The sequence below is a fragment of the Squalius cephalus genome, assembly GCF_949319135.1.
Source record: "Squalius cephalus genome assembly, chromosome: 6".
NCBI classification, from domain to species: domain Eukaryota; kingdom Metazoa; phylum Chordata; class Actinopteri; order Cypriniformes; family Leuciscidae; genus Squalius; species Squalius cephalus.
The window spans coordinates 41,658,675-41,730,763 of NC_137127.1; the positions used below are offsets into that span (position 1 = coordinate 41,658,675).

General features: G+C 39.0%; 2 protein-coding genes across 12 annotated transcripts; one reads left to right on the plus strand and one right to left on the minus strand.

The window, feature by feature from the left end:
* The first annotated feature begins 25,488 nt into the window (after positions 1-25,488).
* Positions 25,489-31,570, plus strand: LOC307160348 (F-box only protein 40). Its single transcript, XM_079874400.1, has 4 exons — positions 25,489-25,712; positions 26,151-26,175; positions 26,309-28,153; positions 30,162-31,570. Exons 2-4 carry the CDS (start codon positions 26,173-26,175, stop codon positions 30,378-30,380), a joined length of 2,067 nt encoding a protein of 688 aa, XP_079730526.1. The 5' UTR covers positions 25,489-25,712; positions 26,151-26,172; the 3' UTR covers positions 30,381-31,570.
* On the minus strand, positions 30,314-52,075 carry ttc36 (tetratricopeptide repeat domain 36). Of its 11 annotated transcripts, none has more exons than XM_079874462.1 (7): positions 51,983-52,039; positions 48,974-49,109; positions 43,484-43,540; positions 39,610-39,634; positions 39,173-39,368; positions 38,770-38,958; positions 31,595-31,959 (listed from the first exon to the last, which is right to left on the minus strand). In XM_079874462.1, the coding sequence occupies exons 5-7, from the start codon at positions 39,276-39,278 to the stop codon at positions 31,691-31,693; spliced, it is 564 nt and encodes a 187-aa protein (XP_079730588.1). In that variant the 5' UTR covers positions 39,279-39,368; positions 39,610-39,634; positions 43,484-43,540; positions 48,974-49,109; positions 51,983-52,039; the 3' UTR covers positions 31,595-31,690. The 11 variants fall into 11 exon arrangements, with proteins under 11 accessions (XP_079730583.1, XP_079730582.1, XP_079730588.1 ...); XM_079874461.1 differs by having other exon boundaries at positions 39,173-39,428; XM_079874460.1 differs by lacking the exon at positions 48,974-49,109 and having other exon boundaries at positions 51,983-52,056.
* Between the last annotated feature and the right edge of the window lie 20,014 nt (positions 52,076-72,089).

Genomic DNA, 72,089 nt, shown 5'->3' on the forward strand with positions numbered 1-72,089 from the left:
ATGGCCTTCCTTTGCATGGCATGTGATTTTAAATACCTGTCCTGGTAATTTCTACTTAAGTGATACAGACATTGTTGAAAGCATCTGTGTTAAGGCCCGTTCAAACCAAGAATGATAACTATAAAAATAACAGCGGACGATATCATTTTGTTTATTCTAAGCGCGTGCTTGTCTGTCACTTTAAATGCTCAAGCTTGTTACAGCAGGATGGATTCTGATTGGCTGTCAATGTTTTTATCATTAATCAGCTGGATAAAATCATTCTGAAAGTGATTTCTGATGATATTGTTTCACTGTGACATTATTGTTAGAGCCAGTGGCGTAGCGTCTGGGCATGCAGGGTATGCACGTGCAAATGGGCCTGGGCCGATAGGGGGCCCGCCAATGGGGAACTTTTAATGTCAAGTCAAGTCAAGTCAAGTTTATTTATATAGCACTTTTCACAACATAGGTTGTATCAAAGCAGCTTCACAGATAAATAATAAATTAAAACAATACATCAATGTTTGTTTCTAGTGGAACGTCCATGTTTGGTAATGCTGATCAATAGTATCTTTGATTGATTAGTTAAATTAAATATCCCCAAATATCCCCAACTGAGCAAGCCAAAGGCAACAGTGGCATGCAAGGAACCGAAAAACTCCATCAGGTGACCTAATGGAGAAAAAAAAAAAACCTTGGGAGAACCCAGGCTCAGTCGGGGGCCAGTTCTCCTCTGGCGTTTATGAACTAGAGACCGGATTTAACTGTAAGATTAAAAGTATTATATGAATGCCTGGCTGAAGAGAAGCGTCTTTAATCTAGTTTTAAACTGGGAGAGCGAGTCTGAGCAACGAACAGTATCCGAAAGACTATTCCAGAGTTTTGGAGCTAAATGTGAAAATGCTCTCCCTCCTTTGGTGGATCTGGATATCCTAGGTATGACCAAAAGCCTCGAATTTAGTGACCTTAAAGAGCGCGATGGATTATAAGGCGATGGAAGATCGGTTAAATAGACTGGAGCTAAGCCGTTTAGGGCTTTATAAGTCAGTAGCAATACCTTGTAATTAATACGGAACTTTATAGGTAACCAATGTAGTGATGATAAAATTGGTGTTATATGATCATATTTTCTTGATCTAGTTAGAACTCTAGCGGCGGCATTTTGGACTAACTGTAGCTTGTTTATTGAGGATGCAGGACAACCAGCTAATAAAGCATTACAGTAATCTAGTCTCGAGGTCATGAATGCATGAACTAACTTTTCTGCATCAGAAACAGATACAGTAGCATATTACGTGGCTTAGCAATGTTTCTAAGGTGGAAAAAGGCTGTTTTTGTAACATATGAAATATGATTTTCAAAAGACAGGTTGCAGTCAAGTATAACACCCAGGTCTTTTACTGTAGAGGATAAAGTAACAGGACATCCTACTATGTTAAAGTTGTATTGTGAGAGGTTTTGTGGGCGGTTTTTTGAACCGATAAGTATTACCTCTGTCTTGTCTGGATTTAATAAAAGAAAATTGCACGTCATCCAATCTTTTATATCTTTAACACACTCTGTCAATTTGGATAATTTAGCGTTTTCATCTGGCCGTGATGAAATATAGATTTGAGTGTCATCAGCATAACAATGGAAACTAATTCCATGTTTCCTTATAATATTTCCAAGTGGCAGCATATATATTGAGAATAATAGAGGGCCTAACACAGATCCCTGCGGCACTCCATAGTTTACTGGAGTTAATGAGGAAATTCATTTTTAATTCGTGGCCACTGTAAATATATTTTTTGATTCTCCTATTTTAATTTCTTGTTTCTCCGTAATGTCTAATTTAATGCTGCATTGCTGCACCAAATTAAAAAATAAAACACAGCGACTACTTTCTACTAGGTAAGTTCACTTAAAGAAAACTTGTAGTATAAAACTACTAAACTAGTAGATTACTGAGAGTATACTTCAAAGTTGTGTTAAAATAGTAAACTAGCCTACTAGTATACCCATAAGTTCACTTGCAGTACAAATGAGAAACTTAATTATGAACTAGTTGTGCACTTAAAGTTTACTACTGTTACACTTATAGTACACTTTAACATATACTTTTATATACTAAAAGTGGGCCAATTTAGTCCCAAGCGGTATTAAAGTCCAAATGAAATCAAAATTGCAAGTTAATACACAGAAAAAAATTGTTTGCCGTCGTAATCTTTAATCAAAGTCTGAAAAGTTACTTCCGGTCTGGAATGGCTGATGATGTAGGTTTGACGGCTTGGGTTGGGAAACGCTTAACCACTCCCCTCAAACCGTTAGTCTGTTATGAGCGAGAGATTGAGAGGAGGAGCGCTAGAGTAAAACCCTGCCCACTGTTCAATATTCCTTTTCAATGGGAAATACGTCACAACGCTGGAGAAAAGTCGTTTGCAACTTCCGGTTCACGCGGACTTTAAAATAGTACACTTACAAGTTTACTACTATTGACATTAGTATACTTACTATATACAGTATATACTTAAAAATATACTTGAACATTACTTAAGTGTACTTCATAAAATTAACTTGAAGTATACTTCTTTTTCGTAAGGGCAGTAAAAAGACAGATGAGCGCAACGAGTCCATGGCTTTGATAAAGCTGATGGAAAGATTTGACTTAGTTTTTATTATACTTCTTCAAAGTGAAGTCTTGGAACAGATCAATGTCATTTTAAAAATGCTACAGGCGAAGGATGCTGATCTTATTAAAGCTACAGAATTACTTGACACTGCCATCGCGGAGTTGACAAGGTTCAGGGAAAATTTAGAGTTGCGTTACGTTACGTTAGGCAAGTGCAGCTGCTGGCGCGTTGATCGAAAACGGAGAAAGGAAGAAGATAAAAAGAAAGCCCAGAGGTAAGTCTTCTCATGTCAGTCATTAAGGTGTCAAACAAAATAAATTTACTTAGTATTGTGCATCACCTAATATTGGACGTTTCATTGCTGTCACTAAGCTATCACTAGCTAGCTAGTGACAGTTACTGTCAAAAGACCAGTATCTGGATAATATATGAGTTGTAATATATTGAGAATGATTCTTAGAACTATAGGTTTATCGTTATCTAGTTATCTTCCTTGGTGTGAATGGGCCTTTAGAATGTAAATGTAAAAACAGAAGCAAAAGTTCTGTCAGCTCAGCAGCTCAAATTGTGTCAACATCAGTAGCTTTACCCAGTGCTAGAAAAACATATTATTTATACAGCACTCTTTGACATCTCTGTCAACTCTTTTGGTCAGATATTTCTTCACTCCATACTTTTGTGGTTTTGAATCAATCTAAACTGCCAGTCATGATGTCATTCTCCCTTACCTGGCTGGCTCAAAGTAGAGTTGATGCCTAAGGCTCTACTATTATACAAAATCTGTAATAGAACTGTGTCTTTATATTGTGATACCACTTTTATACCTTACTTGTTACCCATGCTGGGCACTAATATAATGTTATTTATAATGTAAACAATGGGCCATAAACTAGCATTAGATACTATTTACACTATGTGTAACTAGCAACAAAAAGTATTTATTTGCACTAAGTGCAAATAACATTAAATTAAATTAATTAAATTATATGAACACTAAGTGAAAATTGCAGTTAGATTTATACTTAATGCAAATAGTGGCAGATACTATTTGCACCTTGGTGTGTTGTAGTACACACTGTATTTATTAAAATCAATACTAAAAAGGGATGCTGCCTTATTGTGACATTACTTATTCCTGCCTCTAAAGCCCTCATCTCCTACCCGATAAACACTTTTATCCTACTATTAATTCCTGTTTGGAGCTTTATTTACACTTTTCATATATTTTCTTTCTTTTTCTTTTTCTTTTTCTTTTCTTTCTTTTTTTTTTTTTTTTTTTTTTTTTTTAATAAATGCTTCTCCGAGCTGATATGCAATGGAAAAAGGCTGAAGAATAACTGTTCTACAGTAACTGGTCACAGTATTACCCTTACGAAAAAGAAGTATACTTCAAGTTAATTTTATGAAGTATACTTAAATAATGTTCAAGTAGATTTTTAAGTATACTTTATGTAGTAAGCATACTAATATCAATGTGTACTTGTAGTAAACTTGCAAGTGTACTATTTCAATACTGCTTGGGACTAAATTGGCCCATTTTTAATATATAAAAGTATACGTTTAAGTTGACTATAAGTGTAAGAGTAGTACACTACTTAGTTTCCAATTTTAATACAAGTAGAACATTTTTTAGTTGATGAAAGTACACACTTAAGTGTACTCTCAGTAAACTACTAGTTTAGTAGTTAATACTGCAAGTATACTTGTAAGGTTTCTTAAAGTGAACATAACATTATACTTATAGTTTACTATTTATATATATATATATAGTTTTTCGTTTTTTTTTTGCACTTGCAGTAGGCCTATACTACTATGTTCAAATGTAGATATTATTTTTTATATTTGAAAAATACCTTTAACTGTACTTTAATTTTAAAAACATTTTATTAGCTTCATGCATTCTTTTTTATCAACACTTGAATGTTGGTACGCTTTATTTCATTTGGTTTAAGCAGTTTTGATTTACACACTGTTTAATGTTTGATGATCACATTATTTTACATTTTACATCACTTGTTTCAGCTTCTTCTTCTCCTGTGTTTTGATCTGGAGATTCTGTACTAGAAGATGTGTCATAGCGCCCCCTACCGTATAACAGTAAAAACATGGATAGCTGGAAAATTCAGTCAATGGTGGGGAAAGTTAGCCTGGTAATACCAAACTCTGCTACTTCGCTTTGCTTCGTAGACAGAGTCTGGAATGGCATAATAGAGAAGTGTTTTCTCTCTCGCGGGGGGCGCTTGTCTGAAGTTTAAAATCATTGGTTACCCGTAAGCCAATCACATAACGTTTGGTTATGGCGTGTGTTATGCGCATGCTCAGCCGCATCTAACTTCCACTGTAAACACATGTATGATGCGAAAACAAAACCATCGAGCGAAATACCGGAGTGAACATGGCTGTGCGCGACTTTTGCAGATTATGTGAAGTAAAAATCTACGCATCCACGGTACAATCAGTGTCGACGTCACGGCTCTCAGCCCGCCCTCTGTTCGTTGATTGGCCCGGCTGTTTTCAGGCCGGAGGAAAACGGAAAGCTATTACGCTGTCTCAGACTGACTACAGAAGCGAAATGAAATTGAGCGGAAGTATGAAGTCTGACGTAGTCAGGCTAGGGGAAAGTAGAATTAGAGTAAATTCCTTTACACTACCAGTGGACTAGCCTACACAAAAATTCAGATACGCAGAATTAGAAACATATCTGTTTTATATCAATATTCTAATCAATATTTTCAAAAAATGTAAGTTTCATAAGACTGTATATGAAAAACTATGTAATAAAAAAAGTATATTTAATAGGCTACTTGATCAAAAGAGTTAACACAACTACAAGCCAAGTACACTTGAATACTTAATTATACTTTTAAGTATATCTCGATCAAAAAATTGAGTACAAGTACAGGCCAAATATACTTGGACTTTTCTCTCAGTATAAGTCAAGTACACTTAAGTGTAATTTTAAGTATATTTCTGAGAAGTACATAAAGTATATTTTTGAGAAGTATTTAAAATGTAGACTGAAAGTACACTTTCTTATTTTTAGATTAAAAGAAGTATACTAATAGAACACTTGAATAAACTTCTTTTTCGTATGGGTACCCATGAATTTACATGACTTTTCTAATAATTGTGATTACAAGGTTTTTAAAATATTTTAAAAACACACAAAAAAAGTTTCTACCCAATAGAATTTTAGAATGATTCTTAATTAAAAATGTCAGTGGTTAAAGTCCACCCAAAAATGAAAAATCTGTAATCATTTCTCACCCTCATGTCATTCCAAATTTTGAAGCAAGTTCATAACAAACAGTTTCAGTTCCCATTGACTTTCTCTGTAATTTTTTTCTCCATAGAATGGAAGTCAATGGGAACTGAAACGGTTACCAACAATCATCAAAATATCTTCTTTTGTGTTCCACAGAAGAAAGAAAGTCATTTAGGTTTGGAATGACATGCGGTAAGCAATATAATTTCAGCTTACATCCTGATTTTTAGTTGTTTCATCTTTTCAAACATTTTTAAGCCATCTTACAGCTCCATTGGAAGTGTGCTTAGGCCCCCACAGTGGGTCCAGACCCACTCATTGAGAGCTAGTGCACTAGAAGCTGCGGTCTTTAGCTTTCTTGTTAGCATGCCTGCTTACCATGTTGACTGTTGCTGGCTAAACCCCCACTGAGAGCAAACTAATTGCAGAGATTTAGGTAGGTGAGGCAGTTAAAACATCAGTCCCATGGCCTCATTTAGCCACCGTGTTAGCATACCTGCTTCTCGTCCCGGCAGTTGCCAGTTAAATACCTGTTTTTCATCCAAATCTCCCTAATTGACTATTGCTGACTAGTTGATTACTCATATTATCTCATAATAATCCCATACTTGTTTTTGTCATTAAACCCTTTTATGCAGAAATAGGTACTATTGTAATCTTACGCAAGCAGAAATGTTTGAACTAGTACTTTTAATTGGGTAATATTTTATCAGGTACAGGGTTTGTGTAATTCATCCAGCACTGCTTGTCACAGTTGCCTCTCTCTGTCAAAACACACCATCTTTTTAAGGCCAAGCTTCACTTCACGGAAAACTGACACCGCAATGCATCTTCAGTCCAAAGGATCCAATTCTGCTTATTGTCAAAGCCCGACTTAACAAGTGACTCAAAACAAACATTCGTTCTTGTGCAGTTTTTGACGTCTCGTCCTCAGTTTGTTTTTTGTTCGTCTGCATTTGTGTCTAAGGAGAAGTTATGAGGGCAAACCAGGAAGAGGTGAGAGTGATGGAGAGAGTGTTTTGCGAAAGAGAGGGCAGGAGAAAGAGATAGAGGTTGAGACCGATAGCGGGGTGCAATAGGTAATCAATACCACAGCGGTGACCTAAGTGTTTGCTCCCTCGTTTATCTCATTTGGAGCTGCAGGTTCAGACCGTCTGACCGGGTTCAAGAGCATCACTTCAGAATTTTACCCTTCTGTAGTAGCGCTTTTCTTCAACTACAGGTCGATTTGACCCTGCATACTTGTAGAAATTAAACCAATTTAAAACATTATGTTTGTTTTTGCCTTGTTTGATATTTTAACAACATTATAAAAACGTATTGCTAGCATTTTTTTGAATTTTAAATATAATCATTTAATACATATTTTCATGCTTGCTGAATAAAATTACAGCATTGTAAATGGAGCACACAATTATTGTGATTATAATATATATATATATATATATATATATATATATATATATATATATCATTCTTTAGTGTTAAATATGTCAACTGTATGTAATGTATGTACAAATCAATATAAATAATTTCCACACAAATATTGATTACACGTTTCTGTTGATTTCACTTTTTATTTAGATTATAATAGTTTCCAATTGAATTGAATTTATATATATATATATATATATATATATATATATATATATATATATATATATATATATATATAATTCCTCCTGTCCCTCACCTGCACTCACTTGGCTATCACCTCACCATCACTCGTTGTCTAGTCTCGTCTTTAAATAAAAACACAGACCCGTATACCTGAGAAACTTACTTGTGAATCTCCAGCAATTCCCTATTGTGTCTCCAATGTTGCCTGCACCTGAGAATATCACACAGGTCAATATACTTACAAGTACCCAATATCCACTTACCTAGTGATGGGAGAAACAAAGTTTTTCAAAGTTTGCTTTGCAAAATGATTCACTTTTCCGAAGCATTCGAAACGCCACACACAGTGACGCCTGCTGGTCAGAACAGTGGAAATGCAACAGAAACTCAAGCCAAACATACATAAAAACTCCTTTTTACAAAGACATTGCAAATGTTTTATTGACAGTAAAATCTATTAAATGCTATTTATTAATAATCTAATAACAAGATTACCTATCATGTGTTGTTTTATACATTTTCAGGGGTTGTTTTGTTTGTTCCATAATGGCTCAGCTAAACAGGCCAATAAAAGACTATTACTTCCATTATTCCTTTTAATTATATTAATGTCTAATTAAAACATCTACAAATGTATAAAACTGATCAGAGATCAGGCAAAACCCATACACACTTGTTTAATGGGGGGTGATCTCAGTGAATCCTCATGATTCATAGGTTCACAGAGATCATCTCCCCCCAGCAGTGAACCATTGAAATTTCGAAAGGTTTCAAAACAGTTATGACGTAACGAAGCCTCCTTTACTGAAATCACATGTCTTTGGCAGTTCCACTGCTACGAACCACTGATTCGAAACCAATGATTCACAAAGGTTTCAAAGCTTCATGAAGCAGAGTTTCGAAATTGCCCATCACTACACTTACCTGCTTCCCATTGAGGTGTTGTGATTCCTGGATTCTACCATTCACTCCATCTACTCCAGTCATGTATCATTTATCTACTCTATACTCACCTTTATTGCCATTTCTACCAGAAAGACTCGAGAGATAAAATGGTATAACAAAAGCATATATTTATTAACAGCCCAGCAAGCAAATATTTGTAAAGTTCTTTGGCGTAGGCCCCGTCCGTAGCGCACACTCCGAGGGTAGCGGAAACTGCATTTCCTGCCTGAAGATGAAGGCAGGGGCGCAGCCGACCCCCCGGAGATATGGGAAGGCTGGTGTAGGTGGGGAGGATGGAGGTAATTGCATGAGGTAATATCATCTGCGAACTCAGACATCTGTAAGTACCAATCTTTTATACTGCATGTATTACCACATGATTGGTTAGATGTGAAGGTAAGTGACGTAACGATTGAGTCTTCCAAGCAGAACTTACGCTAAAGCTTTCATTTCCCATCTCTAGTTTAATAAATACCTGTTTGGTTCAATGATCCTGTCTCTAGTCTGGTTTTTAGGTCAGCAGGATTTTGCCAAGTAAGATATGTTACTTGTCTAAATCTAAATCTTGTCATAATCTAAAAAAACATTCCTGTCTGAAAAGGTTGTCGTTGTTGATACTTTATTGATCCTTTACAGGAAATTACATCATTGCAGACGTTTTACCACTGACCGATTATCTTAGGAGTGCTCTTGCCAACTTCAACATGAAAAAATAAGATGCGTATAACAATATATTTATAACAATATAAACAATTTCCCTGTAGCTCCAAAATACAAGCAAAGCTGGTAGCATGTGGATCAGGTACTTCAAGGGGCCATCTAAGCGGTTGTTATTGAATGGGAATGCTAACAGATACTGTAGCTATCTTCAGGTATTATAAACCATATTGGTGCATACCCAGACATGCTGAATGAACAACCATCACAGCCGCCACAGTTATGTTTCGGAGTATTTTATGTGCTTCGCTCTGTTCAGATTGAAGTAACGCTCTTGGCCCGTGTACAAATACAATTTCCTATTTTCTGTTTCAGTGTGTGCTGTGGAACTGTGTTTGTGGGCTCCACAGTCACTTTTTGCTAGTTTCTAACTTGAGATGACTTTGAAATAGTTGATTTTAGAATATAATAACCTACAGCTGAGCCCAAAAGGGCTCAATGCCTCACAGCACTGGAGTGCAATCCCCTTTATCTATAGCAACTCAAGAGTTCCTATTTTAAAACACATCTAAATTCAAGGAAACCGATGCAAGGTGAAACACAGCTCATTTGAATTGGGGATGCGTCACTTTCAATATGCCTCTCCAGGTCTGGTTTAGCTGTATTTTGCGGGAAGATCAGCAAACCAGGAAACCATTTGTGTCAGTCTGATAAAGTGTCACAGGCACTTATGCTGAGGGTGGCTGATGTAGGCTGTGTACTTGCTCATTATTGTGGCGGATGCCCTTGGACCGCAGGTTGTTGAAATTAAGCATGGCATCCCATAGAACCCCAGGTAAAATCTATCTTGCAGAGACCCGCATATCTCCTCAGCCATCTGAGGTGAACCCAAACTTGCAGACTCCTGACCGGTAGATCCTGCTCCACGCAGCTGAAGGTGCAACAGGGAATTGAAGCGGCATCCATGCTGAGGCTGCTCAGTGAATACGTTTCTCTTCATTGCGGGAGACTTTGAGAGTAATGGGGCATGGTGGAGTCACGGCCCCATGGCGCCACAGTGGAGGGGGGTCTTCAACTTAGAAGTGGAAACGTGGGTCTTCTGTTACTAAAGAAAAAGAATTACTTTAGTAAGCCACCTTGCTAGTGTCTTCATCCACATCTATCTTTTTAGACAGCATCTTAATACAAATGTTGAAACATCCATCTTAGAATTCCCAGGCTGTTTTATGCTGGTATTAGTTGATAGCTGAGTAAGTCTGACCAGCATTGTCTTTCTGGTGAAGCTGGTTAACCAATAAAGCTTTGCGTATTAAAGGGATAGTTCACCCAAAAATGAAAATTCTGTCATAAATTAGAACTTTCATAAAGAAGAAGACTTTCATTCATCTTCTAAATACAAATTAAGATATTTTTTAATGAAATCTGAAAGATGTCCCTCCTTTGAAAGTCCATTCAATCAAAACTATGGCACTTCAAAGATCATAAATAATTTAAATGTAGCTAATCCATATAAATTGAGCAGATTAATTTTCCGAAGATCCGATCGCTTTATAGATTTAGGCATTTATTCACATATAAACATAGATCAATACAAATTTACATAGAGCCAATCAAATGTGGTAAATATAAGTTCAACTGTACTTGCTTGTACTTGCTACAATGTTTCTAGCATGCCTTACGTTTTAAGAAGCATGATAAGTCAAGACTCTTGTCAGATGTAGCTTGAACAGCCTACTCAATACTCACATGTCTCTTCGGAAGTTATGTTGGATTAAACCACTTTATTCATATGGTTTTATGATTTTTTTAATTAAATTTTTATGAAACATTAAAATTTTGGTTGAATGGACTTTCAAGGGAGGAACAGAAATCTCTATTTTCACCTTTCACAGAACTAACCTTTAACCTACAGCATCCTAAACTCAACAAATGTATCTTTATACTGTACTTAACATATGACTTTGTACTGTATCTCCCAAAAAGTTTCAACACATGTAATTATTGGGTGAAATGGTCCATTTTCAATTAAATAAACTGTTTCAAGGATACTTCAGTCCTGAATAAAATATTGTTCTAATGAACCTTTCCCTCGAACATGTTGTAAGGCATTCTGGGATAACCTAATCACAACATAACACGATACTGCATACAAGACAGAGTTGTTTTGGGCAGTACAACTAAAGCTCAAAAATGTTTTGTTCATGACTGGCAATTTTGAATAGTACTATGCATTTTTTATGAAATATTACAGATGTCAAAGTCAGTTTATTGTCATTCATTCCTGTTCTGTATAAAAAACAAATTGAAGTGTATGTCATGAAGCCACGGTACAGATGCTTAACAGTAGAATCAATGCAGATGCTTCCACAGTTTACAATAATGCAGACAATTCTGCATATGGACTGTCATATATATATATATATATATATATATATATATATATATATATATATATATCCATGCATTATTTTGTATCATTGCAAATAAAATACAAATGTACCGGAATAAATTGCTTCTTTCAAATCTAAAAAAGGTTTTTATTATTCTGGCTTTAACAAAACATCACACAAGACCAATGAAATTCCTCAAAAAACACATGGGAAACAAACACCTTTGATGATCTCATATCACAGAGGCTAAAAAGGACTGGAAGCCGTATATTCGGCTCTTTGAGGTTCTTATGTGGAAAGAAAATCACTCTCTGTTCACTTCATAGCGGGTGTGATTGTGTGAACAGAGAGCTTGGAAATGTATTTGAGTGTGTGTCGGCTCTTAAAACAGAGCTGTTTTTATGTTTTACGCACTGGATTCTATGTGTGAATTTATATTATTTTCTGGATTTATTAATTTATTTCAAAATGCATTAATGCACCGTGCCTCGAAATAAACCTATTCTATAATAGGCTAAATGTCCTGAATTAAAATTTGTTTTAAAAAAATGTCAAGGTAGTGTAACTGTTTTAAAAACAAAATTATAAAAAAAAAGTATCATTAAAAGGCTGAAAAAAAATCCTAAATGTGTCATATATGTGTAACATCACCAGTGAGAGTGCCCGGGATAACCATCAGAGGGCACTCCAACATGGACAATCACCATACATCCACAAACTACATTTCCCATAATGTCCAATGTGTCATTACCTTGTTTAGCTCACCCCATAAGCCTGGTTCACTTACGAGAGGTTCTCTCGTACTGCGTAAGTCTTACGCTAGGGGAAAATCTCTTTTCCGCGAGATACTGAAGCCAAAAAATTATCCTTAATTTTGAAATAATGTAAAACGCGTTGCGGCAGCATGCAGACACAGGCGAGACGGCTCTCGCACCTATTGGCTGCCCTGCGGCAACTGCAGCAGCCTATCGATAAGGCCCTATGGTGACGTCAGCTCCAATGGGGGCGCTTCGCGCCCAATACGTCACGTCCAGCCGAGACGGGCGTGGCCTAGGGCTATAAATATAGCTTCAAGAGGCTAGCTCACTGGTTTTTCATCTCTTCAGCGGAGCTCACGCATCGCTGGATCCTGAGAGAAGAAGCCGCGCCGTTTGAGAAAGCTTTTCAGCAGGACAAGCCACTGCACCTGAAGCCGCTGGCCGCGCCGCCTTCAGTCACCGTTCCTGCTGCGCTATCCGGCGTTATATCCTTTCTCTGCTACTGTGTTTTGTGTGTGTGTGTGTTCGCCGCCGCAACACACACTCTCATTGCACTAAAAGAGCCGGGCGTCTTTTTCAAGACGCCCCTTTTCCTGGTGAGGATCACGCAGCTCTCGCGCTCGTGCTAATGCCTATGGTGACTCTGAGGACTCGCCTGGCATCCTTCTCCGAGACTGCACCTCCGCCCGCCGCGGTACCGCGCCGTAAAAAGCGCCGTGCTCAACGGGTCCCGGAACCTCCCCCAACCCGCAAAGCTCGCCGGTTCGCCCGCCTGCTTCACCTGCTTCGCTAGAGTCTCTTCCTGATGGACAGTGGCCGCCGTCTGCCGCCGCTTCCGTCGTGGATTGCGACCAAGAAGCCGCGTCTGTGGGGGATGATACCTGCTCTCCCTCTGTTCGAGCCGCGCAAACTGCGCCGTTCACAGGGGATGTCAGGAGCGGACGGTCACGGGGTTAGTTTTTTCTTTACGTTACAAGAAAGCTACCCCTGCCCATTCAAGCGTCACTCACCGGCGAAAGGAGAAAAGAGAGTGTTTTAGTCCCGTCGAAGCCGGACTGATCTCCATTTCTCACACATTTCTCAGTTCCCTCTTAAGTTCAGGTGACTGGAAATATCAATATTGCAGCAAACGAGCCTGTTATAATACACGCACGCCTGCAAACAAACGCCGAAGCAAAACATGATGTCGCTCTCTCTCGTCGCGTGCGTCGCTGGCGAAAGGAGAAAAGAGTGTTTTTAGTCCCGTCGAGGCCGGACTGATCTCCATTTCTCACACATTTCTCATTCCCCTCTGAAGTTCAGGCGACTGGAAATGTCAATATTGCAGTAAACGAGCCTGCTGTAATACATGCACGCCTGCAAACAAACGCCGTCACAAGACACGTTGACGCTCTCGCGACAAGAACACAGAACCATTTTACTCGAGCATCTCGAGAATCTGGGTCTCGAAGTCAATTGGGCGAAAAGTTCTCTGTCTCCCAGTCAGAGAATATCTTTTCTGGGCACAGAACTGGACTCGCTGTCTATGACAGCTCAACTATCGCCGCAGCGCAGACTGGTTATTCAGCGCATGACGGAATCCTTCCACAGCGGCGCTATAGTCCCGCTCAAAAAGTTTCAAAGGATGCTGGGTCTCATGGCCGCAGCATCAGCAGTTCTTCAGCTGGGTCTGCTTCGCATGCGCCCGCTGCAGCTCTGGCTACAAGCGCGAGTACCGCGCCGAGCGTGGACTTCTGGTCATTTTCGCCTCAAGGTCGATCAGAAATGCATCTCAGCACTGATACCTTGGAGAGCGACCGACTGGTACCAGTCAGGTGTAAGCCTGGGGACTTCCTCGAGTGTGAAGGTGGTGTCTACGGACGCCTCCACCTCGGGATCGGGAGCGCTGCTCAAGGGCAGATCGTTCTTCGGCCAGTGGTCAGAACGGGAAAAGCTTCTGCACAAAAACTGCCTGGAAATGATGGCAGTCGACAACGCGCTGAGGCGTTTTCGTCCCCAAATAGCAGGACACCACGTCTTGGTCCGCTCGGACAACATGTCAGTGGTAGCCTACATAAATCGCCAGGGAGGTATCACATCCCGAAACCTTTACAGGTTGACGGAACACCTCCTGGTATGGGCTCAGCACAATCTGCGCTCGCTCAGAGCAGCGCATGTGCCTGGCCACATGAATGTGGGACCAGACAGACTGTCCAGGAACAATGTTCTGGCAGGGGAATGGTCTCTACATCTGCAGACAGTTCAACTGCTGTGGGAGACATTTGGCAGAGCGAAAATAGACCTGTTTGCGTCTCAGGAAAACGCTCACTGCCCGGAGTTTTTCTCCAAGAGCAGGGATGCACTGGCCCACGACTGGCCCCGCTGCCCGCTCTATGCTTTTCCCCCCGTCGCGCTCCTACCTCAGGTGTTAGAGCGGATCAGGGAAAACGGATGCTCAGTGCTACTAGTGGCTCCGTTCTGGAAGAACCAGGCTTGGTTCCCAGTTCTGATGCAGCTGACGAGCGCTGCCCCATGGCCAATACCAGTGAGGAGGGACCTCCTCTCTCAAGCCAGGGGCTCGATCTGGCATCCTCGCCCGGAGCTTTGGTCCCTACATGCGTGGGCCATCAATGGGTACCCACTGATCTCCCAGAGGGAGTGTTAAACACGACCATGCAGGCTAGAGCCCCCTCTACGAGATGGCTCTATTCCTCAAAATGGTCTGTGTTCTCTAGCTGGTGCACAGCACGTGGCTTTTCACCCCAAGACTGTGGAGTGACGGAGGTTCTCTCCTTCCTACAAGAGCTACTGGATGAGGGCAGAGCCCCATCCACGCTCAAAGTTTATGTGGCGGCTATAGCAGTGTTTTCTAAACCAACGCTTGGCCAGTCACTGGGAAGGAACGATCTGGTCATTCGCTTCCTTAGAGGAGCTAAGAGGTTAAATCCTCCCAGACCTCCCTCAGTTCCCATATGGGACCTTTCTACGGTCTTGGAGGCCATGAAAGGTGCCCCATTTGAGCCAATCCAATCAATAGATATCAAACACTTGTCTTTCAAAACAGTTTTTCTTCTGGCTCTCGCTTCAGTAAAGCGCGACATGTATGGAGTTTGGGCCAAATGACTCGAAAGTCATACTCAAACCGAGGCACGGGTACATTCCTAAATCCCTCAACACACCGTTCAGGGCTCAGGTGATTTCCCTGTCTGCCCTGCCGGTCTCTAACGAGGAAAAGGACGCCAGCTTCCTTTGCCCGGTCAGGGCATTAAGGGCTTATGTGTCTCGCACATCTGTTTTCAGACAGACAGAGCAGCTCTTTGTTTCACTCTACGGACGTTCTAAGGGACTTGCCGTGTCGAAACAGAGCCTATCCAGATGGATAGTCGATGCTATAGCGCTGGCTTATACCTCTAAGGGCTTGCAGTGCCCATTAGGTGTCAGAGCGCACTCCACAAGAGGTGTGGCCTCGTTGTGGGCTTGGTCTAGTGGGATTGCCTTGCAAGATATCTGTATGGCGGCAGGCTGGGCCTCTCCGTCTACATTTATAAGGTTTTATAACCTAGAGGTTCCCGCTTTGCAGGCTAAGCTGATTTCGGTCTAAAAATCGGTACTGTCTGCCCCGATGTGTTCGGCCCAGAATACTAAAACTGCTTGAGCAAACGCTTGCTGATTGATCGCGCAGCTCTATGGGAAGTGTGTAAGACCCACTATATTCGTCAGTTCAGGCCGGGGGTAAAAGATATTAAAAAGACATTACGCCCTGACTGTACGAAACATCATCAGTATAACTGCTCCTTATAGGACGTTATATTATTACAGGAATGATGCTATTCTAGCCACTCTTTCCTGGACTCTCTGTGAGTCCCTTATGATCATGTACTATATGAGCCCGGGCACTTGCCCTTGGGTCTTTGGTGCTGGATCTTAGCATGCACGGCGTTTTACACTGTGTTCCCCTAGCGTAAGACTTACGCAGTACGAGAGAACCTCTCGTAAGAGAACGTACTTGGTTACTAACGTAACCTCGGTTCTCTCTAGAGAGGGAACGAGTACTGCGTATCTTGCCGTGCCTGCACACACTCTGGTTCGCTCCGGCGATGAAAAACCAGTGAGCTAGCCTCTCGAAGCTATATTTATAGCCCTAGGCCACGCCCGTCTCGGCGGGACGTGACGTATTGGGTGCGAAGCACCCCCATTGGAGCTGACGTCACTATAGGGCCTTATCGATAGGCTGCTGCAGTTGCCGCAGGGCAGCCAATAGGCGCGAGACCCGTCTCGCCTGTGTCTGCATGCTGCCGCAACGCGTTTTACATTATTTAAAAATTAAGGCTAATTTTTTGGCTTCAGTATCTCGCGGAAAAGAGATTTTCCCCTAGCGTAAGACTTACGCAGTGCTCGTTCCCTCTCTAGTGAGAACCGAGGTTACGTTAGTAACCGAGTACGTTTTCACATTAATTCCCTGCAAAGTCTTGTTTCGTGTCTCTACTGCAATTCTGAGCATTCTCTCTGTTCTTCCAGTGTTCTTGGTTTTTGATATTTGCCTGTTTCTTGAATTCCCCTTTTTGCCTGTGTCCCCTGCCTTTTTGTTTGTTTGTTTGTTTGGACTGCTTACTTTGTGTGTATGACCTAGTACCTGTTATCTCGATTACGTTTTTGGATTACCCTTTCAAAATAAACACTTCATTTGGATTCTCAACCTTCGTGTCTTGGAGCAGTTTGTGACAATATGGCATAATCTTATATGTATATGTGACCCTGGATCACAAAACCAGTCACATGTCGCACGGGTATATTTGTGGCAATAGCCAACAATAGTCAAAATTATCGATTTTTCTTTAATGCCAAAAATCATTAGGATTTTAAGTAAAGATCATGTTCCATGAGGATATTTAGTAAATGTCCTACTGTAAATATATAAAACATTTATTTTTGTGAGGGAATGAAGCACAATCGCGAACATAAATGTACAACTTTAAAGGCGATTTTCTAAATGTTTTTTTTTTTGCACCCTCAGATTCCAGATGTTCAAATAGTTGTATCTCAGCCAAATATTGTCCTATCATAACAAACCATACATCAATGGGAAGCTTATTTATTCAGCTTTCTTATGATGTATAAATCTCACAAAGAATTTACCCATGTGACTGGTTTTGTTGTCCAGGGTCACACATATACATACATACATACATAATATATATATATATATATATATATATATATATATATATATATATATATATATATATATATACTTTATTTTACAGTTTCCTTGTTACACGTTACATGTAGTTTCTATAGTAATTACTATAAATTATGCATAATTACATGCAACTTGCCAAAAAAATGCAACCCTAAACCAAACCTAATCCTTACACTATAGTAAATACATGTAGTTAATTAATATCACTCAGTACTTAAAATGTAAAAAGGTTTTTTTTTTTTTTACATTATGGTTACACAACTTAATGTCTTTTTAAATTAAATAATTTAGAAAGTAAATCAAAACTTTTTTCTTTTTTTTTCAAAATTGTATAAAACCATCATGTTCAATGTAAATCTGAGTTCTCAACAAACATGCTTCTGAAAGAAAAATAACTCAGATCCTGTCAAACTCAACTTTCATCTAGTTTAAGTGTGAGAGCAGAAGAGTTTACTCACTGTAGCCATCTGGATGCTGGTGTGCCCTTCTGTGCTAACTGCTGACAAACTACCCTCAAGATCCCGGAGCAGACACCAGACACCATACACCCACAAAACACCCTGCAGATTCAAGACCAGACATAATCACAGAAATGACAGCTCTTTGCTCTTGTCAGAACGATTTGACACATGAAAAGTATTTAGAAAGATAAAGGTTAACACTCTACTGCATACTTGAACTCAAAACGAGAGATGCATTGCCAGTGGCGGAGCCAGAATATTTGCATAGGGTATGGCCAAGCAGGGGCCAGCAACCAGTCTGGGCTACCACAGAAATCTTCATTATTCAAACATTAAAAAAAAATTAGTTACCCCGGATTTCCACCAACTGCGGAACGAGATCTCGCAAATTCATGTATGATCACACGATATAATAGGATGTAGTTTCTATAAACAGAACCACAAAACCAGCAACAGTTTGTTTCCATCCAGAGGAGTAGCCCTTCAGGCCTGTCTCTGCCCATTATGACGTTTCTAAGGTGTAGTGCAGGGAAATATGATTCGCCGTGAGCACGGTTTATTTTATTTAGAAAATTAACCGGATGTTTTATTTTGTTTCTGTGCTCAACTTCCTGTCCTGCACAATCTGCCCCGTGCTAAATTGCTGCGGAGCTCTCCGGCATCCGGCAAAAATAGAAAGATCGCCGGAAGGCTGCGGATCGCCGGAGCTTGGATGGAGTTGGAACGCACCCGTTCTGCAGTCAGTGAAAATACACACATTGACTTTAATGGAAACCTATTGACTCCGCCGCCGTTCCGGAGCAGATCCGCAGCCGTTCTACAGTTGGTGAAAAATGCTTGTGAGATTATAAATTACTGGACTGTTTAGTGCCTACAACACAAATGAATACAATTAATTGTAATTGCATTTGCCATTTTTTTTTTCTTTCTAAAACCCAATTCTGGTCAAGAAAAAAAAAAAAAAAAAAAAAACTTGACCACCCAGTAGTTCCGCCCCTGTGCATTGCAACATTGTTCTTTCATATAACTTTCCACAAGATAAGTAGTGTATTGCATGCGTTTTGTTTACTAAGCTATATTGTTGTCCTCTTATATCAAGCTATAATCAAAATAAGCATTTAATATGATAGAAAGACTTCATTAACTGCTTGAAGAAAATTCTGTCATCATTTACTCACCTTCATGTCGTTTCAAACCTGTAAGACTTTCATTCCTCTTCGGAACACAAATTATATTTTTAATAGATATTTTTAATAGAGATTATATTTTAATTTCTGTTCCTCCATTGACAGTCCACGCAACTACCAGTTTGACACTTCAAAAAGTTCATAAAGAGATTGTAAAACTAATCCATATGAATCGAGCAGTTTAGTCCAAATTTTCTGAAGAGACTTGATCGCTTTATGTGATGATACTGATGATGGTTGAGGAGAGATCCCCTGATATGACTGTAAAGCGCTTTGGGTGTACAGTAGTACATATGAAAAGCGCTATATAAATGCCTCATTCATTCATTCATGAACAGATTTAATTTAGGCTTTTATTTATGTATAAACATTTATCAGCTTAACCGTCCCTGCTTGATGCGCAAAAACAAACCTCATTGGTTCTTGAAGCTCAGACGTGCTGAGTAACACAAAAATGAACCTCATTCCATTTACCATATCTGATGCTTTGATGAATGTTTATATGTAAGTAAAAGCCTAAATTCAATCTGTTTATTAGGCTATATAAAGCGATCAGAAAATGTTCGACTAAACTGCTCATTATATTAGTTTCAAAGTGCTAGTTACGCAGCTTGTCAATGGAGGGACAGAAATCTGGAACGACATTAGGCTGAGTAAATGATGACTTGAAATGATTTTCATTTTTGGCTGAACTAATCCTTTAAAGGTGCCCTAGAATGGATTGTTTTTTATAATGTTTCCTGGTATGTTTTTTAGATCTAAAGTTGTTATAATTTAGAAATAAAAGGCATATTTCCTAGCCTAATTTCATCCTCTGATTTGAACACTCTGTTTGAAGGGGCGTGTCTGCTGAGAGACTTCAGAGTAAACGCCCTCTGCTGTGATTGGCTGACATGCTTGCATATGAAATATCTGGCATTACATGTAGAACTATCTGGAAAACTTTACTATTACAGCTATCGAGATTAACGAATCGTGAGAAGTTTTTTAAGTATTTATATTTATTCCCATCAAATAAAAAGTTGCAGTGATGAGCATTGAGCAGATGACAGCCTGTTGATCGCGTGAAACGATGCGAAGTCACTGGCTTGATTTACTGATGCATAAACAGTATTGAACGACTTTGAGAGAAAGATTATCTGTCTGAACTTGAACAATTACGCATCAGAAATTCACATAACCCACTGGTTCTCCAGAGGCTCGGATGAAGGAACTAAAAAAATACTTTTGTGTTCATTTGTAACTTACATCCAAACACTGAGCAACTGCCATGCTTCGCTCGCTCGTTTGCAAGCCATGATGTCTCTCGAGGAAAAAACAAGATCGCGCTGGATCTAGATAACACAGTGTAAATTATCGTTAATAATATCACAACTTACCGCTTGCGGGAATATAACGTTAGTTGAAATTGCCCCCTCCGTTAGTATGAGAAGCCTGGCTGCTTGATATTGTTCCAGGTTAGAAAAACAGTCCGTGGTGAAGTGGGCAGAGCAAACTAACAACTTCAAATTAAACTGTAGCGGTATCCGATTATAGATAGATAGATAGATTATAGAGAGATCTGCCATTTTCCCTATGATCCTCGCTTGTTTCTTCACCTGCAGAACTTCCGATGATTCGGCTACACAGTTCCGCCTGGAATTGAACATGGGCTGGCATATGCAAATTTTTGGAGGCGTACATATTAATGATCCCGACTGTTGCGTCACAGTCGGTGTTATGTGGAGATTCGCCTGTTTTTCAGGGGTGTTTTTCAAAAACGAGATTTAAATAAGAAAGAGAAAACTATGGTGTTTGAGACTCACTGTATGTCATGTCCATGTACTGAACTCTTGTTATTTAACTATGCCAAGATAAATTCAATTTCACATTCTAGGGCACCTTTAAAATAATTTAAAAACTCATACAAAATATTTGTTGTATAATGCTGTAAAATTGTTGTCAAATTGTGCGTAAAACACAAACTTGAAAACAGCAAAATACTGTATAGATATTTACATATCAAAAAGCAGATGAAGCAGAGTAGTCTGTAGGAGTTGCTTTCTTTATCTGGAGACATAATATAAAGATACAGTCGCCCACATATTTGCTTTTTTCAATTAGGTTAGATATCATAACATAAGATCTATAGCCTGTGATGTTAAGGGTAAATGAGAATACTTTCCACAGAAAGTGAGAACATTATTCTGCATGGTTGCAATCACTTTTAATAAAAGTGGCTACTATATTTGAGGGATTTTTATTTTTAAAATGTATTTAGACAGAATTAACTTTATAATGATGTATACAATTAAAATGAACTCAACACTTACAAGAACATCTTACACAAGGCAGTTTTACTGTTAACTAGATTCATGCCAGAGATTTTTTTCTGAACAAACTCAAGCCAGGAAAAACCTTTTGCTTTTTGTTACTTTTGGTTGGCCAGACTCATTAGCTATCACCAGACCAAGCTCAATCTTTTAAGATTGAACATTAGTCTGGGGAGTCTGCTCTGTATTTCTACTGCACAAGAGGCATGATCAACGGGCATAGTTCAAATGACTCTGTTATCAATTGGATAGTCCTTCAACCAATCAGACCAACGATCCGGGTGACGTACTTTGCAGCGAAAACTCCTGGCAGGAAATGTGTCAACGCGTTGGTTTGTAGCATTGATCAGCGATTTGCAGAAGCAGCAATAGCATCGAGAGATTTTGCAGGTTGTGCAAAAAAAAAACATGAAATTTACACCCACTCAAGCGATTTGTTTGCTAAACTAAAGAAGCCATTGAGCATCGTCGAGAGGTTAAAAGGAATTGGATTGACTGTTGTGTGAGAGCCAATAGCACGTTAGGTGGATAAGCCAGTTTGTGATTGGTCCCCGCAGATTTATAACTGAAGCAGGATAGAAGAATGTACAGGTTTCCAGCCTGAGCTGCAGGGTGAAATCAAATCGCCGGGCTGGGTTTACCCAGTCTACAGACTCATGCCAGAACTCAGCCAAATGCTGTTTGACACAAGACAGCCAGAAGTAGCTGAAATTAACATTAGTGGCAGTAAAACACCAAAAACCTTTATTCTTCTACAATCAAACAGGGGCAGTTTATCGAATAATAAAGACTTATTATCATGTTGCACAATATGACCTCAAAACCCTTTTACAATAGTGCACAATTTGTAATCTAATACATTTTGACCTTTGCATCACATAGCTAACTCCATATTTATGTATTTTCTGATGTAGTGAAACCGAGACGCGTGAAACATAAGTCACGATAAAAGAGTTTAAAGACTCAAGTAAAATGGCATTGCTGCTTCAGCTTGCTTTTGTGGACACTATCGGTTAGGTTTAGGGTATGGTTTAGTATAGGCTATATGTGGTTATTTTCAAAAGAAATATAGCATTTTAGCGGCACTCACCAAATATTATGTTTCCAAACTGCCGATATACACACAACATATACTGGATATTTCAGTTTGAACGTGGCGCGAAATGTCTAAGAAGCATATTATTTTGCAGAAATGTCGCCACAGGCAAGTTTTTTTTCTTTTCTTTTTGTTTTTTTTCTTCAATGGGCTGCATTTAGGTTCTTGCTGTGTGGTAGCAGCAGGGCTATTCCTCTCAGAACGTTAGTCTAACTGGGGAGAGAATTTAAATTCTGTAATTGTATTTTGCAAGAGACTTCATGCAAATATCAATTATTCAGGCTTTGACATCTAATGCAAGAAATGTCAGGGCTCTTTTTAAATTGTGAGTATAGGAAGTGCTTTAATAAGAGACATGGTTACTGCTCACAGTTTGTCATCAGAAGCAATACAGTCACTGGCTGCGAAATGATGCAGATTAGATTTAAAGGTGATATTTTAGTCTGTTGTTATAAGTTCACTCATTTCACATAATTTCCTTAATTTTATAGTTGTTATTGATGCTTTCTAGCAATAATATTGGTTCCGCTGTAAGGAGAGCATTGTTAACATCAACCAATAAAATAAATAAAAATAAAATAAAATATGCCTAAATCTATTTTTGTGTTTCACAGAAGAAATACATTCAATTTGAAATGAGTTGAGGCATCCACATGTTTGCTATTGTAAGTCATCAAAAGGCTTCATGGCATGTAAAAGCTGACCATAGATGAAAAGGTGAATTTGGCTTTGCAATGTTGTGCGTCCTTGTGAAGTGTCATCATACTTTTCAAATGCAATGCGTTCGGGTCCACAAATCAAGGATGCAAAGAGAATAAACAGATGAAGCCATCCTTCCACACCTTTCAAAACATACAAACACTATAATTCATTCCAAACAAGAAAAGATTACCCAGGTGCACTGCTGCTACTGGCATAAAGCCGAAGGTGAAATATGGAGCAAGGATAAATGGGGTGTGTTAAATACACCATGTTTCCATCAGTCGGCCAAAGTGAACCGCGTGTGCCATCTCCCAGAATTCTGTTCAGTTCTCTTATCAGGAACAGGCCTCTTATCTCATAGCTCCATAACAGCAAACACACTCACACAAAAACAAGCGTACACACACTCCAAAACACACACACACACACACACACTGTTCTAACACCAATGCCGATGCTGAATTATCTTCATCAGTTTGTAGCTAGGTGACATTTGGTTGCTTTTTTGTCCATCAGAGATATAAACATGAATCTCATTGGCAGTATGAAAGCAAAGGCAAAAAGCGATGCGTCAGATTTTATTAGTAAAAGTGTAAGTTGCAAATGTTCCAATGTTTAAATTTTACTTTTCCATACAAGCCTGATTATCCACCTAAAAAAAGAAGATTTTTAAAGGTCAAAAAGGATACCATATGGCTGCACCCAAGGAGCTCTAATAAACCTGGAGAAAGCGGTTGGATTTCCATTAATCTCAAATGGCAGTTGAAAGGCTATCATTCCTGAAAGCACGAGAGCTGGATGTTCCCTGAATGCTTTTGAAGCAATTACTGTAGTATAATGGATTTCTTGGGACACATGTTGTATCCATATTTTTTTTTATTCCAAAGCTATCAATGACCATCTAAGCAGAAAGATAATTTTTGCCAATTTAATATGACATTGGGTCAAAACAAACCAGTCAAACACTGACCCCATGAGGGCATCATTGTCAAAATGTTACATTTAAGAAGAGGTATCTCAAATCTGCAATTTCTGTTAAACTCATCTTTCATTGAGCTGCATGTGAAAGAGAGCTCTGACATTCAGCGCATACCCAATTTTAATGGGTTGATGCTTTTCCATTTGATGCGCTGACCTGCGGTCACGTCTTCCTCTTGCGACTGTAGCTGGTGCTCTAATCTGTTATTAGTCTGTCTAGTTGTAAAAACAGCTTTACTAATAGCGCCTCATTTTCAATTTTACTCATTTTGTCCTGATTAAAACTTTCTTCATTAATGTAGCAAAATTAGACAAAGTTTTATGTCCCGGGGGAACCTATAAAATCCCTTTCCTCATTAAGTAGTATTAGCAGTTAAGACATCATTGCAAGGTGGCTTTAATTACTTTTTGACATTAATAACATGAGACTGGATTCAGATTTGTTGTTGATGGGCTAAATTTATATGATCGTAAACACCTGCATACATGGGCCTTGTTTTTTTCTTCAGGTTGAATGAAAGTGAGAAACTCATCGACCAAAATTTTCATTGAGGCATCAGCAGTTTTCATTTTATTGACTGACTTCACTTCAGATCCGACATCTGATTAATTCATTTTTATACTCCAAGGATGCTAATAAGGTCATTGTTGTTTTGTAGACACAACTAGTTTTTGGACATAATTAAAAAGCACTGAAATTATAAATCAAATAATACCACATTTTGAGTGATTTTTTTTTTAAATAATTAAATAAATAAAACTAATTAGTTTGAGTTAAACAATGTGAGTTAAATACATAATAATATGGTCAGATATATGTTCCTCGCATTCTAATGCTTCCTGCTCATTTCTATATCAGTTCATGAGCAATATCTTCAGGCTAAAAATGTATCCTGTGATATTCCATAATTTACATCATAGGGCTGTACTGACACCTAGTGGACAGTATGTTTAATATGATCATTATTTTGTGTTTTATAATTCAGCAACATATTGCTCAGAAGAGTGTATACAGTTATAGCAAAGGCATTGATTTTCTTTTTCTTTGAATATATTTGCTATTTATGGATATTAACCTCCTGTTATCAATTCACTCATATTTGCTCACCAATCCAAAACTCAGTAAATAAACAACTATTGTCCTCATTGTTATGTGGTAATTCAGAGCTATTGATCATTCTTGACAATCAGTTTGCCCAATATTCAAATGACAGTGATTGTGTGTGATGTAATGTACCTATGTTTCTCAAATGCTTAGTCTTACTTGCCTCTTTGTCTATTTATAACAGCTGAACACAGGAGAGGTATTTACAAGTGAACACACACACTGAAGTGAACACACACACACTGCAAACGGTGGACACACACACACAGAGCAGTGGGCAGCCAGTGTGGCACCCGGGGAGCGACTGGGGGTTAGGTGCCTTGCTCAAGGGCACCTCAGTCATTTCCTGCCGGTATTGAGAATCGAACCCGCAACCTTCAGGTTATCAGACTGATTCTCTAACCATTAGGGCCACGACTTTAAAGAAACACAAGTTGTGCTAGCTTCATCAGGGGAGCCAGGGGTAAGTGAGGCTGACCTGTATTTATGCTTGACAACCTTAACAATGACAAAGATGTCTATGAGTGTTACTGCTCTCTCTCAGTGAAGAATAATTGTGCACATGTATTGTCATAACAATGGGTAAACCTGTTTACTGTTTTAAATTAAAAGGTTGTCTGATGCAGTGTTTGAAGGTGCATGGTTATTATAAACAGTTTTCTTAGGCGTTCTGCTATTGTTTTATAGTCAAATAGCTCAAATGTTTAGGTTGTGCCCACTCTTCTGGAAAGCGTCTGATATGTAAATATTTATTTGGTATTGTCTAAGAATTGTTTTTGCATGTGGTCTTATGTTGTGTCTAGTCTTGAAAGACAAGTCAATAATAGTCTAGACAGTAGCAACACTGGAACATTTCAGACACTTTTTTACTTTCAGCATCTATTCCCTTGTCTCTTTTCAGAGTCTTATTTTCAAACACAAGAATGGTAAGCTTCAAGTTTTAAAGTTGTCATACACTTCTGCTTTCAAACAAGCTAATGTTATGTATTAAACAATGCAAGTACAATAATGTGGTTATCTTGTTGGCCACAAATACATGTTTTGGATTGTCACCTTCAGGGCAAGAATAGGACCACCAGCTCAGGTCTTCATGCACACTGTGAAAAATGTCATAACCAGCACTGCACGATTCCTATAGACACCTCAATGTCATGTGTCTTCATTTCCTGCCGGCTGAAATGTGGCGCAGCCTTCCATATTTGTAAAGAGGATGAGCATCGTCTTCTCTGCCCTATGGAAATTGTACACTGCCTCAACTCTGGCTATGGCTGTCCCATGACCATGACTCGTCAAAAAATTGCCCATCACCTAGAAGTGTGTCCTGCCAGTGTGATCACTTGTACCCTGGAATGGAACCGATGGCCTGTGAACGAGACCGATACCACCTTCTACAGAAATGCCGTCCAGGATCCAAACTGCATGAGTCAGTTAGACCTTGCTATGGCCCTTAGAGATCAGAAGCTTTTGTTTAGCTCAATTCAGATGAAGACACTCTTCCCTGAGTTGATAGACAAGATGGAGGAGCCTGAAGTTCAACTGGATGGAGCTGTTGGAGGTGTTGATCCAGAGCACTGGGAGTCTCCGAACTTACACCCGGAAGAAATGTTGGAGAATAGTCTTAATGGGGAAGAAGGACAAGAACTAACCCAAGAGGAGAGGCTGGCCCTTGCTAAGAGTAAAGATGTGGCCTGCTTGGATAATTATGGGAAGTGGGAGAGAATGTTTGTGAAGGAGAAGGAAGGATGCAAGCAAACTGTGAAGAATTTAGATGATAAAAGTTGTCAGGTTAAGGATAAGGAAGACCCAAAAGTGACCCCTCAGAATTCCCACGATGACATTTCCAGAACAGGTTTAGCTCCTTGGCAAGATGGCGTTCTTGAGAGACTCAGTAAAGAAGTCAACGTGGCCGAGTATAATATGTATCTGGTGCACAACGGATGCATGCTTATCAACTTTGGTCAGCTGGCTGCTTGCACACCTAAAGAGAAAGATTTTGTTTATGGTAATTTAGAGCCCATTGAAGTTCAAACCATACATTCTTTCAACTTTCCAACCAGCTACAGAGCCAAGCGAAGCCACCTCAAGGATCCATCAAAGATGGTTAAGAAGACACACCAGAATGTGGACACATCTGATTTAGGCATTGGTATTGAAGAGCTCCCAAAGGCGAATGAGATAGAGGCAACACTGCTGTGTGCACTAGAAAGAGAACTAAAAGGTCATCAGATATGCGAGTCTGTTGGAATTGACGGGCTATATGTTGACTGTGGCACCCAGACCTATGACTTTCATTCTGCTCCATTCAAAAGTGATGCATCTTTGGCCGATGTTGTTGAGGACCAGCCGCAAAACCTACATGTGCAGATTCAGACCGAATGTGTGACTAGGAGACACAACAAATCCTGCTCAGCCTTTACTTACCTGTGCTGTCATGCCTTCAGGCGTGATGAATACCCCTGGCATTTTAAGAACGTGCATGGAGACATTCAGTCATGTCTTACAGGCTGGTTTTTACAGCGGTGCCCACTGGCTTACCTTGGTTGCTCCTTCAGCCAGAAGAAATTTCGTCCATCTAAATATCAGGCTACAGTGAGCTATGACACAGATCTTAGCACTTTCATCTTACAACCAGAGGTGGCACCATCACTTTACAAAGGAGTAAGAATCACTAACAGTGAACGCAAACGAGCAAGGAATTTGGATTCTCTGAGCAGACTTCCTTTTGAGCTTTTACAACACATTGTGAGTTACCTGGATAGTGTGTCTTTGGGTCGTCTATCTCAAGTTTCCGAGTTAATGAGGGAGGTGTGCAGCACAGTTCTTCAGCAAAAGGGTATGGTGTACCTCAAATGGGAGAAAAAGACATACTCTCATGGTGGATTCACCTGGAGGGCCCGGAAAAAGGTAAATGCCTTGCTCATATCATCAGTCGATACTCTTCAACCAATTCCTAGAAGAGTTCAAAAGCATAAAAAAAAATCTTTAAGCTGCTTTACACCATAAACCCAGCAAACAAAGAACGTTCCCCAAACAATAGTGCATGGTTTCGCTTTGGTTATTTCTTCCAAAAATTCCAAGTTCCAAACTTTCTGGGAACGTTCATTTTAGATTTTATTGTATAACCTCATACTAAAGCATTGCTGGTATTTTGTGTGTGTGTGTGTGTGTGTGTGTGTGTGTGCAATAACCTAATAAGAACATATACACAACATTCTCAAATGGATATATTAAGGTTTTATTTATGATTTATGCACTGTATTCCAGTTCATGTGAGTTATAGTTTATGTGAAGAAGTCATATTATTATCAGTATTGTTTAATTTTGTATTATGCATTAAATTATTCATAAAAAAGATTCCCATAAGTCTCAAAATCATGTGCACAGTCACAAACCAATATGAAAAAAAGAAAAAAATCTTTCCATCCCTGTCTAATTTTATTCCAGGAACATTAGCGGTGTTGCAGGGCATGATAAACATTCTAAGTACGTTGGTGCTCTGTTATCTATTCTCTGAAGCATGTGGGTCAGAGAGGGCGTACATGGGTCATTTTACTCTCTCTGGCTCCATGTCAGTCAGCTATACACTCGTAAAGGTTTGATTTTGGATGACAGGTGGTCACTCTCTCTCTCTTAGCTCATTGTTTTGGAAGCAATTGATCTCAGTGTTTAACCAGTAGGGGGTGTAACCTGCATTGTGGAAAGCCAATGAGAATAGCACTGTGGAATACTGATCACCATATTGATATGTTCATAAACGTCACTGGATAGGCACATAGATATATTTAGCCCTTGTAATTTCAATGAAAAAAAAAAAAACATTACTTAAAGGACAAGTTCGGTATTTTACACATAAAGCCCTGTTTACAGATCGTTTCTGATGAAATAGAACGGTTAAGATTAAACTTTTGATAGATGCTGCTGTCGCGAGAATTTTAGGTTTATTTAGCTTTCCCCTCCCCCCTCAAGAATGGTAGTCTATGTGCACTGGAACAATCCTTCCTAAAACGCATTAAACTTTCATTTAAAAAGAGATGAAACTCACCGAGTGGTCAGAGGTGTTCACTGATATGCTCATACAAAAATCGCCGCAAAAGATGCTTTCCAACAGGTTTTATCATAGTTTTTGTCCAACTCCATTGACTTGCATTGAATGTGCTGTGTGAGGTACGGTATTACTCCGCCGCTTCTTCTTCTGCTTCTTCTGTGTATTCAGTGAAATGCCAGTGGTTTGCTTGCAATTGGCAAATGTGCATTATCGCCACCAACTGGGCTGGAGTGTCTATTATTCAAGCTCTCAACGGAAGAATCTACGGGTGTGAGACGTTTGGAAAAATAGATCCACAGTTTTACAACGAATGGTAAAACACCTGTTGGAAAGCATCTTTTGCAGCGATTTTTGTATGAGCATATCAGTGAACACCCCTGACCACTCGGTGAGTTTCATCTATTTTTAAATGAAAGTTTAATGCGTTTTAGGAAGGATTGTTCCAGTGCACATAGACTACCATTCTTGAGGGGGGGTGGGAAGCGAAATAAACCTAAAATTCTCGCGACAGCAGCATCTGTCAAAAGTTTAATCTTAACCGTTCTATTTCATCAGAAACGATCTGTAAACAGGGCTTTATGTGTAAAATACCGAACTTGTCCTTTAAAGTGGCATGCACTTAATTTTGTACAGTACCATAGTTGTATCATTTAACATCTTTTGTGTGTGGATGTGTGAGAATGTTTTGCCTGAAAAGTATATAAAAAAAAAAAAAAAAAAAAAAACAACCTTTGGTTGGATTTATTTTAATGCAATGACATAAGTGATGCTTAAGTGTCCGAATATTTTTATGACCAGTTTTCAGTCATTACAAAGCCTTACTGAAATTGCACTGATTTATATGGGACCCTTCTCATCTCCATGTAGGTATGGGAGTTTAGCAGTGTGTTCTCTCCAGTGGATAAATGGTGCTTTGAAGACATGCCCTCTATGGCAGAGCACCTGAAGGTCTGTCCTTTCTATCAGAAGGAGATTCGAAGTGAACCTGTGGCATTACCCAGCATGACAGATCTCCAGGAGAGAAGAGGAGAGTTTCAGACTCTAGTCAATAGTGTCCTCACTACTGTCAAGGCACACAGAGAATAAGAGACGGCTGTGTGGCACAAGCTGTGGATGTATAATATAAACGCATGCTGCATGCACTAACCTCATCAAATTAGTCTAGATAAAATTGTTATAGTCAATTGTTATAGTCAAAGGGACAGTTCACTCAAAAAAATTTATTTTTTATTTTTTATTATTTGTCTATACACTGAAAGTTTGTGGTAACAAAACTGATTGGTAACCAACATTCTTCATTCTTCAAAATAACTTATTTTATGTTCCACAGAAGAAACAAAGCCATAGAAGTCTGGAACAACATGAGAGTGAGTAAATTATGCAGATTTTTTTTTCTTTTTTTTTTTTTTTTAGTGGACTATCCAGACAGATATTTGCTGACCTCTACTGGCTAAAAAAAAAAAAAAACACACTGTCATAAAGGCTACAAAATAACCGTAATACTACAAATGCATTTACAGTGGGATAGTGAAAAAGCTTTTATTTTGAATTCAATACCTTTGTTTCATTACAAATTATACTATCATAATATGATAAGTTTACAAATATTAACATGACAATCAGAATGTCTTTGGTTTGTCCTACATTCGGTTTAATGACAGGAGCACTCGAGTGTGTGTAAAATTAGATGTTAACATTTTACAAAAAGGTCTCATTTGTTAATATATTAACTAACATGAACTGACTATGAGCAATATAATTTTACAGCATTTATTCATCTTTGTTAATGTTGGTTAATAAAAATACAACTGGTCACTGTTTGTTCAGAGTGCATTAACTAACATAAAAAACACAATTTTTGATTTAACAAATGCTGTAAAAGTACTGTAGTACTTCATGTAAACTAATGTAGTTGACTAACATTAACAAATGTGTTATTGTAAAGCTTTACCAATCTGATCATCTTTTTTTAGCATGATTTGAGAATCAGTAGAAAGGAATCACTTATTTGATTAGTGATCTTAAATATTTCTCCATTTTATGTTATAACTGTTTTTATTATCTTTAGATAAGTTTATTTTTATTACAAAGACATAAATTCCCATCATAAAGTTTATTCATCTCTTCCTCCATGCAGTGCTCTCATAATTTTAGGTGTTGCAAAATCCTGAAAGATTTTTTTCTCATTAGTCATATATAGGCTGTATTTTAGACACAGAAATATTTTTATTTTTTGCATTCCCCATATCCCCCAAAGTGACAGTCACCTGAAAAAGCTTTGACCTTTGACACCACAGTGCTAGCTTTGAAAACCAGTTAAAATACAATGTTAATAAACAAATGCCTTTGTTTCAATACAATGAATATACAGTATTTATGAGTATGTTGCTAAATCTCTATTGCATCTCTGACATTTCTGGGTTGCGTAGTTTATTGATGACCTCTGACAGCATGCGGTTACATAGGGCAGCGTAGGGGTTCAGGATCACAGCCTGCTGCTTGGCAAACTCACTTCCTAGAGCCGCTGCTCTCTCAAAGTCCACCCGAGCCTCCTCATCACGACCTGACAACCTGAGAAGAAGCCCGTGCTGGACCAGAGCCTGGCAGGCCGATCGCCCAACGCCGCCGCTGAGAGTGATGGCACGCTCCAGATCTTCAACTGCACCTGAGATAGGTTATAGATCAGTTAAGTGAGATTTCTTGCATGAAACCCAAAATTACCCCCTGGTTTCACAGACAAGGCTTAAGCCTAGTCCCTGACTAAAATGTTTGAGCTGTTTTAACTGAAAGCAACTTGCACTGACATATCTTAAAATATGTCAGTGCCATAGTTTTGTCTCAAGATGCACATCAGTAATTTTTTTTTTTTTTTCTAAGGCACGTTTATTAAAGCTACTTAAATATCCCAAATGAACTAAGGCCTAATCCTGAATTAATCCAATGCTATCTCACAACCTATTCATTCAAATTTGTACAAGTGAGTAAAAGATGGCTAATTCGTACAAATTCGTACAACCTCAGTCGTACAAATTTGTATGATATGTCTAAATTCGTACGAATTCATATGAAATGGGCAACTCGTAAAATATGTACGATTTAGAAAAGTGAGGTCGTATGAATGTGTACGAATTAGCCACCTTGTAAATTTTTTACGAATTGCAGTGAGATCAGGTTGGCTTAATCTAAGCATTGTCTGTGAAACCAGGCCTAGATCTTTTATATGAAAGCTTACTTCTGCCACAGAATAATTAATTAATAAAAAAAAAGACAACTGTGACTTTTTATATCACAATTCTGACTTTTCCCCCCTTGCAATTCTGAGTTTATATCATGCAAATCTGACTTTTACCCTCCACATTGAGAGATAAAAACAGAGAATTGCAAGATGTTAACCCCCATTTTATAAATAAAAGTCAAAATTGTGCAGGTAATTGTTGCATTTACTTTTTTTTATTACATGATGGAAACAAGCTTAAACATTTAAAAACCCAGTCTTATTGGTGGGAAAAAGTGAGTATACTAACACGTGAAACGATGTGTATCTGGCAATGTTTTATTATGTTGAAAGTTGTATGTATGGCTGCAGTTCTGAAACAAAATGTCTGGTTAGTGGCACTAAAAGGTCAAAAATAAAGGTTCCTAAAGTTTGTTATCGCAGCAATGCCATAGAAGAGCCATTTTTGGTTCTTCAAAGAACCTTTTAGTGAACAGTTCTTAAAATAACCATTTTTTTCTTAGTGTGAAGAATATTTTAAAAATCTAAAGAACCTCTTGTGGAATGGAAAGTTTCCATGGATGTTAAATGGTCTTTACGGATCCATCAATGTCAATAAATAATCTTTATTTTTAAGAGTGACTAAACGTGACAAACACATTTGGTGAAGCAACCAAACAATTTTAGCTGGCTTTTACAAGTCTTTGAACTCTATCATGACTCGCTTTTCACGAGACTCGAGCAAGTTTACTGAAGGGAGTGGATTGGAATCCACTGCTGCTTCAATGTACAGATGGTGGTCAACCAGAATGCCTATTACCGCCGCGCCAGCCGCCGCGGCGAAATTACCGCGGCGAAAATAAACCAGCCGCATTTCAAAGTCGTTCCCGAAATGACCGCCAGGTGGCGCAAAGGGACATTGTGCAAAACAGCAGCAATTGCCGTATTTTAAAATGTAAGTGGGTTAAATAATAGGCATATTTTTCATATATATAAATAGGCCTATTAGGCTACAACAGAATAGAACCAAAGATAGAATCAATTTTACAGCTAAAAAAATAGAATCAAAAGTTAAAAATAGAGACGATGTTAGGAGCAATGACGCTGAATATTTTTACTATTCTATTGAGGAATTAGATAAACGAAGAGCTCTCGTGAGCGATACAATTGCACAGTAATTTATAGTGATTTCAAAAGCAGTCCTTAAAAAAAAAAAAAATTACATGGAGTAGTGTGGCATAATTTTTGAGAGATTACGCGGAACACGTTTTAGTTAAGATCCTGGTTTCAATGCCCTTAATGTATATAGACTACTAGGCTTTAAAAAAAATTCACAACGCGTTTTGAGATTGTTTTGAATTAAACATTGAAGTTTAAAATGTAGTGTTTTGGCACACCAGGCCGAGTGGCGTTACGCATTGTTCAAAAATCAGGTTTTATTCTGGCATGTTGAATTGGCGTTAATATTTTTTTATTTTATTTATTAGATTTAGATTTTAGGTTTTGTTAGATTTATTTTTCTCATAACAGCTAAAATAACTTAATATATGCCTTGTCTTCATATGATTTTTATCAATGAACTAGTGTTTTCTGACAGTGTCGACTGCAAAGATGAAGTTGACGATCGCCATATTTGTAGTGAACGCACCTAGAGAGAAATGCACAAAGACATAATCAGAGAGTAGCCTTTTTCTTTTTCGTTTTAAATTATTTCGTTTGAAGACATTTCAAGCTTTGTGTATTTGATGTATTTATCATGTCTGTGTGAGGCATACGCTGAGTTTCGTTAAATTAGGAGGATGAGATGCGCTCCAGCTGACGTGCAATGCAAGTGACCTCACGGGCGCCTCTATGATTAGTGTCTGTTTGCTTCTCTTACTTATTGAATCCAGACAATTGGGTGATGAAAAAATGATTAAAATTAAGATACAATTTATAGAAAACGAAATTCACTTTAAAAAAAGGTTTCTACTAAACAAAACTTAATGAAGTGGTCAAAATCATGTCTGACCCACTCCATATCCATCTCTCGATATAATGCATCTTATCTTACTCATGCTGTTCACTTTTCATATTCAACATAGATTGAAAAAACAACATTATAATATTTTAACAAATATGATACTAAATGAGATTATTTAATGTCTACAACAGTATAGTAGGCCTATAGACTCTATTTGTACAAATTGCTGCACGTTAATGTAATTAAATGAAACCTTGTAACGAATTCACACTGTAGACTGTGTACAGTTGAGACACCTTAAATAACTTGCGTTCGCAGCAAGCACAAGTTGTGATTTTTGCTGTGCACTTGCATATTAGTGTCAGCTGGGAAGGAAATATAGAGACCAGACCTCTTGGAACTTTAATTGAATACATAGCGTTGGTAAAGCATACTGAAATTACATCCCTACAAATGTATTAGGCCCTACTGAAAATAAATGTATCGAATTTAAGCAAAGTAGCCTAAATGTTAAGACTGTAAACCTTTTACTTTTTTACGTAGCCTAAAGGACTCTTATAGCCGACTTTGGGTTAATTTAATTTGTAGAGGATTTTTTAACTCAAACATTAACACTGAAATAAATTAAACTAAATTATTGTAATTTTTTGGCACACCACGACGAGTGGCACTATGCATTGTTCTAAAGCCAGGTTTTATTCTGGCATGTTGAATTAGTGTTCAACAAATGCGGCGGCGCGTTCATTTGAATGAAGAGCGCTTCTCGCTCGTGTGAGCGAACACACACTGGAACGTTAGGCCATATCGCAACGAGTGAATAGTGGCCGAGTGGTTGAACTTACGTTACGATCATTTAGATGACACGGGTTCGAATCCCGAACTAACTTGGACTACTGGTGTTTTTATATTAGCCTATTAATGCATTTTATAGTCTATTGTTGATGCAGAGAGATTTGTCTTCTAAAACATTTTTTTTGCCTATTTACAAAATAAAATCGCCATGCATTTCCATTTTACACTAAGGAACAAATATTATACAATGACTTTACTTCTGTAGCCTATAATAATTCATATATATGACGTTTAAACGACAAACAATAAAATCAGAACCAGTATTCTGTTGCGTTCATGGTTCCAGTGGCAGTAATGCATCCACGGCTTTTCAAAATGTCACAAAGCGTTTTGAGATTGTTTTGAATTAAATATTGAAGTTTATAATTTGTTTGGCACGACGAGTGGCAAACTCTTTGTTTTGTTTTGCAAACTCAGCTAGCCTGTGGGGGGTTTGGAGAAGGCAATACTTTGCTTTATCGTGGGGGTGCAGGACAGAGGTGTTAATGTTCCGTCTTTCATGGTGTCGGAGCCAGCCTGATGAGCAGGCAAAGGCAAAATTCTTTTAAGGATTAATCTCAAAATCTCCAAAAGTCCATAGCCTATGTACAGTAGGCCCTATATCTTATTAAATTATATATTGTAGTTTTATTGATTGTATAGGTTTTCCACAAACAATTTAAATTTAGCAGATACAGAGCTCTTTTATTGGCGACCCACCTCGTTTTATTGTAAGGTGAATTCAGCAAGGCATGTTGTATCTTTGAAGGAACAAAAGCTATTTGTTACAGTTTTTTCTTTCGTGATTTGTGTGGATGACACACAGCGACATATACAGTATTATCAGCTGTATGGTGTTTTTTTACGCTGAAATGCTTAATTTCGAGAAAGACCCACCGCGCGCAGTGAGGGAGACCAAACTTACTAAAAAAATATCCAGCGCGAGAGAGGCAAAGAAAAACGCCTGTTCTTAATTTATGTTGCTTTGAACTTTTTCCGTTTTGTACCGTTTTAATTTTTTAATTTAGCTGCAATTTCTTTGACAATAGAAATTTAAAATGTTGCAAGAATAGGCCTAAGATTCTGTGTTTCTTATTTTGCATCACAAAGGGAATAAACTCTATCGATGCAACCCTGTTTAAATAAATAAACTGTCCCGACACTTTATTCATATCTTAAAATGTGCGATGGGTTTTCAAACTTAATTAATTTTATTTTTATTTTACATTTTCATTGTTTATTTTTTAATTGAAAGCAATACTGTATTGAAAGTATTTTTCTGATTTGTTCGATCTGTTTTGAAAAATGTCTTCCGTTGATATGGCCGGGTATACTGTCAGTCATCTCAATCTCGTGAATGATTCACACACACACAAAAAAATAATTTAGCAGATTAAAGACGAGCTTCATCATCTTCATTTTCTGGTGCGATCGACTGACAGTCTTTCTTCATCAGATGTGTCGTCTTTGCAGCGGGAATGTAGCAAATTTATGTTGTAATGTACAATTGATAATTAAACAAGATGATTGACTTTAATAAACAGATACATATTTAAGCATCAACAACACTGTCGGCTACACTGAGATTCGATCTTAGATCGTTTGAAGCTCCGAGAGGCTCTTGTTAATGCTTTGACCACAGAGCTACCGTCTGAATCGCCAACGTCTACTATTTTCTCTGTTTTAAAAGTTTGTAACATGTAAGGCTATATTTAGTTCTGAATATAACAAAGAATGCTTAAACCGACTACATCGGTTAGGAGCTGCAAGTCCTGAAAATGTTTTAATTTCACGGTAAATTATTTTAATTTATTTCACTGTTATGTTTCAGTTAATAAATCTACAAACACATTAAAATAACACGAAGAAAATGACAAGTAACCTATTGACATAGCCTTTCTAAATTATAGAAAAACTGGGCACACAATGTTAACGTGTGTCTACTTTGTTTGAATTTAATGAATTTGAATTCGTTTAACCACAATATTTATCTTGAATTTATCTGTGACCTCAACTCAAATTACTGCCGCGGCAGATTACGTCATAAAGAGAATAAACTGACACTTTTCAAAGTCTGTGATTACAGCGCCACTCAGCGGTAAAAGGCAGCAAATACACATCCCAATTTTGCCGCCGCGGGAACGGCGGCGGTAAAAGTCTCATTCTGGTTGACCACCATCTGTGTATGTGATGAGTGATTATAATCAAGGTATTAATCAATATTTTTTCGTTCTAAATATCATATGAGTTGAATGACTTCTCTGGAGATTTTACTTTGTTATAGAAGTTACCAGTGTGACTACTGAAATGTTCTTTTCATGTATTCTTTAATGTCTGTATTTGATATTTGAATGTAGTAACATTGCTTGCCTATTTACTATTTACATTGCTTGCCCATTGCTTCCAGAAATGAATTAGGGACTGGTTTTGTGTTTGAGAAAGGTCTTCAACATGTTAAAACACATAGGGGTCATTAAAGTCTATAGTTTAAGGGACCATTTGTCATTTAAAGCCTATACTTTCCATTTAGAATAAATTGTCCTGTCCTGAGAGAAAGAACTTGTTATCTTGATGTTTTGAGATGAGACTCCTGTTTATAGTTAGAGCCTGGCCATATTCAACCTTGGAAAAGATGTGTGTTGGGTGTGTGTGTTAGTCTTCTTGCTTACAGGTTAAGGAACCACTGGCATTATTGGAGATTGACTGAGTTGTTGTTCGGGACATGATGGCACCCAGCCACCCAAATCTGTGACCTGGAAGGTCACGACGTGCCTAACTTCAGGGTCCGAGTGTCAGCGGCATAATCTATGGAGATATGCTTCTGTCTATCTGTATATGTGTGGATAATGACTATGTTTATCTATTTCTTACCCAATCAGAATCATTCAACCTGTAAGCAATGACGTAGCTTAGACCTTGGAAGTGGTATAACTGCTGTGATCTTTCTAACTGTAAGCGGGGCGGCCTACGAACTCCTGTGTGAGTCTTGAAGCTGAACTTCTGCTGATGAAACTGCAAACTATCTTCAGTAAAACTTTTCTTCAATTTTTTTATAATTCTGACTCCGGGTCTTCTTTCAAACATCTGGTCCATGGGTCCTAAACTGTTAACCCCCTAACATTACTAAGTCAGAAAAGCTATATGGATTTAATTATGTGATGTGAATGTCATGATGTATTAGTTTACCAATCATGCACTGTACAATGAAAAGTGCTTTAAGGTCATAACATCGTCAAGTATTGTGCATGGAACTGCATGAAAATAAGTCTTAATTCATTGATAATCTGCCTCTGTAGGCTATGATTTGTGTGAACAGCAATAAAATTTGTTGTTTTACTGTCACTAGTGTACTGTACTTGGAATGTATTTCCTTGATGGTCTCTGAGTTTTTTTTTTTTTTAAATGTAGAAATTAAAGTTGGAAAACTTTCCAGCCGATTCTGGGTGAGAGAGGAAGAGGCGTATCACCTTTCGTGTCTCCCTGCAGGCGTTTGGTCTGGGCTCGGTTGTTGTAGGCAGAAGCCCTTTGAGGAAGGATTCTGATGGCCTGGTTAAAATGCTGAAGAGAAGCGAGCAGGTCTCCAGACTCGGCAGCCGAAACTCCCTGCAGTTCCAGATCTTTCACTTGTTTCACTAGCTCTGGCTCAAAAGCACTGTCTATAGATAGAAATGAAAGTGTTCACATTCAAACACATCTTTGTAGCATTTGAAACTTTGCTACAAACTTTTCTATCTATCTATCTATCTATCTATCTATCTATCTATCTATCTATCTATCTATCTATCTATCTATCACAATGTAACATTAAGTGAGAGACTGTTGTTTATCATTATTAGTCATTTATCATCTGATTATGGATTTTCATCTTACCATCATCTATTAGATCATCTTCTTGATTTAATCCAGGAATATCTCCAAAAGGGCTGGTAGGGTTAAAGATGGCCTGTAAAACGGCTCTGTCATGAGCTGATGCCATTTCCTCCCAGTGAGTGGACCAAGATCCAAAATGAGAGGATTTTTATAGAAAAAGAGGAGTTCCCTGCAAAACACTTTCCAGCACTCCGCACTAGCCAATCAGAAGAGGGGGTGGAAGCAGGACTTTGAAATGGTCTGTGTTTGATTAAGTCTGTGGGATGTTAAGGATATAAAAGCCTGACATACATACTGCTCTGTCTAAGTCATTGTGTGTAGCACCTTCAGACTTTCTACAAACTGGCAAGCTAAGAAAATTCTTTGTAAAACTGCATAGCCTACGACTTAAAGGTATAGTTCATCCAAAAATGAAAATTCTGTCATCATTTACTCACCATTAAGTTGAATTTCTTTCCTGTGCTGAACACAAAATAAAATATTTTTATTTTTGGAAACATTTAGCCAGCAGATAAATGTATACATAAGATTTCGTAACACAGCTTGAAACGTATTAACTCCTGCACTCCACATAGAACATCTGTTTAGAAGCTGTTGGAGACCAGCACTACTACGACTAAAAACCATAAGATCATCTGCATACATAACATAATTCCCTAAAACATGCCCAATCATACACCCAGTGTTGCAGGCTTTCAATCATTTAGATACACCAAAAGGGGCAGAGACTTTATTGTCCCATTTTATTTGTATTGGTGGGCATACCAACATACCTACAAAAGCTTTGGATGCATCAATTAAACTGATGAACTGATGAGTTTTTATCTCTAATTATTTACTATTACTATATCAGTGGTCTTTAAAATCAAACTAATTATCTGCCGAGTTAATAAACACATTTATCCCATTTAGCAATATATTTACTAAAACTTTAGAAAGAATACTGGCTAGAGCTATGGGCCTGCAATTATCTAAACTACCTACATTTCCAGATTTGTCCTTTATAACTGGCTAACAAAACAGACAACATTGAATCTGGTAACAAACCATGAATCATAAAACCAGTAAAACAGACAGCTATAGAATCTCTTACTTCGATATTTAAGATGTCCAGCACAGATATGTTCTAGGCCACTTGCTTTGTTCTCAGATAGCTTGCTTATAGCTTAGTACACCTCATGTGACAATCACTATTGGATCATTACCCTTCATGTTGCCCACCTTATACAGATAATCTTGTACACAATTGAATAGATTACAATAATGCTGTCTCCAAAACTCTGTTCCATAGAGTACATCTAAGGTATATGGAAGATAGATTCTGCAGCTGTTAAAAGTTCTCACTTCTTTCCAAAAATCAGTAATATTAGACCCTATAATTTAACAACTTCTGTGCCATGGAATCAGCCCACAAGTTTTGCTCTCTTTTTTTTGTGAATGAAAAGCAAACGAAAGTAAAGATCAAGTACATATTGAACATGTTTGCACAATTGATGACACTGAGGACCTAAATTCAATCTAAAAACCATTCAGTTAATTAATAGACAAAAGCATCCAATGGTTTGGAAAATAGATGAATAGTTGAATTATTGTATATAGTTGCCTCCTGTTAAATGCCTATACCAATATAGTTTTATTGTGTCCACCTGCATTGTGTTCTCTAAAATACGATATTAAGACCTTAGTTTGAAGCACAAGTTTTTAGCCTTTCACAAGTTGTGGGGCACAGGCCTCCCATCAAAAAGTGTCCCCATATTTTGATACTCATTTTTGATACTGTTTTGGATATATGGATATAAATGACCTTTTACATGAACGATAGAAGACATTTGTACGGTGGCCAAGAGAGCTCAATGCGCTGCAACTGAACAAAACACATGCAAATAGAAAAAAAACCACCCGCAAATTAAGAAAACATCTTCATCAGTTTCACAACACATGTGTGCTCCAAATACTCACAACACAACCAAATACAGAAACGCACTACAAAAGTTCACAACACAACCAAATACAGAAATGCGTTGCAAATAGCACAGACCGCAACGGAAACGTTTCCACTGGACCCCAATAAGTAGGGTTGTCAACTTCAGAAAATAAAAATGCGGGACAATCACACAATTTTAAGGTCACACAAAAAAGTCACATTACACAAACCATAGTTAAAAAAATAGCATTTATCTGAAATAGAAAGCTTTTGTAAGATTATAGCCTACACCAGTGGTTCCCAAACCTGTCCTGGAGGACCACCAACACTGCACGTTTTCTTTTTCTCCCTAGTCAAACACACCTGATGCAACTCATCAGCTCATTATCACATGGGTTAATGAGCTGATGAGTTGAATCAGGTGTGTTTGACTAGGGAGAAAAAGAAAACGTGCAGTGTTGGTGGTCCTCCAGGACAGGTTTGGGAACCACTGGCCTACACTACACTTTAAAGAAATTAAAGAAAGTAATAGCATACTTTTCCCTCAGGAAGATTTCATGTTTTCTTGCGTGGCTGGATGTTGGACTCATGAACAATAATCACGTTGTTTGAATTCACCAAAACTGATTTGCCAAAATCAAAACCCGGCCGGACAGTGAAAGGGATTTGCCATTAGCGCGAGTCCGGAATCTCCGGATCTAACCGGGAGCGACCAGACAGCAGAGGATTCTGTTCGCAAATCAAACAATAATTTGTCCCAAAAGAATAATTAATTCTCAATTTAGAGTCTCTTATTCGTATGGTCTGATGCGCATGAGTATGGACTGTGATTGGATGATGCGGTCTCGTGATCACTAAAGTGTCGTGTTGCTGTTGTATCAGTCAGTGGTTAGATCAGCGTAGCAGTCTATTTAATCGGGACAAGGGAGGTCCCGTACGGGACAAATAAATTAGATTCAAAATACGGGACGTCCCGGCTAATTTGTGACAGTTGGCAACCCTACCAATAAGTGACGAACCGGGCTGGGACATGCTTATTGCTTGTGAGCATCCCTATGTCTTACTCTCTTCGAAGGGCAGACAGCAGAGCCCTTGAAGTGGGACTTTGGAGTGAGCAGGCTTGTGTGCCATTATGTAGCCGTTTGGAACGCACTTGATGAAGGGAGCAACGAAAGACAACTTAATTTCCTCATTATTTTCATCTATTATTGCGGTTAACATAAATGTTGCAAATAAATATATATTTTATATAAAGAAGGTTTTAAAATATGCGTTATATCTGTGTGTGAGTGTCTCAACTTTAAAACTTGCCTTCTCATCTTTGGACCCTGCATTACCTAACATTATTATGAAACTTATTTAGTCATAGCATGACAAAATATGTAGAATGTAACTAATATATAGATTAGTATCTTACCCTCATGTTCTTTTTCTCTATATTATTTATTTATTTTAGTTTTCAGCTCATTGTTAACTCTTCTCATTTGTGAAACATATTAATACATTTTGTATATTGCATACAAAGTCATATGTCATAAACAGGTCATCTCTGTATGTTTTGCACAAAAAAAAAAAAAGTTTAAAAAAAAAATTAAAATAAAAAAAGTACACTTTGAGCTATAAGCATGTCCCAACCGGGTTCGTCACTTATTGTGGTCCCCTGGAAACATTTCCATTGGGGTCTGTGCTATTTGCAATGCGTTTCTGTATTTGGTTGTGTTGTGAACCTTTGCAATGCGTTTCTGTATTTGGTTGTGTTGTGAGTATTTGGAGCACACATGTGTTGTAAAACTGATGAAGATGTTTTCTTAATTTGCGGGTGTTTTTTCTATTTGCATGTGTTTTCTTCAGTTGCAGCGGGTTGAGCTCTCTCGGTCACCGTACATTTGCGTGTTTTGATTCATTCAATGGATTGCAGGTTAATATTCAGTGCTATTTTTGATTTCTGTCTAATAAAGTATCCCCTTTTCAGACTGTTTAAAATCTTTTTGCAATTAATAGTGATTAATTTGCAAATCCCTTCTAATTCTAAATCGCTGATGGTAGTAACTGTAGTATTCTTACGTTCTGCTAAGAACCAATCACATGCCAGATACATCGTATCCTGTTTTCTTATTGGCTATAGCACTTGTCAGTAAAGTTTATGCAAATTAGCTCTAAAAGTTTAGTTTGTATTATGCTGCTGAAGAGTTAACACTCATGTTGCGAGTCTGAGTCGAGTTAATAAATCCTCATGATAAAACTAGCTCTGCGTGCACCCAGAGTCTCTTTGAATACGTAATCATCATAACGAAAGCATAACATGGTGTCAGAGTGAACGGATCATATGAACAAGGATGGATACCGCTGGAGTTCCAATGCCCACGATGAACTGGGAAGCAACTAACCTGCCTGAAGCATGGCGCAAGTTTCAACAGCACGCAGAGCTGATGTTCAGCGGACCCCTGAAGAGAAAGGGTGAGGATGAGAAATGTAGTTATCTTCTTCTATGGGTCGGAGAGAAGGGCCGTGATATTTTTAATACATGGTCACTGTCTGCAGATGAAGCAAATATCTTAAAGTCATATTACGACCGCTTCATGGTGTACGTTGAACCCAAAGCGGATGTGATATTTGCACGTTATAAATTCCATGAAAAAATGCAGGGAGACCGTGAGCCTTTTGAGCAGTTTGTGACAGACCTGCGTCTGCTTGTCAAGGACTGTAATTATGCAAACAGTGAAGAGATGATCCGCGATCGCATTGTGTTCGGGATACATTCACCGAAAGTGAGAGAGAAACTTTTGAATGTGGGCTCCGAGTTAACGCTCGAAAAAGCGATAGATCTCATGAGTTGGCGCAGGCACAGCTAAAAACTATTTCAAGCAGCATGAGTGCTTCACGTGAACATGCAGTCCACGCAATCTTCCGCCATACATCAAAAGGCGCAGTTCCAAAGCAACGTAACGCTAAATACACAAAGAAATACAGCGAGAATTTGCAACCTAGAAATGCTACCCCAGTGCACCACAAAGGATGCGGCTACTGTGGGAACAAACCTCACGTTGATCGATCTCACTGTCCTGCAAAAGGAAAGGTGTGCAAAATATGTGGTAAATGAAACCATTTTGCAAAAGTCTGTTGCTCCAGCTGTGAGAAAACTGTCCATGCAATAAGTGAAGAAAACTCAGACCTGTCACAGTTACCAGCTGGTGTGCCCAAGTTGACCACCAGAGGGCACTCTTTTCTCTGACCTTTGCCACTCAGCCATGAACTGCAGTTCCCAAAATTATTTGCCTGGACTCATCATTATTATTGCATTCACCTGTTGTTACATTGTTTGTCTCACCCTATTTATACCATGTTCTCTCTGCCATTTCTCATTGAGGTTTTGTAATTGTCACATTGCATGTTTGAGTACTCTCCATTGTCTCTGTTATTCTTTGTTGTTTGTTTGCAAGTGTTTTGACCCTTTGCCTGGCATGACTACGATTCTGGATTTTCAAATAAAGCTGCGCTTGGATCATACTTAAATAAAGAAAAACGACATTTAAATAAAGAAAATCGAAATTTAAATAAAGAAAAAACGAAATTTAAATAAAGAAAAACGAAATTTAAATAAATAAAAATGAAATTTAAATAAAGAAAAACTAAATTAAGTTAAATTAAAAACGAGATTAATTTAGATTGATAATAACGGGTAAAAAGGCTAATACATTTTGTTTCTATTATTCTATTTTCCACAATGTCAAAGCAACGCAGCTTAACCCAAAACACAAGCTCAGGCATGCACTTCGGTCCATACAAACACCGCTGTTCTGCGCTCTAGCCAGATAACACTCCCGTTTCTGGAATACTTTGGCATCGGTTCTATTTCTAGCATGCACGCTTTTTCTGCGTGGCTCGAGCCGCTCCTGAGACGCGTGTCTCACGCAGGCAGTGTGCAAACTCCAACCTGTTAACATGGGAGCTGAAATAAAAACGGACACGCCACGCAGCTGAGACGCGTTCACGCCACGCAGCCAGTGTGTCGCTGGCCTTATTCAAGCACGAATGAGAACCGTTTCGCGGGGATCCCAGGTGTGCAAAAAAACAAACAAAAAAAAAAAACCCAGAATATTCGAATGTCAAATTTTCAAATCGAATATCAACCCACAGACACCGGCTCTGGAACAGACTAGGTTTGGACCCGAATATTCTAATATTCGGGTCCAGCCCTAGTCTGTTCCCGAGCCGGTGTCTGTTCCCGAGTCGGTGTCTGTTCCTGTTCCCGAGCCGGTGTCTGTTCCTGTTCCCGAGCCGGTGTCTGTTCCTGTTCCCGAGCCGGCGTCTGTTCCTGTTCCCGAGCCGGTGCCTGTTCCTGTTCCCGAGCCGGTGCCTGTTCCTGTTCCCGAGCCGGTGTCTGTTCCGCCCTGGCCGCCCGATGGACCGTCTGATCTACCCTGGCCATCCGATGGACCGTCTGATCCGCCCTGGCCGCCTGAGAGCCAGCCTGCTGCGCCCTGGACGCCTGCTCCAACCTGGAAGCCTGCCAAGCCTGCTGCGCCCTGGCCGACTGATCAGCCTGCACCACCCTGGCCCTCAGCCATGACTCCAGACCCAACGGAGTCTCCCTGGTCTTTCCCTCCGGCACCGCCATGGTCCTCTGCCGGGACTCCAGTTGCGAAGAAGGCCAGATGGTTCGTCCCTCCGGCATTACCATGGTTCTCTGCCGGGACTCCAGAGGTGACGGAGCCCGCCTGGACCGTTTTCCCAGTTCCGCCCTGGTTGTCTGCTCTGCCTTCGTCTTCAGTTCCCCTTCCACTTCATGGACCTTGCCCCCCAACCCATGGACCTTGCCCCCCGATCCTCCTCCATTCCGCCTTCCTCCTAGATTGTTTTTTTAGACTTTTGGAGCGTCTGGGATCCGCTCCATAGAGGGGGGGGTAATGTCTCAGTTACCAGCTGGTGTGCCCAGGTTGACCACCAGAGGGCACTCTTTTCTCTGACCTTTGCCACTCAGCCATTAACTGCAGTTCTCAAAATTCTTTGCCTGGACTCATCATTATTATTGCATTCACCTGTGTGTCGTTACATTGTTTGTCTCACCCTATTTATACCATGTTCTCTCTGCCATTTCTCTTCGAGGTTTTATAATTGTCACATTGTATGTTTGAGCACTATCCGTTGTCTCTGTTATTCTTTGTGAATTGTTTGCAAGTGTTTTGACCCTTTGCCTGGCATGACTACGATTCTGGATTTTCAAATAAAGCTGCACTTGGATAATACTTAAGTCTCAGAGCAATCCGTGACAAGACCAAGTTGATGAGTATGAAGAGCTGTTTATTGACTCGGTGACACAGGGCAGACAGAGTTCAGACACAGAGCATGCTTTTGTGTATATTAAAATAGGTCCAAAACAACTTGAAGTCAAGTTCAAGCTAGACACTGGATCATCTGCCAACGTCATTCCCCTGTATGAGTATGACAAGCTGAACACTCTGCACTCTGCAGCCGACATCTCGCCCCTTGTTTGGCTATGTTGGTGAACGCCTGGCAGTAAAAGGCAAATGTGACCTGAAATGCAAGCACAAAGACATTGAGATGGCTATGACATTTTATGTAGTCGACACAAATGCACCCCCATCATAGATCTAAAAGGATGCATTGACTTTGGCCTCATCAAATTAGTACTATCAGTTACAGAAACACAGAAGGAAGTGCCAATCTTAAAGGAGTTTGCAGATGTTTTCAAGAGAATTGGACTATTTCCTGGTGAGTGTACCATACACTGAGATCCACATGCAACCCCAGTAGTCCACCCACCAAGACGTGTTCCTCTCGCACTATGCAGCCATCTCAAAGAGGAGCTTGAGAGCATGATAAGACAAGATGTCATCATCGTTAAAGTCACCAAGCCTACCGAATAGGTTAACTCTATGGTTGTGGCTGAAAAACCACGCACAGGTCAGCTAAGGGTTTGTCTGGACCCAAGGGACCTTAACAAGGCCATTAAGCGACCTCATTACCCATGACCTACTCTCGAATATATAACATCCAAGCTAGCTGGTGCCCATTATTTTAGTGTCCTAGATGCTAGATCGGGCTATTGGGCTAATAAGCTCACTGAGGAATCTTCAAGGCTGACCACTTTCAACACACCTTTTGGGCGTTACCGTTTCCGGCGTCTTCCCTTCTGACTGATTTCAGCCCAGGACGAGTTCCAGCGAAAAATTGATGAAATGTATGAAGGTTTGAACCAAGCGTGCCGCACAAGCCCTGAAAAGTGAAGCCAAAACGTCTCGATCGCCCCCCAGTGACTGGTCCTAGTATAGGTCATAAGCCCCGCCTCCCCGTGTTATTCAACGGGACGCGAGACCAACTAAACAATTAAATTACACTTCAAATATCTTTTTTCTAAAGGTGGTTTCTTTCATTTGCTGTCGTTTTTATCACGCTGATGCAAGTTCAAGTGTCTGTTTCAAAAATAAGTTATTTTTTAGTTAGTTACGTGATGCGGTGGTGTAACGTCATGATTGACAGCTGTGATTGACAGGTTCTTCGAGCGAAGTAGTCACTGAAGCACCAACGGACATTTTTTTCGGGATCTTCGGAGGACTGAGGAGATTGTATTTACTTTATTTTAACAAGCCTCTTGTCGTACTGCAATCAATTTTTTAAAAAGTGTGCAGAATCCACTCTCCCCCAAGTGCATTCTGCGAGAGTGAGGGCGGAGCGTTGATTTCGCGTCTTTACTTCCTGCTCACTACTGCGCAGGTCTGGTCCCGAGATCGCTACTGCGCAGACTCAAGTTCCAATATGTCAGCGCCATATCGGGACTCTGGCGGCTTCAGTTCTCATCAATGGAAGAGAGCGAAGGGGCGTCGTCCATCTTTTTTTACAGTCTATGGTTTGAACGGGTTCATGGCCATTGTTGATGATATTCTCATCTATGGTAAGACCAAAGCTGAACATGATGAACACCTCCATGGTATGCTGCAGCGTTCCAGAGAGAGAGGAGTCAGGCTCAATCCAGAAAAGAGTATCATCTGTGCTACAGAGGTGAGCTATTTTGGACATCTCCTCACTGCTGAGGGAGTAAAGCCAGACCCTGCCAAAGTACTCGAGACAGTGCTAGGTATGATCAATTACCTCTCCAAATTTGCACCTGGCCTTTCTGATGTCAAAGCACCACTGCGACAGCTCCTAAAGGAGTCAAGTGAGTTTGTTTGGGATACCCAGCATGACAAAGCCTTCAAGAAAATAAAAGGGCTACTCACATGCATACCAGGACCAGTCTTGGCCTATTTCGATCCTCTCAAAGAGATCAGGTTACATTACAGGTTGATGCTTCCAAGTATGGGCTCAGGGCAGTGCTGCTGCAGGATGGAAGACCTTTCGCGTACGCATCAAAGTCACTCTCTGAATGTGAAATCAATTACGCTCAAATTGAGAAAGAACTCTTTGCCATACTATTTGGCTGCAAACGTTTCCATCAATATATCTATGGCCATCAAATCATTGTTGAAAGTGACCACACGCCCCTTGAGTTAATAATGCGGAAATCCCTGGCATCAGTTCCCCCAAGGCTACAGAGGATGATCCTTCAGCTCCAAAAATACAATTTCACCATTGTGCACCGACCAGGCAAGGATATCCCTGACGCAGACACATTGTCCAGAAAGTCGCTGTCTGACCAGGATCCAAGCCTAAGTGAGGGTATGGATATTCAAGTGCACACAGTGTACAGCAGTCTTCCTGTCAGTGACTCAAAATTGGAGGAAATCAGAGCTCAAACTGAAAAGGACCCACAGTGCCAGACACGGAAAGGAGTGATACAAAGAGGATGGCCTGAGGAAAAGAGAAAGTGTCCGGTGAGTGTGTCAGAGTTCTGGAACCACCGTGATGAGCTTTCGTACCTGCATGGAATAATCTTCAAAGGTGAAAAGATTGTCGTTCCCACAAGCCTTCGTTCAGACATGCTGTCATGTGTACATGCCAGTCATTTAGGCATCGAGAAGACCAAGCAGAGAGCCTGTGACATCATGTTCTGGCCTGGGATGGGGAAGGAAATAGAGAACATGGTTAGGAAATGCTCAATCTGCCTCACATATCGCCCCTCCAACACCAAAGAGCCTATGATCAGTCACAAAATTCCAGAGACCATGGCAAATTGTGGCTACCGATTTGTTCACCTGGAGCAATGAGAATTATCTTGTGACAGTGGACTACTACAGCAGATATTTTGAGCTGGACAAGCTCAGCAGCACAACCTCAACTGCTGTGATAGACAAACTAAAAGCTGCTTTTGCACGACATGGCATTCCAGAGGCTGTCATCTCAGACAACAGCCCCCAGTACAGCTCGGGTGAGTTTGCGACGTTTGCAAGAACGTGGGAATTTAAGCATACCACCACAAGTCCATACTACCTGCAAAGTAATGGACTAGCAGAGAAAATTGTGCAAACTGCAAAGATGTTGCTGGAAAAGGCTAAGGCTGACAAAAGTGATCCACACCTCAGCCTCCTGGAGTATTGCAAAAGCCCTGTTGATGGTTTCAAGTCCCCAGCTCAGCTGTTGATGAGTCGCCGTCTGCGGTCAACCTTACCAAATACCAATCAGCAGCTCCTGCAAAAAGTTGTCAGCAGGGAGGATGTCAGAGCAAAGAGGTTGCAGAAACAACAGAGTCAAAAAAACTGGAAACCAGTTGTTATCGTCAGAGCAGCCGACACTGAGAGATCGTATCACGTGCGTACTTCTGATGGATGGGAATATCGACAAAACAGGCACCACCTCCTGGACACGAAGGAACCTCAGGACAGTTCCGACATATCTTTGGGACATGATGGTGTTGAGCTATGTGAAACACCAATCAACAGTGCACCACACAATGACATTATACACACACCAGACCACACTGATGATCTGCCCAAATCCGTCACTTACAGAACCAGATATGGACGCCAGATAAAGCCCAGAGTCATTCTGGATCTGTGATTGTACAAGGGTGCAGGCGGATCGCTGCCCTTAAAAAAAAATAAAAAAAAAAGTTCACAATGTTCAATGCAGTTTGTGTTTTGTATGTGACAATCCATTAATGTGTGAACACATACAATATGCTAGTACTTTAGTATAATAGTATATTGATGCTCTAGTTTGTGCATGTGACTTTTGAAAGCTGAATGTTCCTTTCACTTAATGTGATGTAGTATTCTTACGTTCTGCTAAGAACCAATCACATGCCAGATACATCGTATCCTGTGTTCTTATTGGCTATAGCACTTGTCAGTAAAGTTTATGCAAATTAGCTCTAAAAGTTTAGTGTGTATTATGCTGCTGAAGAGTTAACACTCATGTTGCTGAGTCGAGTTAATAAATCCTCATGATAAAACTAGTTCTGCGTGCACCCAGAGTCTCTTTGAGTGCGTAATAATCATAACGAAAGCATAACAGTAACAAACATGATTGCTAAAATATTATGAGGGGGAATGGATATGGAGTCAGTATACGGCAATCTCCAATTAGATTAAGGCAACAATTTATCAGTAATATTTTACTGTGGCACAGCGGTACTTTATATTATTTCCAGGTAAAAAAAAAAAAAAAAAAAAAAAAAACATCTAGCATTGGCCCTATAGTTTGGAGTAGGGGTGCACGATTCAGAAAATTTCACGATTCGATTCGATACCGATTTTTAGTCTCAAGATTCGATTCAAAATCGATTTTCGATTCAAAAAACGATTCACAGTATGTAAATGTAGTTGACTTTTTCCTGTGTGATTGCAGTAGACATACAATTTAAAAGAAAAGAAATAATAAATTAAATGAAGTTTGATATTACTTTGTCTTCATAAAAACTTTTGCAACTAAACAGTGCAAAGTGCCAAGCTTTGGCCAGCTTTCAAATACATTTAATTCAAGTTTAAATTAAAACTTAAATATTTTTTTGTTTTTTGTCAGATCAAACAAACAATACAGCTAAATGTAGTTTAAGGAGTAGGCTATTGACGGCAAAATAGGCTACAGAATATTTCGTTCTGTATTGACAGGTGCAATTTTTGAAAATCGATTAAAAAAAAATACAATAAGCCTACATTATATCTGCATTTGTCAAAACCTAGACTTTCAAACATCAAAATGTAATTTATTAATATGAATATTCGTGTCAAAATTACATATATAAACATTCTATTTTGCCTGGAAACGCTTCCAACACGCTTGCGTGTCACGAGAAAAATAGGCGTCGGTTCTATTTCATGCACGCGTTTTCCGCACGACTCGGGCCACACTGAGACGCGCGTGTCACGCAGGCTGTGTGGAGCCGAAATAAAAACAGACACGCCACACAGCCAGCCAGCCAGCCTTCCTTCTGCTCCGCTTCTGCTACACTTCTTCTTTTGGCTATGACAAGAGTGTGCAGGCGTAGTGCAAGTGTGAATTCGATGCTGCGCCATCTATGGGAATGGCAAGCTAGACTCATTTCAGGACAATACCAAAAAAAAAAAAAAAAAAAAAAAAAAAAAACAACAACAACCAAGAATCGATTTTTGGAATTCTATGAATCGATTTTGAATCGGTAAAGTTTGAATCGCGATTCATATGTGAATCGATTTTTTTGCCCACCCCTAGTTTGGAGGACATCATTTAAAAAAATAACAATTTAATTTAATATTACTGTGACAGAGTGACCTGTCCCTGTTGGATTGCGCAGCACTTATACACACACACATACACACTTCATCTTGCCTCGTTCCTCCGTTCCCTGCTTGGGCGATGTGGGTGCACACACACGCCATTAGCACGCTGGTTTTCACACACGCAAACATATTCACTCCATTTCCATCCCTGACAGAAATCCCTGCTATACATATACGCACACATCTAAGTTGTCTATTGTTTTTCGTTTAGTTTATTACTTTAACACTTACATGTGTTCAGTGTTTGTCAGCGGCTGCGTTGCCGGTCTTTCGTGTTGTGTTGTGTCTATCGGCTGGCCAGACCCGAGCACCACCTAGTGGCCTGGATAAATACCGGCAGTCGGCTCCTCCATTGTTTGTGTTAACAGGGGGGGGGGGGGGTTATGTAAATGTGGCATTATTATTATGAGTTTATTATTTGTATTTGTTATTTTGTCTGCCTTTTTGTTTCTGCTTTTGTTAATGTGTATATATGTATATATATATATATATATATATATATATATATATATATATATATATATTGGAAAATGTATATACTGAACTATATACTTACCTCATAAAGGTTTTGTAATGGTTTTAACTAAAGGGGCGGGACTTGGACTATAAAAAGGAGCCCCAAACTCATGTAGGGTGTCAGGATTAGATAGGAGGATTTAGTATGAATGAGAACAAAGGGTAATTAAAACCGAAAGGTGGCAGTAATGCAACTCAAAGGATGCCAGCTGCCTTAAAAACCCAAAAAGAAGAAAGAAGAAGATGTAGGGTGTCAGTTAACCTGGCGAACGAGCGGGCAATTGTAGTGCCGTGAGCAATTCCTCACTTGAAAAATTTGGTTGTGTATATAGATTCATATCTTTTTGTTGGTCTATTTTTTATTATTTTTTTTGGACTGTATCACTTCTCGAGCACTGTAAATAAATAGCACTTTATATCAACATCACTGCGAGTATTGCCATTTTTTTTGCCGGACAGCGGGCCTGCGAAGACCCGTTGTCTCACAATTACATTAGGTATAAAACAAACATATAGCATAGACTGATATTAAAACAAAAAAAAAACCTTTGTGCAACTGCTAACCATTGTAGTTAATGTAATATAGATATAGTCCTTGTGACTGCGTCCACATATGACAACTAGCCCCAGGATCCCTTATATTTCGGTTTCTTATAATTATTCAAATTTTATGTTACTAACCATCTTCAAAATTATATGTGCAATTGTTGTTTAACATTCCATATTCTGCCTCTTGGTTTTTTTTTTGATTTTTTTTTACATTGCCCACTGGCCACATGCATGTACATGTATTGCCTTCACCTGAAGTGGATGGTGGGAAGTGGTTGCATTTTCTCTCAAAGCCACATGAGGGCGGCAGACACCTTTTCATATTTGGACTGGACTGTAAATTCCCACAGGAGTCTGGTAGGAGTGCCTGATCACCATTAGTTCGCTAGTTCGTTAGCTCATTTAAATGGATATATTTTTTTATTAGATAAAGGTTTTTACTGTTTCACTGATTAATATAGACTAATAAAACAAATAGTAAACCTCAAGAAAAAGGGGAAAATTTATGTAAACAATGCTGTATAGTGCCTTACCTTCTGTCCTTACATAGGACTCTAATTGCCCATTGCTTAAATAGCTGATAAGGGCATTTGTCAGTGTTTTTCTGAGCAAACCCTATAGCCATGTATTTTAAAAAAAAAAAAACATGAACACGTATTGCAGGATTACACAAGGCACACTTAAGTTTAGTCATCAGTTTTTTTTTTAGTTTTTTTTTAGTTTTTTTTTTTTATAAATTATCCTGTTTATGTAAATGCATCTTTACAAAAGGCCAGAGTTTCCGAACCATTTGCTGCATCCTACAAATAACGAATATGAAATAGCTGAGGTAATAAGTCAAGCACAAAATGCTACTATCAGCAAAAAAGCCATGCTAATCTGAACGCATTTGTATTATGGACATTAAATCATCATGACTTTTTCTGTATTTATACTCTGCATACAGGTGTATAGTCATAAATCATCGATTAACAACAACCAAATTAGGACTTACACCGGAGGACACCGTGATTGTGATTCCTCAAATGTAGTTCAATGGAAATATTTGAGCTCAGTGTGTATAGCTGTTATACTGCTATTCTCTTTCAGAGGGATCGTTGGATCAGATCACTCCCTGGCCACCTTGTGAAAAACACTGATGATGACAAATGAACATGGAACAGAAATCACGTCCCTTTGCCCCTCTACATCTGATCTGCCCAACATCTGCACATCACTCACGCATAAATTAGCATGCATTTACATAGCAAAGCCTGGCAGATTCAATATCTTATTCAAAGTAGACCAGCTTCTGTCTATTAGAAGCAGAGACTGTCCACGACATGACATGCTTCAGTTTTCAACGGTGGGACACTTATAGGCTCAATAAAATATGATTTATATATATATATATACAGTATAGGGAGAACAAGTATTGATACACTGCTGATTTTGCAGGTTTTCCCACTTACAAAGCATGTAGAAGTCTGTAATTTTTATCATAGGTACTCTTCAACTGTGAGTGACGGAATCTAAAAAAAAATCCAGAAAATCACATTGTATGATTTTTAAGTAATTAATTTGCATTTTATTGCATGACATAAGTATTTGATACATCAGAAAAGCAGAACTTAATATTTGGTACAGAAACCTTTGTTTGCAATTACAGAGATCATACGTTTCCTGTTGTTCTTGACCAGGTTTGCACACACTGCAGCAGGGATTCTGGCCCACTCCTCCATACAGACCTTCTCCAGATCCTTCAGGTTTCGGGGCTGTCGCTGGGCAATACTGACTTTCAGCTCCTGTGTGTTTTGGGTCATTGTCATGCTGGAAGACCCAGCCACGACCCATCTTCAATGCTCTTACTGAGGGAAGGAGGTTGTTGGCCAAGATCTCGCGATACATGGCCCCATCCATCCTCCCCTCAATACGGTGCAGTCGTCCTGTCCCCTTTGCAGAAAAGCATCCCCAAAGAATGATGTTTCCACCTCCATGCTTCATGGTTGGGATGGTGTTCTTGAGGTTGTACTCATCCTTCTTCTTCCTCCAAACACGGCGAGTGGAGTTTAGACCAAAAAGCTCTATTTTTGTCTCATCAGACCACATGACCTTCTCCCATTCCTCCTCTGGATCATCCAGATGGTCATTGGCAAAATTCAGATGGGCCTGGACATGTGCTGGCTTGAGCAGGGGGACCTTGCATGCGCTGCAGGATTTTAATCCATGACGGCGTGGTGTGTTACTAATGATTTTCTTTGAGACTGTGGTCCCAGCTCTCTTCAGGTCATTGAGCAGGTCCTGCCGTGTAGTTCTGGGCTGATCCCTCACCTTCCTCATGATCATTGATGCCCCACGAGGTGAGATCTTGCATGGTGCCCCAGACTGAGGGAGATTGACCATCATCTTGAACTTCTTCCATTTTCTAATAATTGCGCTAACAGTTGTTGCCTTCTCACCAAGCTGCTTGCCTATTGTCCTGTAGCCCATCCCAGCCTTGAGCAGGTTTACAATTTTATCCCTGATGTCCTTACACAGCTCTCTGGTCTTGGCCATTGTGGAGAGGTTGGAGTCTGTTTGATTGAGTGTGTGGACAGGTGTCTTTTATACAGGTAACAAGTTCAAACAGATACAGTTAATACAGGTAATGAGTGGAGAACAGGAGGGCTTCTTAAAGAAAAACTAACAGGTCTGTGAGAGCCGGAATTCTTACTGGTTGGTAGCAGTGGCGGCTGGTGATAATTATTTTTGGGGGGGCGCATTTTTTTTGGAGGGGGGGGGGGGGGGGAAATACAAAGCAGAAACTAAAAATCTATTTTGATCTCTTTTTATTTACATTTCAGACCAACAAAGTAGTAACAAAAAGCATGTTTCCTACTTGAACATAATGTTGCTCTCCTTTATACAGACCCTTTCCAAAAATTAGAATATCATGGAAAAGTTAAATTATTTTAGGAATTCTTCAATGTGAAACTAATTTTATAAAAAAAGGCTGATTGCTTGCAAAGTGAGATATTATAAGCATTGATTTGTTATAATTTTGATGATTATGGCTCACAGCTTATGGAACCCACGAAATCAAAATTTTTGAAAATTAGAATATTACATGAAATCACACTGTAGTAGTTACACAGTAATACCATGGTCATTGTACCAGGTTTTGGTTATTTTGGCAGTGTGGGCAGGTGAAAATCCTGCTGAAAATCATCTTCATCTTCATAAAGCATCTTCATAAAGCTTTTCTGCTGAAGGAAGCCTGACGTGCTCTAAATGTCCTGGTAGACGGCTGCATTGACTCTGGACTTCCAGGACATTAGAGCACTTCATGCTTCCTTCAGCAGAAAAGCTTTATGAATTGCATGGCATCTACTTTGTATTCTTCATAAAGCAATGTTCTATGCATTTGTCCCCGTCAAATAAATATTAAATAAATAAAAATCATGCTAACTTAGTGTTTAGCTAACTTAGTGAAGATTATTAGTACCAGACAAAAAGACGACGTACGTTATAAAAAACCGCACATTGAAACATATGTTTGCGATGTCTGCCATCATATTCCTGTCTCTCTTCAACGTCTCATAAGTTAGCATTTGTTTGTTGTAACGTGGCTGTTGTACTGCGATGCCCACCGTGTCAGAGTTCATCTGCTGTCAGTCAATCCTGCATCACCATGGCGCACACACTTAACGTTACCATGCTTCGTCCTCTGTCACTTGCCTGCTGCTGGATGTGTAAATCTGGTTGTTCCGGTCCGAGATCCTTAATCTTTTTTTTTTTTTCTTCAAGCGAAAGTATTGAGAAAGGGTTTTTTTGTAAATAAATAACAGAATTTGGATTAACTGCTGCCATTGCGTAATAAAAAGTGATCAGCGTAGTAGCAAGCAAGGTTGGTTATTTTCCGCCGCGTACAGTTGAATGACAGGTGACGAGAACCAATCAGATTGGATAAAATAACATGTATCCAATTATGATTGGCCAGGGACGCAACGACTTGCGCCCTGAGGAGGATCTTTAAGAAACCAATCAGAGACCAGCTTCAGGTCACATGCTGCCCGAGAATTTGTGTACTCACATAGACACCCATGTGTCCGGCGTCCCTCGCCCATGAAACGTATTGAAAAACATAGTAAATAGTTAATCGATTAAAGACAGTTTTTATTACATTCTGAGGCTCTTACTACCAGCCGGCACATGAGTAAACAAATTTTTTTTTTTTTTTTTTTTTTTTTTTCATTTTAATATAATGTTTTTACACATGTTAATTTCTGAACAGAGCCCGTCTACGGAGAGCCTGCCCACTCCCTATTAAGCTCTATTGTACCGAATTTTGGTTGTAGTACCAGCAGAGTTCCACTGGGGGCGATCGCCATGAGTGCAAAATGAATGGGAGTCTATGGGGCTAGACGGCTAAATGTATTTCTTTCACCCGATTGCCGTTGATAAATCTCAAATCTGATTGTAGATTTTGCAAGTTCAACATGGGTTTTAGGTCGAAAGTTGAATGAACGAGTACTTATGTCCTTTCGATTTCTTACAGGTTGAGTTGTTGTTGCCCATAACACGCTAGCATTCTGCTAATGAATGCTGATTGGTCAGTGAAGGACTGATTACGACCAGAGAAACTGCTTGATGGCATCGTGTCATCCGCAGCGGGACCAGAAACAAACAAAACAAAAACTCTTCTAGCAAGTGTGTTTACCTGTGTCAGCTGTGTTGTCGATGCCTCGAGTGAAAAGAAAGTGCAGAGCGCGAACGCACCAAAGCGACTGAAGGATTGCCGTGAAGCAGTATCTCTGGTCGTACATGTATATGACGTCATTGACACTTTAAAAGACTTTTTAAAGCAAATAAGTGACTCAAAAAAATCTAACACCCAGCAATGTGTAATTTATTTGCATCTCCTTTCGAATACTACATTCAAATTACTAGACAAAAAATTATATCCTGAGAAAAGTGGATTTTTATTGGTATAGCGCCATAGACCTCCATTCATTCTGCACTCGTCCTGTGAGCGCCCTCATATGGAATCAGAGAGGAACTGCAACCAGTTCAGAAGCCGGAAGTGTACTGAGAGTGAAACTTCTCGCCATATTAGACATTCTCTGTCTGAAATGTTGATGGGGGCGGCGCCCCAGCGCCCCCTATGGACAAGCCGCCACTGGTTGGTAGGTGATCAAATACTTATGTCATGCAATAAAATGCTAATTAATTATTTAAAAATCATACAATGTGATTTTCTGGATTTTTGTTTTAGATTCTGTCTCTCACAGTTGAAGTGTACCTATGATAAAAATTACAGACCTCTACATGCTTTGTAAGTAGGACAACCTGCAAAATTGGCAGTGTATCAAATATCTCCCCACTGTATATAACCAATTTAAACTTAATAGAATTATGCAATTGTATATAAAGTTGTAATTAAGTTCTACACTCTAATGTTCAGCGTATTTAATAGAAATGTCAAAACTATAATACATTTATAATAGATATGCAATTACATTTCTGAAAACATATAGTTCACACCATAAATAGAATTAAATATTTGTTTTAAGTGTATGCTACAGTCAACTTCCTTTTAACTTTATTTTCTCAAAACAAGATAATTTGAATATCTTGTTGGGACAAATTGTTGGATATTTTTATTTTGTATTTTTATGTTACCTTTTACATTTTTGAATGCTAGAATTGGTTTGCTGTTTAAATTTAGCTGAAAAGCCTAATGGCAGGCTCAAAATGCAATAAATTGTTCCATATATACTAACTGAATAATTGTGGAAATGTTCAATTGCTTTTTGAAGTCAAGACTTTAAAGATATATGCTTATGAAATGCCCACTGGAATAATAAGTGTGATAACTCTGGTCTCCCCTGAACTATATACATAAGCTGTCAGTCTTTTTAATATCCTGCATTTCTCTGCCCAGCATGATAAACTGAAAATACAAAATAGCTCCTGCTAATGACAATGGCAATTAATTTATACATTTGCATAATATTAGAAGCACCAAACATGCAACACAGCTGGTGGCAGGACACAATCTTATTATAGCTGAAAGTAATTACATGAAAGAGAGTGAAATTCACAGTGAAACTGGACACATCAACTGGTGACTCAAATAGATGGTATTGAAATCAAATATATAATGAGGAGTACTTAAAACTCAAAAACAGTGTATTAACAAGGGATAATTATGTTGTTATATATAAATAAAACAGGTACACCTGTTATCGTGTCAGCCAATCACATGGCAGCAACAGAGTCAAGACGATCTGCTGAAGTTCAAACTGAGCATCGGAATGGGGAAGAAAGATTATGTAAGTGACTGAAAATGGCATGGTTTCTGGTGCCAGACGGGCGGGTCTAATTCAGAAACTGATAATCTACTGGGATTTTACCTTACAACCATCTGGGTTTACAGAGAATGGTCTGAAAAATAGATAATATCCAGTGAGCGGCAGTTCTGTGGGTGAAAATGCCTTGTTGATGCCAGAGGTCAGAGGAGAATGGCTTGACTGGTTCGAGCTGATAGAAAGACAACAGTAACTCAGATAACCACTCAAACATCCACAGTATGCAGAAGAGCATCTCTGTGAACGCACAACACGTCAAACCTTGAAGCAGATGAGCTACAGCAGCAGAAGACCACACCGGGTGTCACTCCTGTCAGCTAAGAACAGCAAACTGAGGCTACAATTTACACGGCTCAACAAAATTGAACAATAAAAGATTGGAAAAACATTGCCTGGTCGGATGAGTCTCAACTTCTGCTGCAACATTCAGATGGTAGGGTCAGAATTTGGTGTAAACAACATGAAAGCATTAATCCATCCTGCCTTGTATCAACAGTCCAGACTGCTGGTGGTGTATATATATGGTGTGGGGGATATTGTCTTGCCACACTTTGTGCCCCTTAGTACCAATTGAGCATTGTTTAAAAATCACAGCCTACCTGAGTATTGTTGCTGACCATGTACATCCCTTTATGACTACAGATTACCATGTTCTGATGGCTACTTCAGTAGGATAACACACAATGTCACAAACCTCAGATCACCTCAAACTGGTCTCTTGAACATGACAATGAGTTCACTATACTCAAATGGCCTCCACAGTCACCAGATCTCAATCCAATAGAGCACCTTTTGGATTTAGTGGAATGGGAGATTCACATTATAAATGTGGAGCTGACAAATTTGCAGTAACTGTGTGATGCTATCATGTCAATATGGAACAAAATCTCAGATAAGTGCTTCCAGTACCTTTTTGAATCAATGCCATGAAGAATTAAGGCAGTTCTGAAAGTAAAATGGGGTCCAACTCGGTACTAGCAAGGTGTAGGCCCTACCTAATAAAGTAAATATAAATAGGTTTGTTCAGGTTCTTGATTCTGATTGGCTGAGAGCCTTTTCCAGCCATGCAATATTATACCAGTATCACCCCGGGAACCGTTTCACCATTTGTATCACTGCACTTGCAGCATCTCTCTCAGCTAGTGTCATGGAGGATGAGCAAACACCATCATTTTACAAATACTACTGTTGTTGTGTCACGGAATGTAGTTTTACGAGTTTTTTAGGCCTTAAATATGCAACTTATATATAAACATAGCACCTATTTGACAATTTGTTTATACGTTTTCAGAGATGCGAGCTCCAGGCTGTCAGCGGGCGTTCATCGCTCATGTACCCACAGAGAACAGCTTCATCTCGGCCAGTCCTTCTGGAATTTGGCGCTGTCTCTTATGTAGATAGTCGTTAAACATGATATATAATTAATTTGGTGTCTATCAAACAGGCAATCTTTGGTCTTATTAATCTTGTTCCAGAGCAAATCAATTTTGGTTAAGGGGAAAATTAAGTTTCATAACTTTATATTTAGGCTATTTCACTCAAATCCTGTACTAGAGTGCTGCTTGTACATTTGACTGAATTGTTATTACAATTCAGTCAAATGTTATATATATATATATATATATATATATCACCATTTTATGATGGTGCCATGCAATTTAGTTTTTGAATAATACACTACTGCCACAATACCACAGCCAGCTCAATGCCTCAAACCTCAGCATTCAAGAGAGAGCCTGCATTTGTTTGTATGTGTGTGTGTAAATACATGGCCTGTGTGCATATTTGTACCGTTTTGTCCTTTGTACCATGTGGTACTGTGTGAATGTGAACATTAGCAGGATGCTATTACCGCAAATGTCACTGCATCAGCGGCACTTTTCCTGATTATGTCAATACCAGCTGACATCTGTGCGTTCACAGATAATAAAACCAAGCCAGAGGAGATTGAACATGGCTGAGGGACAAGAGGGAAATTAAGAAGGAATAAAGGAAAGTTGACCTTAGGGACAGATGCTAGCTATGGTTTTCATTCAATCCAGAGTCAAACTGCATATGTCTCATTTATTTTTAACTGGGGAGTGAAGAAAACACACGTATCTCATTAAAACTTGTATGGATTCACACATGCTGAGAATCTAAATTGTCATATAGAAAGTGGGGTGAGAACACAGCTGTCTCTATCTATCGTGTTTGGAGAGCTGTTGTGGTAGAACTTTATTTGAACTTTATTCAAACAAATGCTGTTCTTTCCAACGTTCTATTCATCAAAAAAAAAAAAAAAAAAAAAAAAAGTATTATGGTTTCCACAAAAATATTAAAGGTATAGTGGAGGATTTTCCCGAATTTTAGAAAAGAACCGCCCTCTCCACTTTTGGAAAAAATGCACATGCGCAACACTCTACCTGCTCCCGAGAGGGAACGCCTATTAAACGAGAGAGCATGCACGAGCTAATCATAGCTTACATTAACTTTTACTAGCAGTGATTTTAAATGGATTTCTCCAAATAGCATGCCAAACTTTACCTGTCAAGTAGAAACTTCGCGACTGAGGCATCAGTGGGAAACCCAACCTGTGTTTTGAGCGCACGCCATCGTGTGAATCGTGTGCACGAGCACGTACGACGGCCTTACGTAAACATATCACCAGAATGATTGACACTTAGGAGGACCAATAGTCTTGATGATCCACCCGGAAAAAGAAAATCCTCTGCTATACCTTTAAGCAGCACAACTCTTTTCAACATTGGTAATAATAATTATTGAGTGCATCAAATAATCATATTATAATGATTTCTCAATGATCATGTGACACTGAAGACTGGAGTAGTGATACTGAAAATGCAGCTTTGCCATCACAAAAAGAAAAACATTATCAATAAAATAGAAGACGAGTAAAAAAGTAAATAAATAAATAAATAATAATAATAATAAAAACATATACCCCTTTAACATCTTTACAGGAATGTGGATCATTTTCCACATACAGATAGGATGCTAATTTGAATGTGGATGGATGATAACAGTTCGAACTGTATTACAACTGCACTTTGTATACCCTATTGTAAATTGTACTTTACAAGAACTAATATGTTCTGATTACTGTATTATAGGTTTTTATGAATGAATGTTAATGCATGAAGCAATGGCTTTGAGTAAATTTGGAATTTTGGAATTTGTATCATGGAATTTGTATCATGCTTGTCATTATATCTCACATAAAAATAATAATAATAATAATCACACTCAACACATTAACAAGTTTCTCTCAGCATCTGTTCTTTGTTATTTTCTGTTACTAAAGTAACAACATGATGTGGCTATCATTTTAATCCTGAGGGGCTCTTGCTGTGTATTGACTCTGCGCGAGAATCTGACATCAAAGCCTTGACTAGCTAATCCATGCCTGCCCTATGGAGCTAACAGAGGTTTGGAAGTGTGTGTACCTGGGCGGCAGAGCTGTAGATACTCGTGCGGAGAAGAGCGGTGGCCGTCACTTGGCTATGCAGGGGCATTTTGAGCGGGATTTAAGCAGAGTAATCCGCTCAACGAAGACGCGGTGAGAAATATATACACACCAACACACACATACAGGGGTTGAGCTGATAAACAGAAAACACTGGCTCTGTTCCAAACCCTACACACTTAAAAAAAAATAAAAGGTTACACTTAGAACCAAATTCAGCTGATGCCAAAAACTGTTGGTGCTATTTGGTCTTTTTTAATTTTTTTTAATTTTTATTCTTTTCGGTTTCAGTTTATTTTGATGGTCCCTTCAACACATTCAGTTGACTTAGTAAAGTTGCACCTACATGTCTACTAAGTCTCATTAGAGTGTTAGAGGAGTATTAGTAGATTCGTAGGGTTAGGGTTAGAATTGTTGACATGTAGTAGAAAAATTACTTATAGTCAGCCTCAACTCAAAATAAAGAGTTAGCAGTTAAAGGATTAGTTCACTTTCAAAAAAATGTTTTGCTGATAATCTCAGAGACGGTACACGACAAGCATTTGAGGTTAAAAAGTATATATATATATATATATATATATATATATATATATATATATATATATATATATATTAGAAAATGACCGATCATTTCGCGAGATAAGACCCTTATTTCTCGACTGGGATCGTGCAGAGACTTTGAAGCTGCATTGTTTTCCTCAAAAACCTTAATTTCTTTTCGACTGAAGAGAGAAAGACATGGATATCTTGGATGACATCGTGGTGAGTAAGGCCATGTCCACACTAATACGGTTTCGTTTGAAAACGTATATTTTTCTCTCCGTTTTGGCCTTCCGTCCACACTGAGACGGCGTTTTTATTAATGAAAATGAAGCTTTTTTGAAAACGCACTCCAAAGTGGATACATTTGAAAACGCCGTTTTCACGTTGTAGTGTGGACTGTGAAACCGGTGGTATTTAAAAACGATGACGTAAATTTAGTCATGTGACGCATATTGTACCAATAGATATTCATGTTTATACCAGTATTGTGCCTATTATGTGTTATTCACTTTCACACTGTTGCTAAAAATATTCTACATTGCACACTCTTCATATCACATTCCTTCAAAGATGACAGCATTTACTCACATTTGCTGTCCTGCGGCAATACATGAGAGCAGTTGCGTTTTAGACCAAACATATGGTGACTGCGTGCGACCTGGACCGCATCAGTGAATGGTGAGATATTTTACTAAATAAAATGATCCTGTCAGAAGAATTGCGCGATAACTTCCACTATTTATTTTTCCATCTGAATCATATCAGTGTTCTTTTGTGGGGTTTTACGCATGCGCAGTAAGGTGAATTTAGCGTTTTCAGGCGTTTTTCAAAAGTTTCTCATCCACACTGAAACGTCCGAAAACACCTGAAAACACTAGTGTAGACGGAGAGCGTTTATAAACGAAAACACCGTTTTCAAATGTATCCGGATTAATGTAGACGTAGCCTAAATTATCATCAAAATTTTTTTGGAAAGTGAACTAATCCTTTAAGCAGAGAGTCTACTAATACTCTAATGACTGCTAGTTGACATGTAGTTGCAAAGTTACTTATAGTAAACAGAATGTTCAAAAGGGGCCATCAAAATAAAGTCTTACCTTTTTTTCTTCATCGGAATGGTACGAAACTTGGTAAAGGTTTTGGCACTTGCCATGTGAAAACACACACACACACAAAAAACATGGACATGGTCCTGACCTCATTGGAAATGAATGGGAGATGAATTTCATCTAGTGGAAACTTTGATACTGCGGCCAAACCAAATCTTACTGAAAGCAATTTTTTTGAGATATCAGGCTAAAATTTTTAACACAACTTGTTTAGATTTATGGCTTTGATTTTCTCACAGTTTTAGAGTAAAACAAAATAGACATTTTTCATAACAATACAATTTCACTTTTTAAAACGTTTTTCACTTCAGCAATAATCTGCCAAGTGTTGTCTTTGAAAAGAGATCAAACTCAAGTCTGTGCTCTAAAGCATTCAAGATTTACGACAGTTTGTAAGTTGAAAATTATATTTTCAGGTCTTTGCTCAAAAAGTGAATAAATTGATTATAAATACAGCATAAATATAATTAAGGACCACTAAAATACCCTAAAATACAAAAATCGAAATAAAATATAGTACATTCATTTCATTGAAATAAAAAAATAATAATTTAGGTCATTTTTGACAGACACACGAAGCACCAGAGGGTTAAAGTAGGGTTTAAGTGCAAAGTAGTTGATTATGTGTCTGACATATGTCTGTCACTGTGACACCTGTCTTGGACTTTGTTTTGCCTTCTGTGTTTGTGCACCATGTGTTTTCTTGTTAATCAGTTTCACCTGTTACCTGTCATCACCACGCACCGTGTGCACCTGTTGTCACTTAGTCTCCTCATTTGTCTGTGTATATAGTCTCCCTAGTTTCAGTTCTTCCTTGTTGGTTCTATGTCTTTTCTGCTTGCTATGTTTGGTATGTGTCTTGTTCATAAATAGAGTTTATCGGTCTTCCTGGTCTTGTCTCACACAGCCCAAGTGTGACAGAAGAACCGACCACACCCAAAGAGTTGGTAAAATAGACTGACTAAATTAAGGAGAACATGGGCGTTCTCTGTACCCTGCTGAATCCTTCAGATCGGTTTGTAACCTGTTTCCAGGACGGCCAACAGATCGAGAAATATGTTGAGAGGTTCCTCGAAATTTCTCACCTCATGGACTGGGCAGATGACGTCCTAAAGACTGCATTCTGGTGCAGACTGGATGGTCATCTGCACCAGCAAGCCCCAGCAGCAGCGATCCCAGGCACGTTCAAACAATACCTGGATCATGTGCTTTGGTTGAGCGGTTCAGCCTTCACCATGGGTGAGGCTGATTCTGACATCACTGCTCAACCACTGTCACCAGCCATCTTTATCGCCACACATCCTATCTTCGTCCAGAGTCTTGTCCCGTCGAGATCACCCTTACAGAGTCCCCTGTTCCTATCCTCGTCCAGAGGAAGTAGATTTAATAGACTTCGAAACCGATATACCCTGTCTTTTTATCTGTCTGCCCGGAACTATCCGTCAGTCCTGCCGAGCCCGAGTTTCTTCATGTCAGTCATGCCTGCCGAGCCAGAGACCATTCCCGGAGACCGTTCCCATGTCATGCCTGCCGAGCCAGAGACCGTTCCCGTCATGCCTGTCGAGCCTGTGTCTCCGGCCAAGATGGCCGCCGCCATGCTTTAGTCGGTTCCTGAGCCTGAATTCCCACCCTCTCCCTCCCCCCTCTCATCATCCAACCATCATCCTCATCTCATCTGCCTCCTATCAGCCCCATCACTCGCCCTCTACACGCTAGTGGTATAGTGGGCTTGCTGAGGGGCTTCCAGTCCTCAGCACCATCTTGATTCCAGCCACCGCATCCAGGATTCCACATCAGCCCATCAATCCACTAGTTCACCCTTGGCTTCTACCTCCTTCAACTCCACCGTGGCCCATCAGTTAACTAGTTCCACCAGGCTCCCTCGTCCCCCCGGGTCCGCCTTGGTTGCTCGTCCACCTTCCATCACCTCTGAACTGCACTCCTCTGTCTTCACCTCGTCCCTTCGTTCCCCCGGCTCTATTGGACTCCTCACTCCCTTCTGCTCCTCCTTGGTCATCAGTCCCTCTGTCTGCACCGTGCCCTTTTGTGTCCCCGTCTACACCTCAGTCGCCTAATGCTGGGTACACACCAAAATATTTTTTACATCTTATAAGATTTTCAAAATGTGATAGACCACAAACATGAGGACAAAAAAATCCTAGATTTAAGCGTTTTGCTCCTATAGTGTGTGGTGTGCCATGATGTGACAAAGACAGCACACCACACACAAACAGATTTTCAACCAGAGTCTCGACTGTGAACACAGGAAATCTTGCAAAATCTCGCGAGACTTCAGAATAAGCATGGCTGATGATATTTAGGAAGAAATTGCAATTGTTTTTGGAATGTTTTTCACAGAAAATTCACGTGAAAAAAAAAACATTGTAGATTGTACCCACCCACCATTATATATAACCTTTTATACAGAAATACATTCATTCTTTATTGTCTTTCTTTATTCTTTATTAGATTTATTGTCTCTTTAGAAAAAGTTATTTAATCCCTCTATAGAACCTCACTGAACCCTTAACACTCAGCTTCCTGCAAGTGTGTGTGTGTGAGAATGACCGTGTTCCCCCCCACACATCAGGATTTCTGATCGTAAAAATTAAACATGTTGAATATCTACGATTCGTGATCGGGGCGGGTCAGACTTTCTTACGAGCAGGTTCGGACACTCGTAACATACCTCACACCAAGGGAAAATCTGATAAGATAATCTGTTGAACCATCAAGATAATCGGGACATAGCTTGGATTGCCGGAAGGGGGGAAATTGGCCCAAAATCAGCCCGATTATCTTTTGCTGTGTACCCAGCGTAAGCCAGCAGCTTCCCCGTGTCCCTCTGCTCCACTATGGCCCGTCAAACTTCCATCTCCTCCCTGTCATCCTCCCCCATCGGTTCCGCCTCAGTCTGTCATCACCCTAGAACCCTCTGCCCTTCAACCTCCATGGCTTCTCCCTTCATCGGCTCCACCATGGGTCGCGAGTCTTCCCGTTGGATACACCTCCTTTCTGCCTGGACCCTCTTCTTCTCCCAGTAATCCACCGACCTTCGCCCACTCCTGTTGCCAGCCCTCCGTCTGCTGCTCCTCCTCCTCCCAAACCCCCACCTCCTCACCTTCATCTCTTTCGTTACGGCGAGTAACCATAATTGTTGAGAAAACAGACCCTTTTAATCAGATGGATATTATTGTTTACTGTATATCAAATAAATGCAGCCTTGGTGTAAGAGACTTCTTTCAAAAACATAAAAAAAAAGATTACCGACCCCAATCAAAATTGCCTTGACTCTGCTTTTTGCAATGCATTCTTGATTTGTATCAGCTGCAAAAAATACATGCAATACCACCCCCAGGTTTTTACACTTGAGTCTTAAAAAGAACCAAATTAAGACCCATTTAAGTGATATTATATTATACATTTACATATTGCTCTAATCTGTAGTGTAAACTGTAACAGTCCAAAATATTAAAGTATATTCACACCAAATGAGATTTTCCCAGTTCTGATTGCTTTAAAGGGATCTGAGAACATTTTGAGCAGTCACATATAAAAATCAGTCTTCATTCAGTCTGCTCTCAGATCAGTACCTGACCTGGCCAAAAGGTTGCTATAACTACGTTGTGTGGTGAAGGTTGTTACAGCGTTGTCACAATGTTGACATTAAACCACCGTTCAGGGCCATTGCTTAAGGTTGTGCCTATGGTGTCTTGACAACCACTTGACTACATATGTACTCGTCAATGCCCTGAAGCGCGAAAATCAGCCTTTTAAATTTCAACCGCCCGTTGGGCTCACTGTGTTGTCTCATTCTTCATCGAGCAAGGATATGTGAGTATTGCGTTTAATTTAGCCTACCTCAGCTAAATAAGATAAGTAATTATTCAAACACAACCTACAACTTCATTTTCTAATGTGACTAACGTTGTCACCATTATGTTCAGTTATATTCACTTCATAGACTTTTAGTTTGTTTTCATTCCTCACATGTGTTTCCCTGTCTGTGTTTCCCGCCACTGATCTGTCACCATGGACACTAATCACTTTCATCACAGCTGCTAGTCATTTATGTTAATTGTCACTGTGTATTTAAGTTCCTGCCTGTGTTCTGTCTAGTGTCCAGTATTGTTTGTGTGTTGCACGCTGTCTTGCTTGTTGGTTGTATTCTGAGTTAAACATTAAGCCGAGTTCAGACTGCGTGATTTTAGCCCCGATTTTGGTTTGCCGATAGGTTTTGAGAAATCGCCGACAAATGCCCGGAATCACAGGCAAATCGGTGCTCGTTCACGCGAGTGACAATCATGCAGTGTGAATGAGCAAAGACGCGATCTGAGCTCTGGTCTCACACACGCGTGATCTTGCGTTTATCACTTCTCACGTGTGTTTGGTTGTGAAACGTAGTTTGCAGACCAGACAGAAGTTGTCGCCGATTCTTTCTTTTGGAAAGTCATGCAGTGTGAAACCCCCTGTCGCTGATCCATCATGCAGTGTGAACACACCAGCAACTGAATGTTACCCCAGATAGTCATGCAGTGTGAAAAGAACAGTGACCCGACAACTTTAAAAACCGTGCAGTGTGAACTTGGCATTAAACAAACTTGTTACTTTTCAATGATCTAGTCGTGGCAAACGTAGCCTCGCTCGCACTGTTTAGTTTTTTCCATTTGATTTGTCTGCTATTTAGTCTCATTCGTTTCTTTGCTCCTCTGGATTTGTGGATGTTTCCTGGACTGATTCCGTTAACGACCTTTATCGCCGGCTTTCGACTACGCTCACCTGTTTGCCATGTACAGAACCTGATTTTGTTCATTAAATGTTCTGATCTGCCTTTGCTTTTTAAAATAAATTTGTATATTCGTTTTATTTTTTTTATTTTTTTTTTCACAAATGTATGACTTTTGGAAGTGCAATTTGGTTACCATATGCATTTTTAATAAAGTTGAATTAACGTAACCTTCTGTCATTTTTACTCTTCAAAGTGTACACTTGCAGGTGTTGATTAAAATTAGGTTTATTTACTGATAGCCCCATTAACTAATAATAAGGATAAACAATATTTAAAAAATATAGAATTATCTAACATCTAACTAATTAAAAATTAACCTCAAAACATAAAATGCTAAATGGGGGATATCTATAGGCCTATCTAGCATAAAAAAAATATATATATAAAAAAAAGTCAGAACGTCATCTCTCAGTTGCTGAATGTCGCACAACAACGTTGCTACAGCCCTGTCGCGTCTTACAATTCTACGTTTTTACAATGTTGCGAGCACGTAGACAGCGATGTTGCCATAGCAGAAATGCAACGTGCCACAGACGTTGCCACAACGTAAATGTGTTTGCTGGGTACTTTTTGGAACATCATGAACGCTGTGTAGTTATAGGCAGCTCACTGTCTGGAACAGAGCCAATGCGTAGGTTGAGCTGCCATGGATTTCCAGCACAGACAGGACTCTGTTTGACTGAAGTCTTAAAACCACTTGCTATAGTCCTCTTGTGAGTGATGACATTTCTGCTGTGATTCAGAGTGACATTAATTAAGTCAATGCATTAAAGTTAAGAAAGGATGAAGATAGATAGCAAATGAACATCGCCTTGCCACAACACTTAACACATACAGAAACACTGTAAGACAATGTGACTGAGATTACTATTATTTTTTTAGTAAAGTGATTGCATGGTGAGTGATATGTCTACACAGTATGAACAATTTATGATTCACCTAAAACTGCAGAATTAAAGTGGAACTATCTGAGTCAAAAATACACGGCATATTTTGCTCTCTCGCTTCAATAGAACAAGCCTTTGAGATAAAAGTGCAAATTAGGTTTTATTCAGTCTCTTTTTTTATCCCACAAAAAGTTTCACAGATGAATATGAATTCACTGAATCAAATGCTTAAAGCATCAAAACTATTACTGATAAGTCACTGAATATTAATAATCTAATTTTGAAGTTCAGATTTAATTAAAACAGGTACTGGCCCTGATAAAACCTGCTTGAGCCAGAGAATTTGGTTTGATTAAAGTAATAGTTCATTCAATAATAACATTCTGTCTTTATTTACTCAACCTCAGGCTGTTCCAAACCCATACATCTTTTTTCTGTGGAACATAAAATGAGAACTTTGATGAATCTTTACTCAGATGTTTCCATACCATTGTGAAAAAGAAGTGTGCACTTGTAGTGTATTTCAAATTTGATATTTTATAAGTATATTTTTAACAAACTGGAAGGTATAAAATTAATGAAACGAAGGCCACTTAAGTGAACGTAAAGAGAATACACTTTAATAGCTTTTACAAAGTGCACTTGGTAATTATGCCAAATTAAATGTTTTACTTTAAGTATTTTGTCATACAGAAGTTGTTATATATTAATTGTACTAAATTGCAACATAGTTACAAATCATTACACATATGTACATGACAGTCATGTTTCAATAGAAATGGAATTAAAGTAGGCTATATTTTTGTTTACCATAAATGCTTGTTAGAATACCCAACAGTACACTTCAAATTTATTTCAAAGACAACAAAATAAATTATGAAATTACTCTGAAAGATGTAAACGGTCAAAAACACTCTTGAAAATAAGCCCTCTTAAGTTAAACTAATTGCATTTAATAGGCTATAAATGTAAACTATAATACATTTTAATTTATCCGTTAATAACATGCAATTAAGTGTTCTAAACACTGAACATTATGTTTGCTCTTAAAGCTGCAGTTCGTAACTTTTTTGGGTTAAAAATTATCCCAATTTTTTTTTGAGAAAATACATAACCAGCCAGTGTTCAAAACTATCTGCTTGCCTTAGCTCGATTCAAAACAGTAAGCTTGTAATAATGTTTTTAATTCGAGCATGTCTTTGCGTCATTACGTCACATCTGTACACATAAAGAAGGAGTCTCGGCTAGTAGGCTATATTGCGTGTGAGGATGTTGGAGGTGGAGATTTATAGCCTTTTCTCATAGCACTTGATATAATTAAACTTATCAATTTGATGGCGGATACAGAAAGGTTCAAACGACAATCACCAGTGATAACTGGAGATTCACCCGTTGTAAAATCCAAAAGACTTCGGACTTTGGAGTGGCTACAGAAAAAAAGAGACCGGGCCCATGCGAAAACAAGGATAAATATCGGAAAGGCATTAAATGTAGTCATGCAATGCTGATGTTGTTAACATTAAAAATTTGAGAACAAAGTATAATTTGCATGGTTTGACGTGATATGATAAGCTATTGTTAGATTTAATCAGCGCGATTTACTGCAATGCTTTTTTCCCCTTAGTTGGTCAGAACAAAAGTGGATGTTACTTACTTGTTCAGATGACATTTTCCGGTGAAAATTCTTATGTTGGTCATACTTCCAAAAAGTAGAATCTGTGATTCCGAATAACAGTATCCACACCGGCGCGGCGACTGATTGCCACACATTCTCCTCAAAACATAGGATTCATCCACGATGTGCCGTGCCGAGGCACAACCCACATAAAGTTGATAATTCCGCGAATTACTGCAATATCAGATTTCGAACAGAGATGGCGACAAAGAGGAAAAACTGCGGACTGCAGCTTTAAATATATTATTAAGTATATTATATAATATTAAGTATGTAAGCAATAAGGTTCACGATACAGCACAGCCTCTCGTACCTTATTGCTTTTATAAAACGGTTACCACACAATACAAATATTAAAGCCAAAAAATATATATGCAACTTCCATGAAGTAAAATTACTAAAAGCCTTCCTTCGCTGAAAAAAAATATATAGTCCCTGACCGTGAACAGCAATATAAGTTACATTATTTTGTCAT

Excerpts from the sequence above, each read along its gene's own strand:
- LOC307160348 (XM_079874400.1), top strand. Across the intron at positions 28,154-30,161 it reads CCTGGAGGGCCCGGAAAAAG|GTATGGGAGTTTAGCAGTGT; the intron begins GTAAATGCCTTG and ends ATCTCCATGTAG.
- ttc36 (XM_079874459.1), bottom strand. The coding sequence starts at position 39,278 with ATGGCATCAGCTCATGACAGAGCCGTTTTACAGGCCATCTTTAACCCT. Across the intron at positions 38,959-39,172 it reads AGATGATCTAATAGATGATG|ACAGTGCTTTTGAGCCAGAG; the intron begins GTAAGATGAAAA and ends TTCTATCTATAG. Across the intron at positions 31,960-38,769 it reads CCTGCAGGGAGACACGAAAG|GTGCAGTTGAAGATCTGGAG; the intron begins GTGATACGCCTC and ends AACCTATCTCAG.